This window comes from Moschus berezovskii, chromosome 27, assembly GCF_049115385.1.
Source record: "Moschus berezovskii isolate FMDL1 chromosome 27, NW_MosBer_1.0, whole genome shotgun sequence".
In the NCBI taxonomy this organism is placed as follows: Eukaryota; Metazoa; Chordata; class Mammalia; order Artiodactyla; family Moschidae; genus Moschus; species Moschus berezovskii.
The window spans coordinates 25,258,855-25,330,443 of NC_142486.1; the positions used below are offsets into that span (position 1 = coordinate 25,258,855).

Here is a 71,589-nt window from a genome sequence, read left to right on the forward strand (position 1 = left end):
GATATGGAATCAGTCTGTTGTTCCATGTTCAGTTTTAATCGTTGCTACTTGACCTGCATACAGATTTCTCAGGAGGCAGGTCAGGTGGTCTGGTATTCCCATCTCCTTCAGAATTTTCCACAGTTTGTTGTGATCCAGTCAAAGGCTTTGGAGTAGTCAATAAAGCAGATGTTTTTCTGTAACTCTCTTGCTTTATCTATGATCCAAGAGATGTTTGCAATTTGATCTCTGGTTCCTCTGCCTTTCTAAATCCAGCTTGAACATCTGGAATTTCTTGGTTCGCATTCTGTTGAAGCCTGGCTTGGAGAATTTTGAGCATTATTTTGCTAGCATGTGAGATGACTGCAATTGTGCGGTAGTCTGAACGTTCTTTGGCATTGCCTCTCTCTGGAATTGGAATGAAAACTGACATTTTCCAGTCCTCTGGCCACTGCTGAGTTTTCCAAATTTGCTGGCATATTGAGTGCAGCACTTTCACAGCCTCATCTTTTAGGATTTGAAATAGCTCCACTGGAATTCCATCACTTCCACTAGCTTTGTTCGTAATGATGCTTTCTAAGGCCCACTTGACTTCACATTCCAGGATGTCTGGCTCTAGGTGAGTGATCACACCATCGTGGTTATCTGGATCATGAAGATCTTTTTTGTACAGTTCTTCTGTGTATTCTTGTCACCTCTTCTTAATATCTTCTGCCTCTGTTAGGTCCATACCATTTCTGTCCTTTATTGTGCCGATCTTTGCATGAAATGTTCCCTTGGTATCTCTAATTTTCTTGAAGAGATCTTTAGTCTTTCCCATTCTATTGTTTCCTCTATTTCTTTGCACTGATTACTGAGGAAGGCTTTCTTATCTCTCCTTGCTATTCTTTGGAACTCTGAATATACGATAACATTTATTTATTTGGCATTTATATTTGGTAATTCGCTTTCATTCTGTCTTTTAAACTGCACACAGATAGAGGCAGAGAGGAAACGTGGATAAGGTTCAAAGATAAACGAGATAAAGTGAAAAAGCCTTCCTCGAACCTTTCTCACCCAGCCTCCCAGCTCCCCACTGGAGAGTCATCTTATGTGTTTATAAACATGTACAAAGATATTCCTTCTTCTTCGTCTTTTTTTTTTTTTTTTTTGGACCCAACAGTAACTTACTAGATACACTTGTTCTGCGTCCTGGTTAGTTTTATTACACTTTTAAAGATCCGGGAGTCGGCCCCTTATCGCGGCCGCTGGATGGAGCCCGTTCCGGTCCCTCTGGCGCTGCACCCGCGTCTCCCGCTGCAGGTCCCGGACGCCGCGGGGCCGCACCCGCCGTCGGAGCCGAGGCCGGCGCGGCTCGGGGGTCCCGCGCGGCGGGCGTGGGAAGGGCGCCGGCGCCCCGCCCCCGCCTCTGTGACGTCGGCGCCGGAACCTGGAATCCCGGCTCCGGAGGGAAGGCCGGCGGGCGGCGGCGGCGGCGGCGGCCTCTCGGTGGCGCGGGGCGCAGTCATGAGCGAGTCCAGTATCAGCGCGCTCGCGCCCGGCAGGCCCAGCAGGCAGCCCTTCATCCACCAAGGTAGGGCGGCGGGGAGGGCTGCCGGCGGCCGGCGGGCACCCGGGCGCGCGGTGCTGGGAGCTCCGCGCGGGCCGGGCCCCCTCCCCACCGCCCGGCTTGGGGGAAAGCGGATCTTTCTTATTCCCTGCTCTCTCTCCTCCAACCCATCCCCGCCCCATTTAGAGACCTCGCTACCAAAAGGAGCACTGGAGTGGGAGTCCCGATCGCGGTGAGTTGGTCTTCCCAGAGCTGGTCGAGGAGTCCCCGGCTAGCCTCAAAATCATCCTATAAGTTAAATGAAAAGATTATGAGAGCCCAGCTAGTCCTCACATTCTAATACAAGGTGACTGCCTCCCAAACACATGAGGCATTACCATTAGATGGACTTAGAACTGACTTCTGCCTGGGCTGTTGATAGCTGTGTGATCTTTGGTAAGTGACTTACCCTCTCTGAACCTCAGCTTCTTCAGTGAAATGGAAATAAGCGGTTGGTAGGATTAGTTGAGATAAAAATGTGTGAAGTGCCTAGCGCAGTGAAAGACACTATCAGTGGTAGCAGCCAAGTATTATATGCTTTTCCCTTTTCCCTTAGGTAAAAGTTAAGAAAGCGAATATAGCTCTGTAAATTTTCACATAAATGTGTAGAACTGCTACTCAGTCAAGACAGTGACGTTTTCAGCACCCAGTAGGCTTCCTTCCAGCATTTGTATTTTATATTTGCCCTTAACAAATGCAAGACCCCACTGTGAAGTTTTATCTGCAGCGTTTTTTCTCTTTTAGTTTGAGAACAGAGATTTTGTTACAAGGATTTATAGTAAAATATACGTGTAGATTTGGGCATTGGACCCTTCTAATTGGATTGATCTCAACATTTAGAAGAAAAAAAAGAGAAAAAACACCTCGAGAGACCCAAACTCTGGAAACTTGCTCAGGAATCAGAATAAAGAAGTCAGCCTGGGATTGATGTTAATAATTTTCTAATGCATTATAACGACTTCCCTGTAGCTCAAATGATTAAGAATCTGCCTGAAATTAAGGAGATCAGTGTTCCATCCCTGGATTGGGAAGATCCTTTGGAGAAGGGAACAGCAATCCACTCCAGTATTCTTGCCTGGAGAATCCCATGGACAGAGAAGCCTGGTGGGTTACAGTCCGTGGGGTCACAAAGAGTCGGACACAACTGAGGCGTATATATATAGCATAATGCATTATTAATAGTGTTGTTACCAGCTCAGTTTCAGCCTTTCAGTAATAGCTATTCAAGTACTTTCCACTTGATTTTTTATTGCTCTTATTTTGTCACAATTCATCACATTTAAGATGCCAACACGGGGTTCCCATACAGAAGGCGTGAGATTCATCTTTTTTAGATTTTTGCTGGGTGTTCACAGGGATCTCTAAGCATCTTTTCATGAGTATTACAACTAGCACCTCTAATTAAAAGGTTCCTCCCTCTTCCTGCAATGCAGGAGACCGCAGTTTGATTCCTGGGTCGGGAAGATCCCCTGGAGAAGGGAACAGCTACCCACTCCAGTGTTCTGGCCTGGAGAATCCCATGGACTATGTAGTAGTCCAAGATTCCCCTGGAGAAAGGAAAGGCTACCCACTCCAGTATTCTGGCCTAGAGAATTCCATGGACTGTATAGTCCAAGGGGTCGCAAAGAATCAGACGTGACTGAGCAACTTTCAGTTTCCCTTCCCTTGGACAGATGATATTTTATGACCTTGTACCTACCAGCATGAGTGGGGGACTCAGAAGGGACTGTGTTTATAACTTTGTTGCACTTTGTAAACCATGAGGCACTGTATGAGCATCTTGGGAGTTCAGCTGGAGGGAGGCAGGAGACAAAGGGGCATCTGGTTTATAGAAATGGGAAATGTGTATCCTTCTTAATGATAAAACAGATCACAACGTTTGCCTTATTTTTTTCTCATGGTTTATTGCATTGAATATAGTTTCCTGCGCTATACAGTAGGATCCTGTTGTTTATCCATTCTGTGTGTAATAGTTCACATCTGCTAATCCCAAACTCCCAATCCATCCTTCCCCCAACCTCTTTCCCTTTGGCAGCCCCAGTCTGTTCTCAACGTCTGTGAATCTATTTCTGTTTCGTAGATAAGTTCATTTGTGTCGTATTTTATATTCTACATGTAAATTATATCGTATGGTATTTGTCTTTCTGACTTACCTCACTTACTGTGATAATCTCTAGATCCATATGTGTTGCTGAAAATGGCATTATTTCTTTCGTTCTTTCTTATAGTTGAATAAACAATATACTTGGTCGGCTCAGTGGTAAAGAATTCGCCTGCCAATGCCCAAGACCAGGTTTGATCCCTGGGTGTCGAAGATCCCCTGGAGAAGGGAATGGCAACTCACTCCAGTATTCCTTCTTGGGAAATCCCATGGACAGAGGAGCCTATTGGGCTGCAGTCACAAAAGAGTGAATACGACTTGGTGGCTAAACAGGGCTTCCCTAATGGCTTGGACAGTAAAGAATCTGCCTGCAACGCAGGAGACCTGGTTTTGATCCCTGGGTCCAGAAGATCCCCTGGAGAAGGGAATGGCTACCCACTCCAGTATTCTTGTCTGGAGAATTCCATGGGCAGAGGAGCCTGATGGGCTACTGTCCTTGGGGCCGCAGAGTCAGACAGGACTGAGCAACTAACACTTTCACTTAACTTTCACTTAGTGACTAAACATCAATACTTCCTTTCTTAATTAAAACTTTACGGTGGCTCCCCACTGCTCTGAGAATAAACTTACAGCCTCCAACAAGGACCCCAGCCCACCTCTGCAGGCTTTCATCACCTCCAGCCTTACCTTAGCCCATCTCACTCCAGTTATACTGACTGACTGGTCATTCCTCCAGCATATCAATGTCATTTCTGCCTCAGGACCTTTACTTCTGCTGCTCTTTGCCTGGAATACATTTCTCTTTGATCTTCATATGGCGCGTTTTTCTGCTCCTGTCAGTTCTCTGCTCATTTGTCACATCAGACAGACAGACCTCTGGAGTCTTGTTGTCTGCAGAAGTGGTCCTATCGCTCTTACCCTGACCAGTTACCTTGCTTATTCTTTCAGAAGCACTTAGCACCATCTGAAGTCATTTGGTTTGAACATTTCCTCATTTATTTAGCTCTTTTTCCCTCTAGACTGTGGGTGACATGAAAAGCAGAGGCTTTTTCTTGTTCCTCTGGGATGGAGAACAGTGTCCGGCGCATGGTGCCTGCTAAATGTTCACTGAATGAATGAATGATGGATGTGCCTGATTTCTCTGAGGCAGCAGCGGGTGGTAGCGTGGAGCAAGATCTTAATTCTCTGCCCAGGAGTTGAACCTGGGCAGCCTGGATGAACACCAGGAATCCTAGCTGCCACCAGACCTGCAAGGGCTAGAGGCTAAAAGTTGTTTTTCCCTGGATCTTTGCCCCCAGGGGAAATTCTTTTCTCACAGAAGCAAAAACTGTAAATGCAGGTACAATGTTTAACATTAGAGATATAGCACAGCCACAGGAAAGAGAAAACAGAAATGGTTTAGTTAGAATGGAAGGAAAGCAGAGATGCACACCCATAGAGAAAGGGTTTGGACGTCCCCCCTAGTGAGGAGGAATGCAGAAAAGAGGTGGTTAAGTCATTTGTATAGACCTCCCCTACAGAGGTGTGCAACTTTTTTCCAAGATGGATTTCAGCCCCCTTAGCATCACATATTATGGGGTGATGCCTCTTCCTTTTTGACTCCCAATGTCTCCCTTGCCCCAGGGATGGGAAATATATGACCCTTTAAAGGGTTTAATCTCACTCTGTCCCTGCCATAAAAATGACTAATGTCTGGTTATTAACCCTATTCCAGTTGCTGTTTTCTATATCAAGGTGGAGATCTCGAAATATAGACAGGAGTCCGGTCATAAATAGGTAGTCCTGGAGCCTGATTGTCTCTTGCTTCAGGAGATATAAACAGGGGGCTGGAGCTCATCTTCTCATGCCAGGAGGTTGAACAGGAGGCCAGTTGTAAATGCCTAGCCTAAGGCCCATCTCCTGCCTCATACCAGCAGCCACAATGGAAGCTGTAGTGTAGTTGGTTTTGAGTCTAGACTCTGGACTCCCAGATGCCCATCCTCTTTTTCCCATTTACTGGTTTTGTCCTTGAGAAAGGCACGTAAGTGCTTGGTGCCTCGGTTTCCTTGTGGATTAAATAATGATAAAACCTACTTCAGGGGTCATTTCAAGGATTCAGATAATTTACATAAATAAGTGCTTATATCAGTTATCTGCGCTGTGTAACAAATATCCCCACGTTTAGAAGCTCAGAACAGTAATAATCACGTATCTCCCAGATTCTGTGGGTTGAGAATTGGGAAATGACCTGTCTCAGCTTTCCTGGCCCAGAGTCTCTTGTGAAGTTGCAGTCGTGGGGTCAGCCAGCGTACCCATGCAGTCATCCGAATGCTTGCCTGGGGCTGGCGGATCCCTTCCAAAATGACTTGCTCATGTGGATGGGTGGACACCGGCTGTTGATAGGAGGCCTCAGTTCCTCTCCATGTGGACCTCACAGAGGGCTGTCTAAGTGTCCTCGAGACACAGTGGCCGGCTTCTTCCAGAGCAGATGATCTAAGAGAGGAGCAAGGCAGAAGCTGTGATGTCTTATATGAGCTGGTCTTAGAAATCACTCTGTTACTTGTTTTGTTCCCATGGGTCAGCCCTGTTCTGTGTGAGTGGGGCCTGTTTACAGGCATGAATATTGGGAGGAGAATACTGTACTCCTCCTGCGGGAAGGGAGTGCATGCTGGGGACTGACTGCTGTGGACCATGTCAGCATTTACTGTTGTTATGATGTCTCTGTTCCCCTGTGTTCACTAGCTCAGTTGTGTCTGACTCTTTGCAACCCCATGGACTGTAACCTGCCAGGTTCCTTTGTCCATGGGATTTCCCAGGCAAGAATACTGGACTGGGTTGCCATTTCTTCCTCCAGAGGATCTTCCTGGCTCAGAGATCAAACCCACAGCTCCTGCATTATTCTTGTCCACTAGGATCACCTGGGAAGTCCCTTTGTGTTCCTACAAGATGACAAACCTCCACAGAGTCTTCACATTTTGCATCCTTGTTGGTAGTCAGTTGTATGTATAGTGGTTTGTTTCGGTGTCCCTTATTTTAGTGGACACTATGATTCTGGGATAATCGAAATGAAAAAGGATGGTTGGCCTGGAGAGTCTTAGGCAATGTTATGAAATTCCCTCTGTTCCGTGAAGTTTAGACAGTGTCCCATAAAGTCTATCTCAAAAGCTTTTCCCAAATATCTTAGACCCTCTAAAATTACAATAACCCATAAAGGCTCCTTCCCCTTTCCTCTCTCATGACTCAGAATTACTCTAACTACATGTGCCCAGAGAGACTGTTCCAGTCCCTCAGGACTTCATACCAGTCAGTAAATGATGTGTGCAGTATGCGCGGTGTAACTGCATGCTTGTTCCCGTCAGGAGTCCTTCAGCTAGCATGCATGCAGTGCCTTTTTCAGGGGAGGATCGAGGCATAATTCACGTAACAAAATCACCCATTCTGAAGTGTGCAATTCTGCACCTTGTAGTGCATTCAAAATATGAAACAACCATCACGTCTAATTCCGAAATATCTTCATACCCTGGTCTGCTAGTTTCACTGAAAGGATTTAATGAGATAAGCTTGTCAAATGGGGTTGAATGATAGCTCTTGGTTTGATTATTAGCATATTATCATTATGCTTATTAGGGCCTCTTCTAGCCCAGTATTATAAGTTTGATGACTGCATGTGCTCTGTTCTAGCGTTACCTGATAGACACTTATGTAGTTAAACAGCTAGTTTGTGGGCTATTTTAGTCTGACAGATTGTATGAAATTTGGAGACAAGTAATCATTTGACCTGTAGCTTTTTTTCTGGTTTTATATTTTTACTTTATCTGCTAGGTCCGTTCATCCAAGTCACTCCTCGCAGGTGTCCTGGGTGGGAGGACTCTTGTTCAGGTCTGGACACAGACTGAAGTGGTTCTCTGGTGAGCCAGCCATCTGACCTGAGTGATTTTTTTACCCCTCTGTCTAGAAGAGGCCAAGCTCCGTCTGCCCAGCAGCTCAGGCCCAGATTAGGCCCAAAGGCCCTCAGTGGCTTTTTTTGGTTTGTTTTTTTCAGGAAGTAAAGAATTTAAGGGATAAAAGGGGGAAGTGACTTTTCAGTGCTGTAAACTTTGTTGCAGTCTGGCTGCTTTTAAAAGGAGCATTGTTTGGCTGTGGGACCACCCAGTCCTTCCATGGGGCTGCTCCTACCCTCCTCCAAGGAGGAGGCCAGAAACTGATTCTGAGCCAAAAGCATGTACCAGGCATGGGCCCAGTGACGAAAGAGGCGGCCGAGGGACGTGCTTTCACAAAGCTTCTAATCTAACAGGGGAGACCCTAAACAGAGGGAAATTGGGTCAGAGATAGCTAAGCATAGCTGCTGAGAAGGAGATTAACAGGTGATGGTGTAGACAGGAGAGCGGCTGCCTGCTGACTCTCCAGGAGGGCCCACTGAGCTGAGGCCCAGGGATGCGGAGGAGCCAGTGCAGGTGAGTGGGAAGAACCGCTGGGAAGAGCGTTCAAGAGGGGCGGAGAGGGGAGCAGAGGGCAGAGGTAGGGAGGACCTGCGTGCATCTGAGGAGGCCTCAGCTGCAGCTTGGAGAGGAGACGGGATGAGAGCAGCAAGCCGGAGCCGGTTCCTGAAGGTCTGGCAGACTCCCTTAGCAGTTGAATTTGGGACTCGCATGTGTAACTTTCTGGAATTCCTTCAGTTCAGTTCAGTTCAGTTCCGTTGCTCAGTCATGTCCGACTCTTTGCAACCCCATGGACTGCAGCACACCAGGCCTCCCTGTCCGTCACCAACTCCCAGAGCTTGCTCAAACTCATGCCCATCGAATCTGTGATGCCATTGAGTCGGTGATGCCATCGAGTAGGTGGTATTACTTGCCCATTTTACCTCCCTGGAAACTGAGGCCCTGAGAAGTTATTTGGCAAGCTACTGAAGCAGGAGGGAGTTAATGTTGCAGATCTAGAACTACTGTATCTGTGTTTCTGTGACATGTTTTTTAAGCATGTGCCAACCCCATGCTAATCACCAGGGGTGTAAGGGTGAGTAAGACATGCTGAGGTCTTTGCCCTCATGGTTCAGACCTTAAGTCGGCCTTGGACAACTTGTCTTCTCTGGACTTTCTGTATTGCAGAAGGAGAGTAAAATGTAAGAAAAGCCCATCCCGAGGGTCACAGGAGATAACTATGTAAAGGGTTTGACATAATCATGGCACATGGTAAATGCTCAGTAAAGGCGAATGTGGTTATTGTCACTTCCAGGAATGTTGGAAATCATTTTTGGAGAGGTCCTAGCCAAGGAAAATCAATTCCACATAGGGAATCCTTAGCAAGAAGACCTCCTCCCCCCACTGCAGATTACATTCAATTCTTCAGTAAATAACCAGAGTCCTGGCTTCAAGTACACAGCACAATATGCTGGGCACTGCTTTCAGCTCGGGGTCTGCAAACTACTGTTGTTGCGTTGCTTAGTTGCTAAGTCATTTCTGACTCTTTGCGACCCCATGAACTGTAGCCCGTCGATGTCCTCTGTCCATGGGATTTCCCAGGCAAGAACACTGGAGTAGGTTGCCATTTCCATCTCCAGAGGATCTTCCTGACCCAGGAATTGAACCTGAGTCTCCTACAGCCCATGGGCCTAGTCTGAACCACCACCTGTTTTTATGAAGTTTCATTAGAAAACAGTCATGCACATTCAGTTATGGATTATGGCTGCTTTGCTACTGCAGTGGCAGGCTGAACAGTTGTGGCAGAGACTGTGTGGTAAATAGTATTTACTATCTGGTTGGTGGCTCAGAGGTTAAAGCGTCTGCCTCCAATGAGGGAGACCCGGGTTCGATCCCTGGGTCGGGAAGATCCCCTGGAGAAGGAAACGGTAACCCACTCCAGTATTCTTGCCTGGAGAATCCCATGGATGGAGAAGCCTGGTAGGCTACAGTCCACGGGGTCGCAAAGAGTCGGACACGACTGAGCGACAGAACAGAACGGATCTGGTTCTTTACAGAAAAGGTTTGCTGTCCTATTTTCTAAGCACTTGACATACAATAACCATCTAATGCTTAAGATGGCTATGTGAAGTGGGAACTGCTGCCCCTATTTTACAGGTGGGAAAACTGAGGCATGGGATGGTCAAGAAACTTGCCAGGTCACACAGGTAGCAAGTGGAGCTGGGGTTAGAATCCAGGCAGCAGGCTGTGGAACCAGTGCACTTAACTACCGGGTGGTCTCGTCACCTCCTTAGACAGACAGGATCACAGTAACTGCTCTGTAGACACCCCACTGGATGCTCTACCGGCTTGGAAACCAGGAGACCTGGGTTCTGGGGCCTGCATGACTCCGATTGCCCTGAGCAGTTAGTCACTGCTCTGAAGGCTGTTTGCTTGTCTGGTCATAAAGCCTTGGACACAGTCATTCCCCAGGTGCCCCACCCAGGTGCCTAGTGGTATGACTCATGCAGGTCCTCCCTGCCCTGCAGTTCTCAAGTCTGGCAGATGGAGGAAGATCTCAAGGCCCTGGCTCCTCCCTTCTCAGACTAGACTCTGGGCTCCTATGAATGAGGCCCCTCTGTGTTATCCAATACGGTAGCTGCTAGCTATGAAGTGAAGTGAAGTGAAAGTCACTCAGTCGTGTCCGACTCTTTGCAACCCCATGGACAATACAGTTCATGAAATTCTCCAGGCCAGGATACTGGAGTGGGTTGGCCTTTCCCTTCTCCAGGGGATCTTCCCAGCGCAGGGATTGAACCCAGGTCTCCCGCATTGAGGGTGGATTCTTTACCAGCTGAGCCACAAGGGAAGCCCTGCTGCTGCTAAGTCACTTCAGTCGTGTCCGACTCTGCGTGACCCCATAGACAGAAGTCCATCAGGGTCCCCCGTCCCTGGGATTCTCCAGGCAAGAACACTGGAGTGGGTTGCCATTTCCTTCTCCAATGTGTGAAAGTGAAAAGTGAAAGTGAAGTCACTCAGTTGTGTCCAACCCTTAGCGACCCCATGGACTGCAACCTACCAGGCTGCTCCATCCATGGGATTTTCTAGGCAAGAGTACTGGAATGGCTTGCCATTGCCTTCTCCAACAAGGGAAGCCCAGATACTAGCTATATGTGGCTATAAAGTGTAAATCGAATAAAGTTTGATAAAATTAAAAATTCATTTCCTTAGTCTCACCAGCCACATTTCAGTTATGCAGTGGCTACTTGTGGTTACCATATCAAACAGTACAATTATAGAACATTTCCATCACTGCAGGACAATGTGACCCGATACGTGATGCTCTGCCATGGGACACAACCAGACTGACCTGTGTAGCTCAAGGACAAAAATAGCCACAGGGCTACCCAGAGAGATCCTGTTAAATCTGAGTCAGATGATGTCATTCTTCTGCTCAGAATCCCCCTCAGTTCCCACCGTAACCCAAGGATGGTAACACCATTCCCCATAGGCCCTATGTGGCCAAGCTTGTTTTTCCCCAACCTCCTACCCCATTCCTGTCTTCCTTGCTGACTCTCCTTCAGCTTCCTTGGCCTCCTTTCTGGTTCCTGCCCCAGGGCCTTTATAAACTTTTTTTTTTCTAAATGTTTATGTATGTGTTTGGCTGTGCTGGGTCTTAGTTGCAGCATGCAGGACCTTCATTGCATCATGCAAGATCTTTCATTGCAGCACACAGGCTTGGTTGCTCGATGGCATGTGAGATCTTAGTTCCCCGACCAGGATGGAACCTGTCTCCGCTTGCATTGAAAAGCGGATTCTTAACCACTGGACCACCAGGGGAGTTCCAGGGCCTTTGTACTTGCTCTTCTCTGTCTCTCTCTACCTTACCCATCTTTATTTTTCTCCATGTATCTATCACCATTTGAAATGTACTTAATAAATTTTATTGTCTGTTTCCTCCAGAGGCAGGGAGAGTTTTTAAAGTCATCTTCAAGGCTGTGTCCTAGTCCTCGAACAGTGCATGGCACATAGCAATTGCTCAGTAAATCTTTTTGAGTGAGTGAGTGGATGGGTGGGTGGGTGGCCTTGCCAGAAGCAGGGCCATGATGAGCCCCTGGCCTCAGAGGTTTTTGAGCACTTGGTGGAGATGTCATAGCAGCTTCGACCAGACCTCCTGGACCGTGAGCTCCAGTGTTAAGAACCTTTGGCAGTTGGCCAGTTATTGGGCAGATTATCCAGATGCCTAGCTCCAGTTGGCATCCAAAATAAAAACAATGTCACACACATAGACGTGAGTGGAAATAAGTCTAAGAAACCCTGAAATTGTCGTCTGCATTATCTTATTGGTAACATCAAACTGAGTATATATGCACATGTCTATTAGGACTGGCTTATATAAAGTATCTGAAATAGAAAAGGATGTAATGTATGGTCAGGGGCTCCCCAGGTGGCTCAGTGGTAAAGAATCTGCCTGCCAATGCAGGAGAGGCACATTTGATCACTGGGTAACCCAATCCAGTATTCTTGCCTGGGAAATCTCATGGATAGAGGAGCTGGGCGGGTTACAGTCCACGGGGTTGCAAAGAGTCAGACATGACTTAGTGACTAAACAGCAGCAGCCAGCAGTGTGTGGTCAACATCTCAATACTTTTTGCTAGCTTTTTCAGCTCAGAGGTTAAAGCTTCTGCCCCCAATGCGGGAGACCCGGGTTCGATCCCTGGGTCAGGAAGATCCCCTGGAGAAGGAAATGGTAACCCACTCCAGTATTCTTGCCTGGAGAATCCCATGGATGGAGAAGCCTGGTAGGCTACAGTCCACAGGGTCGCATAGAGTCGGACACGACTGAGCGATGGAATGGAATGGAATGGAAAGAAAATAATATTAAATGCTTAAATTCCTTAGATCTTTTTCTCAATTTTGGTGCCCCTGTGTTGGTGGTATGCTAAATACTTACTTTGATCTTCCTGGTGGGTGAGCCAGTGTTGCCTGTATCCTCAGCACCAAATTCATTTATTCACAATTGATGCTTGCATGCTTGCGTTCATTAATTTAACAGATTTTTATTAAGCCTCCACTATGAGTCAGGCTCTGTGCTAGAACCTGGGGACTCAGTGGTGAAGGAGAGAGATGAGGTCCCTTTGCTCATGGAGGTCACAGTCTAATGGTGGAGGGAAAGGGTCAGAGACTATGCAGGTAAACCCTTAAGGAGGAGGATGGGATAATGACAGGGATGTAGTAGGCTGGACATTTAGGAGACACGTGCTGGTTGGAGGAGGAAGGGAAAGCTCTTCCATGCAGGAAGCAAGTCTGCAAAACTTCATCGTCTCCAGAGCCCTGGGTCCCACCCCATGGTCCCACCCAGAGAGGGACCCCATACAAGGTATCAAACAGAACTGATTCCCACAGCACCTGGCAGGTTGCCTGGACCGGATGACCCAAAAGGTCCCTTCTTCCCCAGAGTTCCCATGATTCTGTGAGAGGGAAGAAAAATCCTGAAGGGAAGCCAGCACCCATCCAGTCGGGCTGGGTTTTTGGCAAGCTCGTGAGGGAGGTGGTGGTGGTTTTAGTGCCATTTGGCCTGTGCCCACATTCTGGGAACGTTTGTGCCCTTTGGTGGGAGTTGGTGTCCTGTGGAAAGAGCTGCCAGGGAAGTTGGGATCTTAAGATGCTCTCTAGATGTGCCTGCCTCTGCCCATTCATTCTTCAGATGGAGGGCTTTCTGTGAGCACGGCACTGCTCTAAGCTTCAAAGAGACTAACTTTGTTCTTAACCTGGAAGGACAGCATTGTTATACCTGCCCCTGCTCCATATCTCCTGTAATTATCTGGCCGTCCTCCCACCTAAGTAACCACCTACTTGCTGAAATCTGGCTCCAGTGGCCAACAGATTCTAGACCTTCCTAGATGGGGGCACCCCAGTATCTGAGACATGCTCCCGCCTCCCAGGCAAATGGCCATCAAGGAGCCCACACACCACAGGCTTAAATGATCAACTCAAGAGAACATCTGACATTAATGAGACATTCTTGTCCTCTCAAACAAGAAATCCAAGGCTAGGAGAGGTGATGCTACCTGCCTTTCTAAGAAGCGGTAGAACCAGGAGTCTGCCTTGGCATCAAAGCCTTGGGCAAGCTGCCATCTCTCTGGGCCTCAGGTCCCTGAAGAAAGCTGGGGCACCTCCCCCAGGTTGGCATGAGAAATTCAGTGACATCATGCTGCAGAAAGTGTGTGGTCCTAGATACATAGGATTGAAGGTAGATCAGCTATAAAAATGATGCCTGTGTCCAAAGGTTGTGAAATTTTTTTTCTTTTACTTGAAGATGGAGATCTTCCAGGGATGTCTGATAAAAAAGCATTCCTCTTCAATGATGGCCATTTTGGATTTTTTTGGGGGGAGGGTCACATTGTGGCATGTGGGATCTTAGTTCCCTATCCAGGGATCAAACCTGTGCCCCCTGCAGTAAAAGCTCGGAGTCCTACTCTGAGGACCACCAGGGAACCACTGGCCATTTTGAAAGTAGAATTTTCCACAAGAGACTGTTGTTGGGAAATGTGGACAGATATATCCTTCCTGCAGTGTGGATGCAAGAATAATCCAACAGTATGGCATTGTATGGCATTGTAGTGTCTATGAAGTATTTTCAAATTGTAGTAAAGCCTATAGCTTTGCCACGTGATAGGTTCCTAGTTTCAGCACTTCTAGCTGTGTGAGTGGCAAAACACCTAGCCCTCTGAGCCTCAGTTTCTTCATCTGTAAAATAGGACAAAGAGTAGCTCAAAGAATTGAGTGTGGTGATGCCTGTTGTATACTTCAAATAGTTCAGATATTCCGAGCCAGTATTGGTAAATGTGTCCTCATGATCACGTTGATGAGATCACGGTATTATATGCCCTGTTCCTGAGAAATGAGTGACTCAGAGATGGTCTTTGTCTCCACTGGGGTGCCAGCTTCCAGCTCCAGCCCTGGGTCCCTGAGCTCGTGGTCTCTGAATATTCAGTGAATATGCCCCTCCAGATGCAAAGGCCTTTGTTCTGGTTAATAACAGCCCTTTGTTGCTGGCCAGAGGGAGAAGCAGCCTCCAGCTGGGCTTGCACTCCGTAGCATTGAGCCCACTCCCACCCCGCCCCTCATGTTTGCTTAGGGACCACATTACTAATGGAAGTTTGTGGAAGTCTGTCATACCCTCAGAGAGTGCGGGGGCCTGAGTGAAAGGTTGAGTGGGATTCGCAGGCTTATACTTGGCGACTGGCAGGGCTCCAGACGCGTGTCTGTGTGTCATCATCAATGGGTCAGCTGCTCTACCGTGTGAACATGTCCATCAGAGAGGTGATGATTACAGCTCTGCACCATCAGACTCTGGCTGGGATCAAGACCTTGACTGGTCCCCTCCTCCTGGTGCCCTGTTATCTATAAGTACATTTACGGAGCCTGCTGTGTGCCGGGCTGTGCTCAGTGTGTCTATCTGCATGATCGCCTTTGATTCTCATAAGCTGGCGCTCCTGTGATGGGTCTCGTCCTTAGCCCCAAAGCCTACAGAGTGACCCTTTGAAATGTGGTCAGATCACAACATGCTTTGGCCCAGAACCCTGGGTGACTGCCCATCTGCCACAGTGAAAGGTCACAGCCCAGCCCACAGAGTCTGACCTGGTCTGGCCCGGCCACCTCTGACCCCTGCGTTCTACTCTTTCTGTCCCAGCTCCCTATTGTTGCTTAATAGATTGCTCCACATGTGATAGCTTAAGCCATTGTAATGTTTCTGCTGATCCTGTGCATCCGGAACTGGACAGGCTACAGAGGAGACAGTTTGCTCAGCTGTGTGTCATGTCTGCTGGGTCTGAGCAGCCAGTGGCCTTTTCATGCCCATGGCGGGGATGACCCGGAGGCTGGGGGCCCCAGCTCACTGGGTTCATAAGCCAGGACCTTGGTTCTCGCTGTCATCCAGTTCCTCAGTTGTCTTCCTTGGAGGCTTGGAGCTTCTTTCTCTCCACGTGGTTGTGCCCGCAGCACAGGTGACCTTCTTACACAGCAGCCCCAGGCTCCCAGCAGCACAAGTGAAAATGTTAGCCGCCCAGTCATGTCCAGTTCTTTGTGACCCCATGGTCTATAGCTCACCAGGCTCCTCTGTCCTTGGGATTCTCCAGGCAAGAATACTGGAGTGGGTAGCCATTTCCTTCTCCAGGGGATCTTCCTGATCAAAGGATCGAACAGAGTCTCCTGCATTTCAGGAAGATTCTTTACCGTCTGAGCCAGCAGAAGCTTCCAGGCCTTTAAGGCTTGAGTCTGGAACTGGCAGAGTGTCACCTCTGTTGCAACTTTTGGTGAAAGCAAGTCACAGATCCAGCCCAGAGTCAAGGGGAGGGGACCCCAGAGGGCTGGTGTGGCTCTTTGGGGGCCACCAACAAAAGACCCTATGAGGCTCCCATTCATTCACTCTTCCCCAGCCACCCAGGCCTCTGTCGTCTTCTGCAAACACACCGTGCACACCCCTGCCTCAGGGCCTTTGCACTTGTTTCCCTCCCCCAAAATTCCCTTCACCCAATATCCACAGGGTACACATACCACCCCTCCATTTAGCCTCAGCTTAAATGCTACCTTAGTAGAGAAGCCATACCTGACTCCATCTTATCAAAAACAGTGTTCCCTGCCTGTTACCTCTGTGCCCTTACCCGACTCTATTTTTTTTTTGCACTCATTACTTCCTGGCATGGGCTTCCCAGCTGGCACTAGTGGTAAAGAACCCGCCTGCCAATGTAGGAAGCACAAGAGATGCAGGTTCGATCCCTGAGTCAGGAAGATCCTCTGGAGGAGGAAATGACTTACCCACTCCAGTATTCTTGCCTGGGAAATCCCATGGACAGAGGAGCCTGGCGGGCTGCAGTCCTTGGGGTTGCAAAGAGTCAGCCACGACTGAGTGACTGAGCACGCACACACTTCCTGGCATATTTATTGCATGTGTATTGTCTGATCTTGCTATGCCCCTTCCTTAGAAAATAAGTGCCATGTGAGTCAGATGTTTACTTTGTTCACTTCAGTATCCCTTGCTCCACATCTGACACACGATAGGTATACTTGGTGAATGAATTCATTTTTGAGGTGAGGCAGCTGAAGCTCAGAGAGTTTTCAGTAACTTTCCCAGAGACGCAGCTGGTAATTAACAGAGCCTGGGTTCAAATCCAAGGAAGCTTTGCTGCCTGTCGGGGGAATTGCTTATTATTACAGCTGCCTCCTACCTCCTCCTTCCATGTCCTGTCTCCATTTAGGATGGTTCTTCTCCAGTTAGGATCAGATCAGGCATTAAATCCACCCTGATGGTGGTGTTCATTCCTCTCCTCCAAAAGGAAAGCTCTCCCTCCGTGGACTGCTGTATGGGGTGCAGCGAAACTTGGCCTCCAGCCATGACCTGGTGGAGCAGCGTGAATAGAGAGTCTTGAGTAGGCAGACCTGGCTCTGTTTGCAGCCCCCCTCCCCACCAACACGCTTTCTCAGCACAGGCAAAGTACGGATGTCATCCTCTCATCTGTCCATCAGTGAGTGTTTGTTGAACTGCTCTGAGCCAAGTATTTTATTGAACTACTACACTGGGTCGCTAAGGGTCAGACACGACTGAGTGACCTCACTTTCACTTTCACACATTGGAGAAGGAAATGGCAACCCACTCCAGTGTTCTTGCCTAGAGAATCCCAGGGACAGGGGAGCCTGGTGGGCTTCCGTCTATGGGGTCACACAGAGTCGGACACGACTGAAGTGACGCAGCAGCAGCAGCACACTGGGTCCTGGGTCGCAATGGTTAGGAAATCATCATGGTCCCTGCCCTCCAAGAACTTAGAGTCCATGGGACAAGACGGACGTGCTCACATAGCCATACAAATAAATACAACGTTATAGATTGTGGTAAGTGCTGTCAAGGGCTTACTGTGTATGGGAAAATATATAACAGTAGTAGTACAGTGAGGCAGCAATGGTTTCCTCGAGGAAGAGACTTTCAAGTAGGAGCTAAGAGGTGGAACAGATTCCGTCCAGGCAGAGGGAACAGCATGAGCAAAGGCCCTGAGGAGGAGGGATCAGGCCCATTTTAGAATATGAAGGATCCTAAGAAATATAGTTTGGAGGGCAGAGGGCCCAAGGAGCTGAACAGGCAGGCAGGAGTCAGATCATGCAGGGCTTTGAGGACTTGGGCAAGGGGTTGGGGAACCGTGAGTGACTTTGTTTTCTCATCTGTAAAATGGGGATGATTTTGAACTGTGGTGTTGGAGAAGACTCTTGAGAGTCCCTTGGACTGCAAGGAGATCCAACCAGTCCATTCTAAAGGAGATCAGTCCTGGGTGTTCATTGGAAGGACTGATGCTAAAGCTGAAACTCCAACACTTTGGCCACCTCATGCAAAGAGTTGACTCATTGGAAAAGATTCTGGTGCTGGGAGGGATTGGGGGCAGGAGGAGAAGGGGACGACAGAGAATGAGATGGGCGGATGGCATCACCGACTCTATGGACCTGAGTTTGACTGAACTCCGGGAGTTGGTGATGGACAAGGAAGCCTGGCGTGCTGTGATTCATGGGGTTGCAAAGAGTCGGACAAAACTGAGCAACTGAACTGAACTGAATAGTACCTGCCTCCCTATGTGTGAGGGATCGGTGGTCAGTTGAGCAATTGTAGGCTGTAGGCTGGCCTGGAGCAATCATCCCCTCTCTGCCTGGTCTCCACCTCCAGCAGGTTAGCTCCGGCTTCTTCACAAAGCAGCAGCTGGTCCAGAGAGCAGCTGAAGCTGGCAAGGCCTCCTGCATCACTTTTGTTGCATTCTGTTGGTCCAGGCAGATCATAAGGCCAGTCCACATCCCATGAGCGCGTGTGAATCTCTTAACACAGTGCCTGGTGCATAGGAAATGCTCCATAAACCCTATTATTATTGTTGTTGACGATGTTCTTATCACTATGCATCCCATTTGACAAATGAAAGCAGGTTGGATTACTCCAAACCTCACACTTAGCAAGTGGCTGCAGCCAAACACTAGAACGCAAGTATCATGTAACGTAAAGCATGTTTACAAACACGTCTGCTTAAAATGAACCCTTTTACAGATGATTTTATTGTCTTGAGCTTGAGTACCATCCTGGTAAATAAAATAATTAAGAAGTCCTTTGGTCAGCACTCTAGGCTCCTGACTGTCTGTGAGGTTTAGTTAGGGTCTCTGAGATACGAGTGTCCTATGTAAGTTTTGGTTTTTGGCTCCCAGGTTCTCTGGGGAGAATGATGGTTTTCTTCTTTCTTACCCAGAGAGCCTCTCTTTGGACTCCAGTTGCTTTTCTTCTCCACCTGTGAATTTCCTTCAAGAATTGCCAAGTTACCGCTCCATTGCTCGTAAGAGGACAACCATCCTTTCCCGGGACAAGCAAAGTGGCACTTTGCTGAAGCCAACAGACTCTTACAATTTCCAACTGGAGGGAGAAATCACTGAAGACCTTGATAACCAATCCATTCGAAAATATGCGCTGAACATTTCTGAGAAGCGGAGACTAAGGTTTGTCCAGTCGCCATCTGGAGGGCATATGATGGATGTTTTGGAAAAGGGGGCTTTTTAGGCATAGAATACATTTCCTGATGAGTTCACATAATTAAGTTTATTACTTGAGATAAGCTAAGCTGCTATGACAAAGATACCCACACACATAAAATCTCAGTGTACTAGAAATTTATTTCTTGCTCACATAAAAGTCCTGGGCTGAGGTCAAGGGGAGACTTTGCAGTCACTCAGGGACCCAGGCTCTTTCTGTCCTATGGCTCTGTAACCTCCAAAGCCGCATTGCTTTCTGCAGTCACTCTGTTCCCCCTAACCCCCAGCCCCTGCCAACCATTATTCTAGTCTCTATCTCTGTAGATTTGCCATTTTGGATATTTCATGTAAATGGACTCATACAATACAGGACCTTTAGTGTCTGAATTCTTTTACTTAGCTGCATGTTTTTAAGGTTCATCAAAGTTGTAGCATGTATCAGTACTTTCTTTTTATGACTGAATAATATTCTATTGTGTGGCTATATCAGTTTGTTTATTCATTTATCCTTTGATAGAGATTTGGGTTGTTAGCATCTTTTGGCTACTGTGATTAGTGTTTCACTGAATATTTGTGTACAAGTTTTTGTTTGAGACCTTGTTTTCAATTCTTTTGGAGTATCTACCTAGGAGTGGAATTGCTGGGTCATATGGCAATTCTTTGTTTAACTTTTTGAGGAAAGGCCAAACTTTGGCCTTGTGGTCGCCCTGTTTTGCATTCCCACCAGCAGTGTATGAGGGCTCCAGATTTTCCACATCCTCTCAGTTGGGGCTTTATCTGATGGTGAAGTTGGGGACCCTGCCATTGTCATGCTTGTTTATTAATGCAGGGACATTCAGGAGACCCAAATGAAGTACCTATCTGAGTGGGACCAGTGGAAACGGTATAGCAGCAAGTCTTGGAAGAGGTTCATTGAGAAGGCTCGCGAGATGACGACCCACCTGGAGCTGTGGCGGGAGGACATTCGCAGCATAGAAGGTACAGCACCACCCCACACTGCCCATGCTTCTCTGCAGAAGTAGCCTGCCCTTAGAGAAAGTACAGCTTTGTTCTCACTCACCTCCAGCTGAAATGTCATCTTTCCTTCCATGGTGAATGTGAGCAGCACACCACAGTTAGGGTTAATAGAGCCTGTATGTTCATCACTGGGAAAATCACAAGTTGTCTTCCCGTCCCTTCTACGTGTTGTAGTTGTCCGGGAATAGCACGTGTGATCGTCTTGACTTTGAAATTTACAGCAGTGATTAGATCTGCCGCTAGGTCTTGTTTTTGAATACTAATGAAGATATTCATGTATTAATCTATCGCCAATTTAGTTTGTACTATTGTGATATCATATGGACAAATAACCATTTGTGTTTTGTGCATTTAAGAGTATTATTGCAAGATGGGGTTCAATAGGACTCATCAGATTGCAGAGGCAGCCATGGCCCTGAACACACTTACTTCCCCATAGTGGTGAGAATTAGGATGAAGGACAGACAGACCAGGCTTTGCCAGTAGCTCCGTTGGTGAAGACTCTGCCTGCAGTGCAGGAGACCCAGGTCTGACCCCTGGGTCAGGAAGATCCCTGGAGAAGGAAATGGCAACCCACTCCAGTATTCTTGCCTGGAGAATCCCATGGACAGAGGAACCTGGCGGGCTACAGTCCATGGAGTCACAAAGAATCGGACATGACTGAGCGACTAAGCACAACACAGCATAGGCAGACCTAGGAGACATTGCAGGTTTGGTTCCAGACTACATCAATAAAGGGAATGTAATAATAAAGTGAGTCACACAATTTGTCGGTTTCCCAGTGGATATAAAAGCTGTGATTACACTATACTGTAGTCTGTTATGGTACAATAGCACTGTATCTAAAAATAATGTATATACCTTAATTGAAAAGTACTATTGGCATTTATCATTTGTATGTCTCAGGTTAAAATACTTGCCCTAGTTGATTCTCTAAGATAAGGCAAATCCAGAATTTGAGCCCAGGCAATGAAGCTTCAGAGCCCAAGGTTTTAGCCACCATGCCCAGCTTCCTCTCCTGTTAAGGGGCCACCTCCTTTTCTGAAGATTTTCATCATATATAATGTTGAAATGAAGTGAATGTGAAAGTCATTCAGTCGTGTCTGACTCTTTGCAACCCCATGGACTGTACAGTCCATGGAATTCTCTAGGCCAGAATACTGGAGTAGGTAGCCTTTCTCTTCTCCAGGGTGTCTTCCCAACCCAGGGATCAAACCCAGGTCTCCCGCACTGCAGGTGGATTCTTTACCAGCTGAACCACAAGGAAAGCCCAAGAATACTGGAGTGGGTAGCCTATCCCTTCTTCAGGGGATCTTCCCTACCCAGGAAGTGAACCAGGGTCTCCTGCATTGTGGGCGGATTCTTTACCAGCTGAGCTATGAATGGTGAAATATTGAAAGCTTTTCTCTTAAGACTGAGAATGAGAAACAGGTTGATAATTATCACAGATTCTATTCATCATCATCTCAGAAGTCCTAGCCAATGTACAATGATTGGGGAAAAAATAAAAAAGGCACAATGACCAGAAAGGAAGAAATAAGTTGTCTTTTTTAAAATTTTTTCCAGATGACATGATTTATTTATAGAAAACAGAAAAGACAAATTATTAGCACTGATGTGAATTTAGCATCATTGCTAGTTGTAACAGCTGTATATAAAACTAATTGTATTTCTATATACCAGTATGTGTACTTGGTCACTAAGTCATGTTCGACCCTTTGTGACCCCATGGATTGTAGCCCATCAGGCTCTTCTGTCCATGGGATTCTCCAGGCAAGAATACTGGAGTGGGTTGCCATTTCCTCCTCCAGAGGATCTTCCCAACCCAGGGACAGAACCTGCATCTCCTACATTGGCAGGTGGATTCTTTACCACTGAGCCACCAGGGCTTCCCTATATACCAGCAACAAACATTTAAAAAATAAGTTACACAATAGTATCATTATACCTCAAAATACATCTAAAGAATTGTGTGAAATAATTGTGCACAGAAAACTATAAAATGTTGTTGAGAGAAATTAACCTATATATATACCATGTTCATGGCTCAAAGGCTCAATATTATAAAGATGTCACTTGTTCTCAAACTGACCTATATATGCCATGTAATCTCAGTCAGAATCTCAGCACATTTTGCACACATATGTATGTGTGTATGTGTGAAAACAAATATGCTGATTTTAATATTTATAAAGAAATACAGAGAACCAAGAATGTCTGAGGAAGAAAACAGCTTTAAGACTTAGAGCACCACATATCAAATATTAAGTCTGCAGTGATGAGACAGTCTGGTGTTAGTCCTAGGACAGACAAACAGACCAACTGAATAGGAGAGAGAATTTAGAAACAGGTCCATGAATATATTTGTTATTGTTTAGTCACTAATTCGTGTCTGACTCTTTTGTGACCCCATCACTGTAGCCCACCAGGCTCCTCTGTCCATGGACTTCCCAGGCAAGAATACTAGAGTGGGTTACTGTTTCCTTCTCCAGGGGATCTTCCCGACAGGGATCGAACCCATGTCATCTGCTTGACTGGTGGATTCTTTATCACTGAGCCACTTGGGAAGCCTTCATAAGTATATAGTCAATTACAAAAGTACTACTACAGTTCACTAGGGAAAAGATCACCTTTTCAATAAATGGTGCTGAGTTAATTAGATATTCCTACAAGAAAATGTAAATATTGACCCCTCCCTCACACCATTTCAAATTATTAATTAATAATTGATTGTAGATTTACATGTGAAAGTTTAAATCACTGGGAAATAGAGCCTTGAAGCCAACAATGGAGAATATAAAATGATTCTTCCTTCCCCCACCAAGACCCTCCAATTTCAGTTCAGTCCTTCGTGGCTGACTGAAACTGTAGTGGGTACTGGGTCAATACTCCTGGTCAGTGATTTCTGAATTTCTTTTTTCCAGGGAAATTTGGCACTGGAATTCAGTCCTACTTCTCCTTCTTACGATTTCTGGTGTTGCTGAATTTGGTGATATTTCTGATCATCTTTATGGTGGTTTTGCTCCCAGTCTTGCTCACCAGATACAAGATCACCAACAGCAGCTTTATTCTCATTCCATCCCAAGGCGTGGGTGAGTGTAAGAGGCCTGGCTTGCCGTGAAGAGGGTTCTTTTCATTGTGTACCTAGTTACTAGTTAATATTCTCTAGTGGTCTTTCTAATCTAAGTCTTAGGTGACTGTATTAGGATAAGCTAGGCTGTTTGCAGAAACAAATGACGCCATAGCACAGTGTCTAGTAACCACAAGTTTCTTTCTTATTCACACTGTGTGTCCATCATTGTTTGGTGGTGCTTTTGTTCCTTGTGGTCTTCTCTCTGGAGCCCAAGCTGATGGAGCAGCCTCTCTTCAGACCACTGACAGTCACGATGTCCAGAGAAAAAAGAGTCGTGGCAAACATGTGCTGGCTTCTAATGCTTCTGCCTGGAGATGACACACATCCTTTTTACCCATCTTATTAGCCAGTGCAAGTCACTCGCCACTCCTGGATTCAGCAAGGCATTTGGGAGAAGCAGTGAAGGGTAGAAAATGGAATATTTAGTAAACATAATACAATCTACTCCAGGGACTTTATTTCAGGCTTTAATTTCAAGGCTTTTATCTCCCATAATGGTGATGCTCAGGCTGCCATAAATTAAACACTAGTAATTTGCCAGACTCTATGGCAGTAATGGGCCTGTGTTTTCTTACTGAATGCTCAACATGTTTTGCTTCTATCACATGACTCCTTCCCCAGAAGAACTCCCTCTAGAGTCACTTCTGTGGCCCTCAGCATTCCTCTTCATCACATTTGCTTTTGTTTTAATTCTGTTACACTTAAAAATCAAATGAGAATAACGTGGAAATCCTGACTCTTTGAGTGCCTACTGTATGCCCAATGCTGAATTCTCATTTCCTAGTAATGTCCATTTCACAGATAAATATCACCTGCTGTTGTGGGAAGACCCTGGGTTTAGTTTCAAGGCCCACCTCTGCTAGTTTTTTAGACTGTCTGAGCCTCATTTTCCTTATTTGTAGAAAGTGATGATATAAATAGTGAGACAGTTGTTTCATTATTCAGATAATACTACACTATTTAATACTTGGGTCATTAAGAAATGTTTATTATTTAGATTATAAATAATTAAAAACAATAATATAAAGTATATTATTTAATATGGAAAAATTTTAAAGTATAAGTAATGATTATTTAAGCAATACTCATAATTTTTAAATGAGTATTAAATAAGATAATACAGTGCTTGGCCCATGAAAAGTGCTCAATAAATGGCAGCTGTTATTTATTTTTTAGTATTATTTCTTTCTAGAAGAACTGAAGACCATTCTGTCTCACGGGCACCACTGCCTGTTCAGTGGTCCCTTCAGCTGTGAACAGGGCCTTGGGCAGAGGGAGGCTACCCTCTTGGAGGAAATGGAGCTGGACTCTGAGCGTGGATGCCACGAGTCTCTGCTTTCTTTTTATTTCCTTTGACTACATCCTCCTCCCATGCATGCTTTTTTTTTCACTTAGCTACTAGACTTTGTTCTTTCAGGAAAGGATCAGAAGTCCCTCTCTTCCTTTTCTTACCTTCCTTCCCTTTTTCATTCTTTCAGTAAGTGTTTATTGAGTACCTGCTGTGTGCCAGCCCCTAATTCAGGTCCTGGCAGGAGCTACCACCTGAGTCCGTGATAGTGCCCTCTAGCAAAGGATGGGGGTTAGGAAGGGATCACATGAAGAGGTATATGAAGGATGAATTTGCCCATGGGGAGGGCAAAGGATAAGGTACCGAGAGGTTGGACACCAGGACACTGGAGGGGTCCCCTGAGCCCTCTGTGAAGACAGGTGAGCCCAGCAGGACAAGGAGAAGGCTGCCATTGGAGAACCTGGGGAAGCATCTTCATGCAGACGAACAGCATCTGCAAGGGTTCAGAGATGAGAATAACTCAGCATATTGGAGACATGAGAAGCCTAGCGTGACTGGTGGGCACACCTCCTGGGAAGGGCCAGATAGTCAATATTTAGGATTGGTAGGTCGTACGGTCTCTGTTGCAACTATTCAGTGCTGCCATGATGGCACAAAAGTGACCATGGACAGATGTCCTGAATGAGTTTGGCTGTGTTCTGATGACACGGTACTGACAAAAAGAGGCAGCTGGCCAAATTTGGCCCTAGGGCCATAGTTTGCTTATGTCTAGGGTTGAGGTCAGGGTGACAGCAGAGAAGCAGCCATCTCGTTCCATCTTCCTGGCTCTGCTCCCAAACAGAGTGACTATCTCCCTCCTTTTTACCTCTAATGCTGTGTTCATAAACCATTTGAGCACCTTACATATACCTGACTCCTAGTTGCCTTTTCTACCACTAGATGGTAAGCTTTTCAAAGGCAGTAACTTCTACTTACTCAACATTTTATCTCCAACATCTACGTGATGCATAGTAACTAAGAAATGTTTGTTGGATGAATCAATAAGCACTCACATTAGAATTATAAAATAGAAAAGCTTGGATTGGCCTTGGAGAAACTGGTTCAACTTTTATTTTAACAAAGGGGAAACTAAGGCCCAGAGGAGGGGTAGTAGATTGGATCATTTTCCCCAGTTTTTCACTCTCCTGTAATTGCGACTTGCAGAGCCTCCCACTGTGGGCCGAGAATACTTTCTGACCCCATTGATATTGCACTTGGCTATGTGACTTGTTTTGTCCAGTGGAATTTTAGCTAGAAATGGCTTTATGCGGTTGGCCTGCCTTATAAGAAGAGTCATGAAGAGAACACCCCCCAGATAGCCATTGCATCTCCAGTCTGTCTCCTGAGTGGAGTCATACAGAGAAGACTTCATGTAACTGGGAGCCTGGTATCCATCCTGGCTTATCCTGAATGAGCTTCATGTTCTCAAACTGCAGACCATGAAGGAGAAAATAAATATTTGGAGGTTAATTCATTGAGACTTGGGGCTATTTATTACACAGCAATAGCTGACTGATACAAAGCAAGTAAATTACTTGATCAAGCACAACGTAGTGTCTCTAAAATTGGTGTTCAAAAAATTTCTTGATCAGTTTTACATGGATAAATATGTGTTTTTTTAGAGTGAAACTGCTTGTTAATTTACACACATGTAGAGATCTTTTAAAATTGGATATGCTTAAAATACAACAATAATATATCAGTCACATCTTCTAAAACATGTGCAAACATGAACTCCAAAATGTAAAATACCAGTATAGTCAGAAAACTTGTGTAAACATGAACTCCAAAATGTAAAATACCAATGTAGTCAGAAAACTTGTAGTAGACCCTTATACAAAATGTATAGAAAAACGTATATCCCTAGATACTTAGACTAGTGAAAGGGGAAAATGGTACTGTATTTGGTGCACTGGGATTTGGATTGCAAATAGATTCATAAACACAGCCATACATAACTGTATATGACTACATATACATGCATGTATACACAAATTATGATAAGGTTCTAAAGACCGGAGCTGTTTGCACTGATGTTCTTGTTTTTGTTTTTTACAGATATTCAATGCACAGTGTATCCATTAAGTAGTTCTGGACTCATTTACTTTTACAGTTATGTCATAGACTTACTTTCTGGAACTGTAAGTATTGAACATAATTCTGGATTTGGATCCTCAGTATTGAAATAGGTTTCTGAATGGTTTCTGAATGTCTGTCGTGAGAGTCAAACATGAGTCTTGAAACAAGTACTGGTTAAAAAAACAGTGTTTGCAGTGACCTTGTTGGCAAGGATGATGTTCATCCACCCCTGCTTAGATATACAGGAAAAGTGCTTTGTCACTTTCAGCCCTTGGCTTTTGCCTAATGCCTGCCACCTTCGTATTGAACTGTGACAAAATCTGAGATCCCCCATAGACAGAAGCTTCAGTGAATATAAACCCAGATAGAATGTATTTAACTTCTCTGACGTTGAAAAACCTTAACGTTTTGTAGTCCTACCTAGACCACCTGGATGAAAGCTATGACTCTTCTCCCCAGAAATTACACACACAAGCATGTGTGGCGTACACGTGCACAACACCCAAACATGCACACACACACACACCACAACTGTGCACACACATACACATTCCATGAAATCTCTTAAAAGACTATTGTGATGTGTTCTTAGTTGCTCAGTTGTGTCCAACTCTTTGCGACCCTGTGAACTGTAGCTTGCCAGGCTTCTCTGTCCATGGGGATTCTCCAGGCAAGAGTATTGGAGTGGGTTGCCATGCCCTCCTCCAGGGAATCTTCCCAATCCAGGGATCAAACCCAGGTCTCCTGCGTTGCAGGCAGATTCTTTACCATCTGAACTACTAGGGAAGCCCTGAAAGACTATTAATCCCATGTTAATTCTGATGCTCTGAAATGGAATTAATGTCATCCTGCCTAAGATAGTTCCAAAGCTTTTCTTTTTTTTTTATTCTTTACTCTAGAAAATGATTTTGTGTGTGTGCTTTCATTTTTTTAATCCCACTTTTTTCAGCAAATAAGAGTGCCCATGAAAAGTGGCTGTCTCTGCCTTCTAGACTAGGGTTTCCCAGCCTTGGGCCTGGTGCTCCTGTATTGCAGGCCGGTCCTGTGCCCTGTGGGGCGCTTATAGCACCTGCCTTCCCTCTGCTCAGTGCCAGCAGCAGCCCCACGGCTGTGACAACCAAACACTTCTCCAGACACTGCCAGATGCTTCCTGGGGGACAGAATTGCCCCAGGTCGAGAACCACTCCTTTACATGTTTTTAAAAACTGTTTAGTCACTAAGTGGACAACATATAATTGTTGTGTCTTTTGCAACCCCATGGAAAACACAACTATATTAAAATATCTTTCTGAAGGTTACTGGTATTAAAATGCCACATCATCGAACATTTCTAAATTAACAAATAGAAAGCTTCGAATTTGCCCACTGCGTTCTATTTTGAAAAAGTGGTTCTTACATCTCTGCTTTCGTGTTCTCCTTAAAACAACTGAGAGGAGTTGTCAGGTGGGTGTTAAAATGTCCACTCTGCAAATTGGAAAACTGAAACTTGCAAGCTATACGAGGAGAGAGGCAAGTCAGTGACTCACCCGAGGTAAATGCTGGCGAGATCACATCCCAGAACTGTGGTTAGTCCCATTTTGTTTGGTCATATCCCACAAGAGAGGTTTCTCCTTGTAGAGCTCTGCACACCATGATCATCGTCATTATAGAAAAGATTTTATAAGAGACTTAGATGCACTTCATCATAAATGTTTAATAAATTATACATGATAAAAAATAGCCCTCCCCCAAAGAATGAAGTTTCTATAGTGATGAGAATGTTCTGAATCTATGCTGTGAAATTTGATAGCCACTAACTCTTAAGTTTTGGCCACCTCATGCGACAAGTTGACTCATTGGAAGACTCTGAGGCTGGGAAGAATGGGGGGCGGGAGGAGAAGGGGACGACAGAGAATGAGGTGGCTGGATGGCATCACCGACTCGATGGACATGAGTTTGAGTGAACTCCGGGAGTTGGTGATGGACAGGGAGGCCTGGCGTGCTGTGATTCATGGGGTCTCAAAGAGTTGGACATGACTGAGTGACTGAACTCTTAAGTACTTGAGTTACATGGCTACTGTGACCAAGAAATTGAATTTTAATTTAATTTTATTGTTCATTTCAATTTCAATTTATTTGGTTTCAATAGGTGTTTTAAAAACCATTCTACACACATTACAGAATGGCCATCACGTACATTCCCTGTAATGTCACCGTTCTCACCTATGCAAGCAAGTAGCAGACTTACACATAGTTTTCATGTGTTTTTAAATACTTCTGTCCATGATTATGGAGTGAGCAGAGCATCCACTCACGCTCCAGGATTTTCTATGTAGTAAGCAAATACTACTTTAACATATTTCTTACCAGTGTTTTTTAACATTTCTGTATGTATTACAAAACAACTGTTGTGTCCACGCATGGAAATACTGGGATTCATTTCTCCATGTGTGTTGCAAGTCTGTAGCAGTCTTACGAACTTCTCTCACACTGATTTTTAAAAACTTTTCTACACGCGTTACAGAATTGACATCCCATACGTTGACTAAACGGAGAAGGCAATGGCACCCCACTCCGGTACTCTTGCCTGGAAAATCCCATGGACAGAGGAGCCTGGTAGGCTGTAGTCCATGGGGTCGCTATGAGTCGGACATGACTGAGCAACTTCGCTTTCACTTTTCACTTTCATGCATTGGAGAAGGAAATGGCAACCTACTCCAGTGTTCTTGCCTGGAGAATCCCAGGGACGGAGGAGCCTGGTGGGCTGCTGTCTATGGGGTCGCACAGAGTCGGACACGACTGAAGTGACTTAGCAGCAGCAGCAGCAGCATTGACTAAAATAAAAGTATTCTGAATATATTGAGCATGTAGCACTTTGACAACCATCTTTTGTCCTGTGTTTTTAAAATCTTCACTAATGTAGTAGAGTATGCCTGTCACATTTAGTCACTAAAACAGTTTTCAGCATAGCAAGTAGCATTCTTACATCTTTTGCGTGTGCTTTTTAAAAATTGAGATCTGATTGACATATAGTGTTACATACACTTGAGAATGTACAACCTTTTGATACATTTACGTATTATAATATGATGACTACAGTAGTTTTAGCTAATAACCTTTATCATGTCACATGTAAATTTAAATTTAAATAGGCCCAGGAGGGAGCTGGCCACAGAGATTAAGCAGTGGCTTGTCTTTGCTGAAAACAATTGATCCAAGCTCATGATCACACCAGAGAAATTATTTTCCGGGCCCAGTGGACCTTTGTCCTGTTATGCTACTTGATTGAGGACAGTCCTGATACCAACCCAGGGCAATAAAGACAGGTTTTGTGTAGTTGGGCAAGTTTTTATGGCCTGTGTGCCCCAGAGTTACAAAAAAAGATGGAGTCTTGTGTTTCTACATCTTTTATTTTTCTACTAAAAGTTTAGTTAACTATTCAATATAAGAATAAATGGTTTTCATAAGAAATATAAGACTTAATGGTGAAAAATAAAATAACTTCTTCCCAGAGACCACTAATCCCTTCACACCGTGGTTCATAGCTTTCTCGGCCTTTCTTATGCACTTATATGGGCTTCTTAATATTCTACAGTATGGATTTTTCATGATCTAGCCAGTCCCTGATTGATGAACATTCAGATTGTTTCCATTTTCCCCTTTCTAAACAATACTGTAGTGAACATCTAGTTGCTGCGTATACTATTTCTGTTCTCTGTGTATTTCCTTCTTCACTCTTCTAGAATGTTCTATCCTTGCTATTCAAGGAGGAGTCTGAGGTGAACTCATTTATTCCCACCATAAGAGTCATGGACTTTTCTCTGCTGTATTTTCTCATAGGGTTCCTTTGGGCTTGGAGAGGGGGGTTGTTTTGTTTTATTTTTCTCTGATAACAGCTTTATTGAGGTACAAGTCACATATTGTACAATTCACCCGTTTAAAGTGTACAATTCAGTGGTTTTAGTATATTTATAGAGTTATGCAGCCATTACCACAATCAATTTTAGAATATTTTTATCACCTCAAAAAGAAACCTGTACCCATTATCACCTACCAATTCCGCTAGTCAGTGCTAAGCAACCATTAATCTACTTTCCGTCTGCTGCTGCTGCTGCTAAGTCACTTCAGTCGTGTCCGACTCTGTGCGACCCCATAGACGGCAGCCCACCAGGATCCCCTGTCCCTGGGATTCTCCAGGCAAGAACACTGGAGTGGGTTGCCATTTCCTTCTCTATGAAATGCTTATTCATGACATTTCTTGTAAGTGGAGTCGTATAATACAAGATCTTTTGTCTCTAGCTACTTGGCATATTTTTAAGGTTCATGCATGTTGGAGCATCTGTCAGTCTTTGATTCCTTGTTGTGGCCAAGTAAGAGTATGTTGTGTGGAAATACTGCATTTTGTTTATACAGTCATGATGGACATTGGGATGGTTTGCACCTTTTGTCTATTATGAATAATGATGCTAAAAATATTCATGGTCGAGATTTTGTGTGCACATATCTTTTCGCTTCTTTGAGGAGTGGAAATCACCGGGTCAGATGTTTAACTTTTTGAGGGACTGTCAAACTTTTCCACAGTGGCTGTATGCTTTACATCCTCACTAGCACTGAATAAGTCTTCTGATGTGTCTACTACATCCTTGCCAGCACTCGCTGTTACCTGGCCTTTTGATTATAGTCACCCTAGTTTGTGTTCTTGCCTGGAGAATCCCAGGGACGGGGGAGCCTGGTGGGCTTCCATCTATGGGGTCGCACAGAGTCGGACACGACTGAAGTGACTTAGCAGCAGTAGTTTGTGTGCGGTGGAATTTCTTTGTGGTTCGATTTGCATTTCTCTAATGAATAATGTTGATCTTCTTTTCATGTGCTTATTGGTCTTTTGTGTATCTTCTTAGAATAAATGTCTGTTTGGATTCTCTTTTTAGTTTTAATTGGATTATCTATGTTTTTATTGTTGAGTTATAAGACTTTTTTTTTTCGATATTCTAGATGTGCTGTGCTCAGTCACTCAATCATGGCCGATTCTTTGCGACCCCATGGACTGTAGCCCTCCAGGCTCCTCTGTCCATAGAATTTTCCAGGCAAGAATACTGGAGTGGGTTGCCATTTCCTTCTCCAAATATTATAGATACAAATACTTTATCATGTATATGATTTATAAATATTTTCTCCCCTTCTCTGGATTGTCTTCTCGCTTTCTTGATAGTGTCCTTAGAAGCACAAAAGTTTTTATTTTTTATGAAATCCAGTTTCTTTTTTCTGTTATTGCTTGTGCTTTTGGTGTCATATCTAATAATCCATTGCCAGATTCAAAATCATGCGGATTTAACTCTCTATCCTCTTCTAAGAGTTTTATAGCTTTAGTTTTTACATTTAGGCCTTTGGTCTATTTTAGGTTAAAATTCATATATAGGGTAAGGTAGGGGCTCAGCTTTATTTTATTTTTTGCGTGTGGCTATCCAGAGAGGAACTTGGCAGATCGCAAAGAATTGGACACGACTGAGCAACCAAGCATGCATGCACATCCAGTTGTCTCAGCACTGTTTCTTTTTCCCCTTATCAAAAATCAGTTGACCAGGGATGTATGGGTTTCATTTTTGGACTCAATTCTATTCCATTTACCTATACATCTATTCTTATCCTAATATCACATTGTTCTGGTTAGTGTTGTTTTGTTGTAAGTTTTGAAATTGGGATATGTTAGTCTTACAACTTTATTTTTCTTATTCAAGATTATTTTGGCTATTCTGAGACCCTTGCAATTCTATATGAAGTTTAGGATTATCTTAGCAGTTTCTCATAGAAGCCAGCTGGGATTCCGATAGTGAAGTGTTGATTCTGTAGACCAGTTTGGGGAGTGTTGCCGTGGATCTCATGATCCATGAACAAGGGATGTTTTCCCATTTACTTAGTTCTTGTTTAATTTTTAAAACAATATTTTATGGTTTTAAGAATATAAGATTTATACTTGATTTGTTAAGTCTGTTCCTAAGTATATTATTATTTTTGCTGTTATTGCATATGGGGTTGTTTCCTTAATTTCATTTTTGGATTGTACCCTTATGTATTTTTAATGCTCTGACTTTATCTGTGCTTTATTTCCCAAACCCTAATTGAGCAGCTATATACTTCTGGAATGTTTTTTTAATTGGTCTAAATTTTTTTAAATTTTTTAAAATTGAAGTATCAGTAGATTCACAATGTTGTTAATTACTGCTGTGCAGCAAAGTGATTCAGTTATATGTATATTTGTATATATATGTCTATATATCTTTTTTCTTTTATCGCATTGTGTGGCCTGTGAGATCTTAGTTCCCTGACCAGGGATTGAACCTGTGCCTCCTGTGTTGAAAGTGCAGAGTCTTAAGAACTGGACCACCAGGGAAGTCCAGTACATTAGTTTTTTAATAATATACTCCTCTGGTACAGCACAGAGCTTGTTTATCCATTATTTATATAAAAGCTTACATATGCTAACTCCCAGCGTCCTCATCTTTGACTACCAGTTTGTACTCTATATTCATGATTTTGTTTCTGTTTGTGTCATAGTTTAGACTCCCACATATAAGTGAAATCATATGGTATTTGACTTTCTGACTTCACTTAGTTTGATAATCTCTAGTTGTATACATGTTGCTGCAGATCTGGAATTTTTCCAGTCTCTGGGAATTCAGGGATGAACAGTGACACTGGAGTGTGAGTTCCTTGAGGTGGAGACTGCTTTCCTGCAGTCAGTTCACCAATCTGACCTCATGCCCTTGGCTTTATTTCAGGGTTTCCTGGAGGATACCTACCTCTTTTATGGACATTACACCATTGATGGGGTGAAATTTCAGAATTTCACCTATGATCTGCCTCTGGCTTATTTGTTAAGCACAATTGCCTACCTGGCGCTGAGCCTTGTTTGGATAGTGAAAAGGTACAGTTTATCTTATCATCGTGTTCTTTTTGAATTACTCTTGACGGTTGGAGTCTCTTGGAGGTCTGTGGACTCTGGGAGCCATTGCCCAGAGGATGAGAAGAATCCAAGGGTGGGCTTTATGGAAAAAAAAAGATTTGTGAATGGGCTGGAGGCTGTGGAGACCTGAAGGAAATGGAGGCAGCATTTGGGAGCTGGAGTAGAGCCTGGAGTTTTCAGTCAATCACTATTGAACACATTCCCCCAGCATTATCTTTGATCTGGTGTGTATGCTAACAGGTCTCTATTGGGTTGCAAGTGGCAGAATCCCAACTCTGACTAACTGGGATAAAAGGGGAATTGAGTGGCCGAGAGAACCAAGGAAGAGAGGAAACTCCAGATTACAAGAGGGACAAGGATGGATTCAAAACAACTCAAAGCATGGGCTCCTGCATCTCTGATTCTGCTGGTGGCAGCTTCCTGTGTGGAGTCCCAGGGTCACAAGCTTAGAAATCCTTTGAAGGAACTCGTTGGCTCTGCTTCATTCAGGCACCCAATCCTGACCCTTCAGTTGTGGCCAGTGGGTTAGGGTCATATGTGATTGTGGCATTTCCCATGGTGGACAGACATTTTAGTGGGAGGTGTCAATTCCAAGAAAAATGAGGAATATTAATTATTTTAAGTTACTTTAACAACTGTCCCCGAAAGTACAGTGGACCAACACGATGAAAGTTATACGTGAACTTCCCTACATGAAGTTCTTAGTGGGCACAGGTTAGTGCAGAAGACTCCTTCTCAGTCCTGCCAGAGCTCAGGCTGACTGAAGCTTAGCCATCATCTGCATGTGGGCTTTGCTGTTCCTCTTGAGGGCTGGAAGGGAAAACAACCTTGGAGCAGAATCACACGGAAGGTGTTTCTGGGCTCAGCCTGAGGGTGATGGACTTCACTCACATTCCATCAGTATAGCTTAATCACATGACCACAGCTCACTGCAGGGGAGGCTGAGAAATATTGTCCCTGGCTGGCAGCCACTTCCCAGCACTTGTGCTCCGCTATGGAAGGAGAACCACACATTCCTGATGGACAGCTTACTGTCTCCAACCCAAGTGGGAAGCTTGGATGAACACCTGTCTTACCTACTTCCTTGTCCCTGTAAGAGCCAGGCAGTGCTGTAAGCCACGGGGCTGTGAAGCTCCTTATTACTGATGTACAAGAGACCAGGCTGTTAGAGTCTGAGTTTGTCCTCCATGGAGACCAGGGTTCACCACCAGAGACCCTTTGGGGTCTGGACCCTTGGGGTCCAGAGACCTAGGTTCAAATGTCACTCCACCTCTTTGGACCTCATTTTCTTCGTCTGTGACATGCACACACCTAGAAGGGTTGTTGGGAGGATTAACTGAAATAGGGCGGGTAAAGGACTTAGCACTGGGCCTGGCACCTTGTAGACATTTATTAAATTAAAATCCTTGTCTCCATCATCATTACCACTCAACTAGCCCCAGTTCTGCCTCTAGCTCTCTGGACCTAGGAAATAATTTTTTCCTCCTCTAGATCTTAGTTTTCTCATCTGTAAAATGTAGGTTTGGTCTAAATCAGACCATTCAACTGGAGTGGGACCTCAGTATCACCATGCTGCTGCTGCTGCTAAGTCACTTCAGTCGTGTCCGACTCTGTGTGACCCCATAGACGGAAGCCCACCAGGCTCCCCCGTCCCTGGGATTCTCCAGGCAAGAACACTGGAGTGGGTTGCCATTTCCTTCTCCAATGTGTGAAAGTGAAAAGTGAAAGTGAAGTCGCTTAGTCATGTCCAACCCTTAGCGACCCCACAGACTGCAGCCCACCAGGCTCCTCCATCCATGGGATTTTCTAGGCAAGAGTACTGGAGTGGCTTGCCATTGCCTTCTCCGATGGGGCTTGATAAATAGCATAATTCTGGATGCACCCCCGCCATGAGACATACTGAATTAAAAATCTCAGGATATGAAATCACCTGGGAGTCTACATTTTGGAAATGCAGCCCAGCTGCTTCTGACATAAATGCCTTGCTATGAACCTTTGGCAGAGTGACATTGCTGTAATTCCTTCCACTTCTATTTGTGTTCACAACTCAGTAGCAAATCCAAAAAATACCCTGGTTTGTCTGCAGAGTGTGTGGCATTTGATGTTTTTATTGCTATGTCAAGTGCCAGAGTATGTTTTCCAGAAAAGTATTTGAATGAGTATTGATTATGAACGTGTCCAATGGAGTTGTGTCTGACTTAAGCAGATGCTCACTAAATATTTGGTTATTTTACTGTTTAAGTCATTTATTCATCAGATGGATAGTGGCTATGTTTATATCCAGGCCCTCTGGATATAACGGTAGCAGGACAGCCAGGGTACTTGTCATCAAGGAATTTAAAATTTAGTCAGGATAAGGACTTACAGACAGTGAACACATTAAATAACATGATTGTAGGTTAGGTTGTTGCTGTCAGGGAAAGTAAAGAGACTGACTTGAAGCAGGAAACCGCAACTTTAGATGGGATAGTGGGGGAATCTATGGAAGGAAGGGATATTTGAGTGAAACCCCAGGGGATAAGAAGAAGGCAGCCATGGCAAGAGGGGAGGGCAGAGAGAACGGTAAGTGCAAAGACCTTGAGGCTGCAGGAGAGGTTTGGGTGTTTTTGGAAAAGAAAAAACGCTATTGTCATTACAGCAGAGTGGCTTTGTGGGAGGAAAGATGGTGCCATGCAGAATCATGTAGGACTCTAGGGTGTGTTGAGTTCGGATTATATTCCAGCTATGGAAAAAGGTCATTGACTGGATAAAGGGACCGATTTGCAACAATGAGATGCATGGTTGTCTGCTCCATATCTAGAATGGTCCAGAGCTGGGCCATGCATGTCAAAATTGTTGGAAGGTGCGGTCAACTGTGTATACTTTTAATTTTAGACAAAGCCAATCCACAGGCCTGTGTTTTATTGTTGTTATAAAATAGATAATCATGTTTTGGGGTCAGGTCGGTGGAAGGGTTCAAAATCAACCTGATCCGGAGTGAGGAGCACTTCCAGAGTTACTGCAACAAGATCTTTGCAGGCTGGGACTTCTGCATCACCAACCGCAGCATGGCGGACCTGAAGCACAGCAGCCTGCGTTATGAGCTCCGGGTGAGTGCTGCTCGGTTTTCTCTTGGTGGGAGCTGAGGTTGCAGCCTGCAGAGGAGCTAGTGGGGGCCAGGCTGTCCTGCTTAGGTACCTGCCCCTGTGTAGTTTTCAAGAGCTTTTTGAAGAACCTCTTCCTGAGGTTGATCACTTTAGCTCCAAGCATAAAGCTGCTGAACTACACCTGGGAAAAGAGATGGTACCTTCCCTTCTCAGAACTTTTTTTTTAATTTAGGAAACTTATTTTAATCCTAGTTGAAGAAAACTGATTCTTTTTTTAAAAATGTTGTTGGAGTATAGTTGATTTACAAAGTTTTGTTAGTTTCAGATATACAGCAATGTGATTCAGTTATTACATATACATATGTTCATTCTCTTTGATATTATTTTCTAATATAGGCTATCACAGAATACTGAGTAGAGTTCCATGTGTTATACAGTAGGTCCTTGTTGGTTTGTACTATTTTTCCTCAATGAGAACCTGTCATAAACCAGGAGAAATAGAACGTAAAACAGGACAAATAGAACTAAGAATGCTATGATGATAAGGTGGATGCAGAGAATATGAAAATGCAGAATTTCCAAATTAATCAGGATAAAAGGAGTAACAAATATCATCTTTATCAAACCTTCCCAAAAAGGAGGAGAGATAGATGATATCAAAAGATTAACAGCATGAAATGGAAGGAATCAAACCAGGTGTATTATTTGTTTAAAGAAATAATGCCTGCTGTGCTGTTTAGTTGTTCAACTGTGTCCAACTCTATGTGACCCCATGACCTGAAGCCCACCATGACCCCATGGGGATATTCCAGACAAGAATACGGAAGTGAGTTGCCATACCCTCCTCTAGGGGATCCTCCTGACCCAGGAATTGAAACAAGGTCTCCTGCATTGCAGGTGAATTCTTTACCAGCTGAGCTACCAGGGAAGCCCCACAATGCCAACTACATAATTACTTCATTAGATAATGTCCTGAATGGGTTATAATTCAGTTTTCACATATATTGCAAAATCAAATTGCAATCTTAATAGGAGGTTCTGCCTTCACTTAAGCTTTTAGTGGACTTGGAAACTGGTTGGGCTTGGTCTGAGAGGGTATCCTGGGGGAGATGAGTATTTAAGGAAACTGTGAAGATTGAGAGGGAGGGTATGACGATGAGTCACAATTTCCACCCCTAAATATCCCTTCATCCCAGTGCTCACAAATGAGTTTTCTTTGGTTCTCAGGCAGATCTGGAGGAGGAAAGAATACGGCAAAAAATAGCAGAAAGGACCTCAGAAGAAACGATACGAATTTACTCTTTGAGACTATTTCTGAACTGTATTGTGCTGGCCGTTTTAGCAGCATGCTTTTATGCAATCTACAAAGCGACTATATTCTCTCAAGAACACATGAAAAAAGTAAGTGCTCTGTGAAAGTCAATTTAACTTTTACTCTGGTAGGACGTTACGTATGCTAAGTGTATTGCAAACCTGCAAGGGAGATACGATCATCATTCTGTTTTACATATGGGAATATACATTTGGCTGATACGACAAAAAGCCTAAAATCAGACCGACCAATTTTTTATTTTCAGTAGGGAAAAAAGCATCCAAAATAGAGTGTTTGGGGTGCCTACTCCTGGAATTTATAGTATTCAAGTCTAGGCTGGATCGCCTGGATTTAAGCCCCAACTGTACTGCTTTAGTAAGTAGGTAAACGGGCCTTCAGTTCAGTTCAGTTCAGTCCGGTTCAGTCGCTCAGTCGTGTCCGACTCTCCGCGAACCCATGAATCACAGCACGCCAGGCCTCCCTGTCCATCACCAACTCCTGGAGTTCACTCAAACTCATGTCCACAGAGTCGGTGATGCCATCCAGCCATCTCATTCTCCGTCGTCCCCTTCTCCTCCCTCCCCAACCTTTCCCAGCATCAGAGTCTTTTCCAGTGAGTCAACTCATCGCATGAGGTGGCCAAAATATTGCAGTTTTAGCTTTAGCATCAGTCCTTCCAATGAACACCCAGGATTGATCTCCTTTAGAATGGACTGGTTGGATCTCCTTGCAGTCCAAGGGACTCTCAAGAGTCTTCTCCAACACCACAGTTCAAAAGCATCAATTCTTCGGCGATCAGCTTTCTTCACAGTCCAACTCTCACATCCATACATGACCACAGGAAAAACCATAGCCTTGACTAGACGGACCTTTGTTGGCAAAGTAATGTCTCTGCTTTTTAATATACTATCAAGGTTGGTCATAACTTTCCTTCCAAGGAGTGAGTGTCTTTTAATTTCATGGCTGCAATCAGCATCTGCAGTGATTTTGGAGCCCAAAAAAATAAAGTCTGACACTGTTTCCACTGTTTTTCCATCTATTTCCCATGAAGTTATGGGCCTTACTTTACCTAAAATAACAGTGGTTTTAAAAATCCTAGTTGGTCTAGTGACTCTGCTTCATGAAATCAGCCATCAGGGGCCCAGGTTCCTTCCACCTTGTAGCTCTGTCTTCCTTAGGATGTGGCCTGCTCCTGTATGGCACAGGGTAGCCCACCAGCCAGTGGGGAGGAAGTGAAGGAGATGGGGACAGCACATGGAGGTTTCACTGAAAACATCTACTTATATCCCTTTGGCCAAAATTTAGTCAGATAGATAGCCATTTACCTAGGGAGACAGATTGTGTATCAATGGGTAATTTACAGCATGTTCAAGGCTGTAGTACTAATTGACCTGGAATAGCCATTCTCTCCTTTCATAATAATAGAATTTTGGTGACATATATGGCTATCTGGGATAAAAATAAAATTACAGCCTTGAACATGCTGTAAATTACCAATTGATTCAGAATGCTTAGGTTTTTTTTTTTAATATTTCACCTTAATAAATCTAGTAGAGCTTGTTTTTCTTTCAGTATGGTACTAGATCATGGTTCCTCTGTTTGAACACCCAAGGAAGAAGATTGCTTAGTTTTAGGTGCCATGTTGAATGAAAACATGGTTTGTTTCATTTGCTGAATGTGTTTGGGTGTTTTTCCCCCCTTACAGTTTAATGAGATATAATTAACATTCAACACTGTGTAAGTTTAAGGTGTTGAGCATAATGATTTGACACATGTATAGTTGTGGTCTCTTAAGGTCAATTCATTTGTGATGCAATTTATTATACTTCTGACCAGTTTTGTTATCTTCGTAGGAAATTGACAAGATGGTTTTTGGAGAGAATCTCTTGATTCTGTACCTGCCTTCCATTGTGATCACGCTGGCGAATTTTATCACCCCGATAATCTTTGCCAAGATCATCCACTATGAGGATTATTCCCCAGGCTTTGAGATCCGGCTGACAATCCTTAGGTAATGCCTAGGCATGCCAAACAGATCACCACTTGTCGCCTCCCCTGCTCACAGCAGACATTGCTAATCAATTGTGGTACCTTTTTCCCTGCTGGGTCAGAAATCCTCTTCAGCCTTCAGATAGTCTCCACAAATGACTCAGAGTTTTCACATGCAGAGAAATCTCTTTGACTTAAGCGTCTACTCAGCTGTAGTGTATTTTTGGTTCATGTATTAGCACACTGACTGCTGAGGGCATAGGATGGGCCCTTGGAGGAATGTTGCTCTGAAGATGTTAGAATGAAGTATATACCAGCAGGAGAGTGAGGAGGTGGGAGAGAAGGGAAGGCAGCTAATAAAGGGTATGCTGTTTGGGAAGTTGTAACTGGGGCTCGGTTCTGCGAGACAGCTCAGGGAGTTTGCATGGAAAATATCTTAGGGTGTTCCTACTCAGCAGAGTGTTTGTCCTTCAACAAATGTTCACCCTCCCCTGCCTAAGGGTGGCTGAGTCCCAAGGGCATTAACTCCCCCACAAGTTCCATCCCATGGCCCCAATGCGTGGGCCTTGGGAAGAGAGTTACACTGGAAACTTGCAGTAGGAACCTGAGACTTTTGCTGGAGTGAATGCTGAGAAAAATGTGGCCCAGACCCCGACTGTGTGTGCTACTGTTGCCTTTTTATAATTTGTTGTAATCTCTCTTCTCATACTAAAAAATATTCAGTGTAATTTAAAAACAATAAATAAATGCCAAGGGTAAAGCTGGACCCAAGTTAACACACATGAGTTAAGGAGGACCAGGTGGGGACCGTGTGAAATGGGAACGTTTTCTTTCTGCTTCTCAAATGCCTCAGATAGTATTTGCATCTTTAAAAAAATGTTTTATTTTGGAAACTTTCAAATAGGACAGTATCATGACCCCCTACGTGTGTCCATCACTTAGTTTCAACTCTTTACCAACATTTTGTTAGTCATCTTTCATGCACTTCTCCCACTCTGCTGGAATATTTTAAGCAAATCTCAGGCAACATGTTTCACCTGTAAAAGCTTCGGTGTATCTCTAAAGTGACAAGGACTTTTCTTTCTAAACATAACTATCATCATCCCTCATAGAATTGTCAGGTCCCTGATGGAGCTGCAGAGGGCTTTCTATGATTGGCTGGTCTTGGTTTGTTCAAATCGAGAGCCAGAGAAAGGCCACCTGCTGTGTTGGGTTGTTAATGCTTCTTAAATCCCTTTTGTCCTTTCAAAAATCCCCCCGGCCCTTGTGTTATTCCATTGGTTTGTGAGAGAAGCTGGGGCATTTGTCTTATGTGATGTTCTTTATTTTGGGTTTAGATCATTGTTGTTGTGTGTGTCTTTTGTTTTTCTGTATCTCCTCGTCACCAATCATGGCTGTGGATTGAGACTTTTTAATTAGATTCCAGTTCAATTTTGAGTTACGGAAGCCTCCCTGGCAATGCTGGGTACTCACATCTCCCAGGAGGACAGAATATCAGGTGGATGGTATAGGTTTGCTCCCCAACTCACACAGTTTAATGTTTCTATTTCATTTAATTTTTTAAAAATTATAAACCAAACAATAAATGAACCATCTTTAAAGAAAACGAGCCCTCTGCCCTCCTGTCTTGAATCCACTTCCCCCCAGCAGCCCTTATCTACATGGTTCATATTATTCATGCCAACATTCACACGTTTGTCTTCTTTTAAAAATAGGATTGTTTCTACCTGAGACTCTGCAATGTACTTTTTCTCCCCACTTCTCAATATATTCTAAGCCATCTTCCAAAACTGATACTTAGAAAATTCAATTAGTTCTTTTCAGGAGTTGTTCTGAGCATGGCTACATCATCATGGACTCAGGGCTTCCCAGCTTTCTGATATTCTTTTTCCTTTTGCATTTAAAAAAATGTGATAAAATATATATATATAACATGAAATTTACCATCTGAGCCACTTTTAATTGTGTAATTCAGTGGCACAAAGTACATACTCAATGTTGTGCCACCGTCACTACTGTCATTTCCAGAACTTGCTCATCGTCTGAAACTGAAACCCGGTGTCCATTTGTGGGTTTGCTGTTAAGAAGGGCAACTTCTCTGCACCCAGCCCTGTTCTGAGGGGCCAGCTCGCCCCAAGCCCTTCTCATCCATGTTCCCGCCTCCGCTCTTCCCTGCAGGTGTGTCTTCATGCGGCTGGCCACCATCTGTGTGCTCGTATTCACCCTGGGCTCCAAGATTACATCCTGTGACAACTACTTGTGTGAGCTCTGTGGCTACAACCAGAAACTCTACCCGGTGAGGCTGGGGGGAAGGGCGTCCTACGAGCTGGGTCATTGTGGGGGGCGGTAGCATTAAGGTCGAGAGAACAGCCCAGGGAGCCAAGGGTGTGAATCCCAGGTGATCCTCTTTCTTGCTCTAGCTGAATCTGTCACACCAGGAACTCCGAAGGGCTTGGAAACCCAAGTCTGTGCTGGAGCTCAAAGGAGTGTTGGCTGGCGGCCTCCAGAGGCACAGGATCGGGGGCTGGAAATGACCTCGGTAGAACCTGACCTTTTTTGCTCCAAGTCAGGCTTGTTTCTCTCTCTTGGTTTCAGTGCTGGGAGACCCAAGTTGGGCAGGAAATGTACAAACTGATGATCTTTGACCTCATCATCATCCTGGCTGTGACACTTTTTGTGGATTTTCCTAGAAAGTAAGTGTGAGGGGCACTTTTTTATCTCCCCCCACCCCTCATCCCCCCTCAACAGGCTCCCATCACAGCTGCTCTTCACAAAGTGCTGGATGATTCCACATCCTGGAAACCACTTGACAACCACTGGTGCCTTTCAGACAGCTCCAGGCCATCACCCCCGAGTCCATTATGCGCCCCATTGAAAGGCCGCACAAAGAGCAGAAATGATGCTGCTTTCCAGGGGGATGCCCTCGGGGTGACTTCTTGCCATGTCACAGCCACAGGCCCTGTTAGTGGAGGCCCTCCCGGCTGCAGTGGACACTGCATTTCCTAATCTGTGTTCAAGCCCAGCACTGCTCGTTTCCTCATGACGTGACCTTGGGCAAGTTACTTAAGCTCTGTGCCTGTTTTCCTACCTGTGAAATGCGAACAGTGGCAGTACCCATCTCATACCCCTTTGGTGAATATTAAATGACAAAATGCAGATAAAAGTACTAAGAACACTCCATGCTACAAAACTCAACAAAACATTAACTGTCACCATCAGGATTATCATTACTATGCCTACATTAAAAAAAAAATTTGTTTCTCAGCATCTTCTTGAGCCTTAAGTGAAACTGTTCACTTAATCACATGTACAAATTCTTTTTTACTCACATGGACAAATTCTCCTGGCATATGCCAGAAGTTCAATAAACTCATAAAAGTAAACATTGAAAAAGAAACTGTCCTTTTAAAAAAATTACACAGTATGATGTGAATGTTTATATTACAATTTTTTAACATTTAAATAAATATAGAAATCCTGAGAGTAGTGAAAGCCCTCTTGTTCCCTTACCCCTAATTCCCCAGACCCACCCCACTCCTCAGAGGTGGCCGTTGGTAACACCTGCGGGTAGATCCAGCCATCCTTAAAAAGAAAACAAAAGCATATTTGCATAAATATACATGTAAGTAAACACATGGTCTTGCTGGAAGTGTCCTTTTCTTGCCCACAAATGGGATCAGGTTACATCTATGCGGGTCCACAGCTTGCTTTTTCCCCCACACAAGCAAAATACCATGACTTTACATGTCAGGACACATTTATTTTCCTCATATGTTTTAAAGACCGTGTAATAGTCCGCTGTATACATGGCTTCTAATTTGATGATGAAGCCCTTGCTGATGGGCACTTAGGTTGTTACCCAGTATCTTTGCTAATATGTGGTACTGCTACAGTGAATAAGCTGTGTGTATTTATCTCAAGCCCCTGGTCCTCGGGTTTCTGTAGGAAGCTTCTAGGATTCCAAGAGTGGCATATAGGGTGATAGGTCCCTCAGAAGCCATTATCTGTGTGGATGCACAATAGCTCTGTACTTTTTGGATTGAGTGGCAAGCTAGCATACAGGGCCTACCCTGGTCATTTACTGTCAATACAGTGCAGTGCAGTAGGCTGTGTTATAATCCCCCTACGTTTCAGATGAGAAAAATGAGCCTTCTCTAATGTTCTTTGGCTGGTAAACTACAGATCTGAGACTTGGACCCTAGTCTTAATGACGCCGGAGTTCACTGTACTTTGCATCTTCTAGACATATGACTAACAGTTTGCATGAGAAGTATGCATGGAATTGTGTGAATGTGATTCTGTGCCTCGGCCGACGTTGGTAGTCCAGGCGGTAAGCTGTCCTGTTTGTTTGCAGGATCCTGGTGACCTACTGTTCCTCCTGGAAGCTTTTTCAGTGCTGGGGAGAGCAGGAGTTTGCCATCCCTGATAATGTTCTGGGTATCGTTTATGGGCAAACCATTTGCTGGATCGGAGCCTTTTTCTCACCCCTGCTTCCTGCGATTGCAACCTTGAAGTTCATTATCATCTTTTATGTGAAAGAGGTAAGGAGAGGTGGGGTTGAGGGGTTGATAACCCGGACCATTCTTGATCTTGCAGGACATTCAGCATACACATGCCTGGAGCCCACCCAGATCCCATCAGATGTATCAGAATTGCATCCCTTATTTGATATATATATATTTTTTATCCTGGAAAAAAAAACTTTGAATGGATTTTCACATTTTTATCATTTTAAGAGTTGAAGAATGGTCTTGCTCCTGTGGTTTAAATGTTTTTGTATGTGGCTAAGAGTTGAGTTGCAATTGATCAATCAGTTGACAGTGGTTCATTTTGGTGATATTTAAGAAAAGGTTTATTATTTACAATTATTTAATTTTCTGCTTGGCTTTTGGAGCCGGTGCATTTATTTTCAGTTCTCAGTTATTTTTGTAACTCCTCAAACAGCTCACAGATTGTAGGCATTGTACCTGAACCTAAGGGCTCAGTGGGTGAAGTAGCCCTGCTGCTGCTGCTGCTAAGTTGCTTCAGTCATGTCCGATTCTGTGCGACCCCATAGACAGCAGCCCACCAGGCTCCGCCATCCCCGGGATTCTCCAGGCAAGAACACTGGAGTGGGTTGCCATTTCCTTCTCCAAGAAGTAGCCCTACAGATGACTAATTTATCTTGGCTTGTTAATCAAACTTTTAAAATTATAGATGCAATATATGCTCACTGTTAAACATTTAAACAGTGCAGGTATGTACTCCATCCCTTCTTCTAGAGGTATCCTCTGCTAAGAAGCCCAACATAATTGAACACCTAGTATACCAGGCCCTGGGGATTAAAAAATGGAAGTAATAATAGTATCATTAATAAGTACAACAGTACTAACAGGTGATGATAATACTGTGTCCTCCCACTCTACTGAACACTGTATAGATGATCATGTAATACTTTAAAGTAGGTACTGCTAGTAACCATATTTTATAAATTAGGAAGCTGAAGTTCAGAGAGGTTAAGTAACGATCCAAGATCACACAGCTTATCAATGACTCCTGAGATGTGAACCCAAGTTTACCTCACTCCAGAGCCTATGCTCTTAATCCAGTAGGCCAGGCCTTACATTGGGTCATACTTTCTACCTGGCTGTTTTGGTCTTTGAAGAATGTTCCAGTGCTTTCATTTGAAAACTTCAGTTGGCTGAAGTCACCACAGGAGAAGTGGATGCCAGAAAGCTCGTAGGAACTTTTTCTTCTTCCAGAAAATATCAGTTAGGCAGTGGCTTCCCAGCATGTCACTCAGTAAAGACAGCATGGGGGTAATAGCATGGGTCACAGGCATTGGACTGAGTTCTGACACCCCGACTTGACTGGCCAGCTGCCTGCCGACACCCTGACCAGATGCCAGGGTCCCTTGGCTCGCAAGACGCTCTGATTGCTGCGGTAACAGGAGCTTGATGCTCCTTGATTCAGGAGGAAGTATATGCCTCTTTCTCTCCCCCTCCCCACCTGATCTCCCCTTCAAGCCTTTCCCTCATTGGAAATATTTAAATATATAGGAAAGGAACTTAAGCACTGGGGGTCCAATGCAGAGGGGTGCTGTTTCAGTCCCTGGTCAGAGAGCCTGAAATCCCACATACCTCATGACCAAAAAAACCAAAAACATAAAAGCAGGAACAGTATTGGAACGAATTCAGTAAAGACTTATAGGAAAAATCTATGTGTATGTAAAAATGCAAGCAAAGTATCTCCTATTCTGGAATGTATATATTTAATACATTTTTAACCCCCTAAGGAGAATACTTTTTGAATCCTTTCAAATCTTCATGTTGTATACTGTAAATATATCATGTTGTATACTCTACCTTATAATTTTATTTGTCAATTATACCTCAGTAAAGCTGAAAAAACAAATTTACAGTAAAATGTTTAAAAATACATTTAAAAAAAACAAATGAGATTATACAGTACAAAGTTTTGACATCCAGGCTTTTCATTTGACAATGCCTTATACGATGTAAAGCTCTCTTGTTTTTCCTAAGGGCTAAGTGGTTTTCCATCATATGGATCACTTTAACCTTTAAGGAAGTATATCGGTAGCTACTTTGGTTGCTTTCAGTTATTCCCTGTTATCAACAACTGTAGCAGTAAATACCATATACTTGTGTTTTGGCCATTTTTTTTCATTTTGGTCTGTATTGCTGACTACCCTCTAGAAAGGTTATAGCCAATTTATATTCCCACTGTAATGCATGACTGTGCTCATTTGTCCTCAAAGAAGCAGTGCTCTTCATTTTCCCTCTTTCTTCCTTTCTCTCCTTAGATAAGCCTTCTTTATACCTGCAGACCCTCTCCGAGGCAGTTCAGAGCATCCAATTCTAATTTCTTCTTCCTGTTGGTGTTGCTGATTGGACTGTGCTTGGCAATTATACCTCTGACAATCAGCATGGCACGGTAAATATGACTTTCTAGAATATTCCCTCCTTGACTTGTCCCTCTTTTGTGTTAAAGCCTTCTTTGCATTCTTTGTTGGCACCAGCAGAGGTCAGTAAGTCACTCCTGGCTGTTAGGTCCACCTTTGTTTTGGAATCCCTCTCTGGATGCTGAAATATCTTGGTTCACTTCTGACCTTGGACTTGCAGGCTTCCCATTGGTTTTTAGAGTGTTGTTTGGGTCTGTTCCACCCGATCCCTTTTCCTAGGACCTCTCTTCTGGTCGCCTTTGGGATTGTTTGTTTCTGATTGTAAAGATAATGCATGGTCACTGAGAAGATTGGGAGTGTCTTCTATGTACCAGGCACTGTGCCAGGTGCTGGGGTTATAAAGACAACTTGGACATGGCACAGGGAGTGTATCATCTAGAGCGGAATTTGGAAAAAGGGGAAATGCTCAGTCCTGAGGATGAGAAATTGAGGGTTCCAGACCCAGTGATGCCACTTCTGTTATAACCGTTTATGCCAGATGCTGGAAAGAGAGTAAACCACTTAGCCTTTGTAAGCTATATGGTTTCTGTAGCGCTTGTTCGGCTCAACTGATTATACATCATCTATGTTGCAATCTATGCAGCCTGTGTTGCATCTATGTAAATAAGCCAGCAGGCAAGACTATGTTCCAGTAAAACTTCATGAAAAATAGACTGTGGACCAGATTTGGTCTGTGGGCTGTAGTTTGCCACCCTTTGACTTAGTCTCATGGAATTCCGTTTCTTTATTTTATTTATCCTATTTTGTCCCATTTCTTCTTTTTTTTTCCTTATATTGGAGCGGGTTGCCATTTCCTACTCCAGGGGATCTTCCCGACCCAGGGATCGAACCCACGTCTCTTGCACCTCCTGCATTGGCAGGAGGATTCTTTACCACCGCGCCACATTTCTTCATCTTTAACTGAAAAGCCTAGAACTTTGAATTCCTCTCTCAGGTTTTATTATTTTTTAAACTAATTTGAGTCTGTGTCAGTTCAGTTCAGTTCAGTTGCTCAGTCATGTCCGACTCTTTGCGACCCCATGGACTGCAGCATCCCAAGCTTCCCTGTCCATCACCAACTCCCTGAGCTTGCTCAAACTCATGTCCATCGAGTTGGTGATGGCATCCAATCATCTCATCCTCTGTCGTCCCCTTTTCCTCCTGCCTTCCATCTTTCCCACCATCAGGGTCTTTCCCAGTGAGCAGTTCTTCACATCAGGTGACCAAAGTCTATGTATGTTTATTGTAATGGTAGTATGTTACATACTGAAAAATTCAAGTAGTACAGAAAAAAGTATAAACTAAACAAACTTATTATGAAAAATGTATTTTTTAATGCATATGGAATAATACTGTTTGGCAACTTAATTTGTTTCACTTTTATATTATGTCCTATTCCAGGCCAGCACATACAGAACTCTTGTTCTTTTAAAATATTTTTTAACTTTGAATTTTTAAAATAAGAAATGGATTCACGTGGCATAGAACTGGAAAAGTATAGATGAGTATGTGGTGGAAATCCATCCTCCAGTTCTGCTTCCTACTCCTTAGTCTCTAAGACAGTCATATCTATATATGTGTGTGTCCGTCTCAGTGGTTCTTTACTCCACTGTATGAATGGATCACAAATGGCTCATCCATTTTCTTAAACAACACTTAGGTTGTTTCCAGGAATCTATTTTTATCCCTAAAATAGGGCTGCAGTAGAAAATTTCCTACACAGAACTTTGTGATGTGACTATAGGCAATTCTTGTAAGCCTTAATTTTTATCCCGTTGTAATTTTATTTTTCCCTTTTTATTTAAAAAATTTTCAAATCTGTAGAAAAGTTGAAAAAATTAGCAACAATGACAACTCATACACCCTTTACCTGGATGTCCCGATGGTTGCATTCTGCTACATTTTCTTCCCTCTCGCTATGCATACCTTTGTGTGTGCAGATGAACCACACCATGGTTGTAGGCATCCTAACATTTCATTCCTAAATAGCTAAACCTTCACTTCCTAAAAGTAACGACATTCTTCCTATATATCCACAATAACGCTATCACACCTAAGGAAACTAATGCCAATGTCATATTCCTGCCATTGCCAAGTTTCTCCAGTTGTCCCCCAATAGTCTTTTAGAGCTTTATTTTTTAAATGAGGCTCTTTTTCAGGTTTTACTCATTACTTTTCATTACCATGTTTCCTTAGTCTTTCTTAACCTTTAATTCTTGAAAAAGTCGAGGCCAGTTTCCTCACCTCTACATTAATAGGCTGAAGAGTGGTCTCCCCACGTTCTAGAGCTGTCTGTTTTCTCACAGTGTCATTTATCTTGATTTTTTTTTTAATTTCTGGTGCTCAATTTATTGCTGTTCTAGAATATCACCAGACTATCTGTCTTCGAGTAACAGGTTCTTTTTTTTCACTGCAGTATAGCTGATTTTCAGTGTTGTGTTAGTTTCAGGTGTCCAGCAGAGTTATTTAGTTATATAAATATATCTTTTTCAGACTCTTTTCCTTTATAGGTTATTATAAAATACTGAGTATAGTCTCTTTGCTGTACAGTAGGTCCTTGTTGATGATCTGTTTTATGTGTAACTAGTGTGTGTATGTTCATCCCAAACTTCTAATTTATCCCTACCCGCTCATCACCTTCTCCTTTGGTAACCATAAGTTTGTTTTCTGTGTCTGTGGGTCTATTTCTGTTTTGTAATAAAGTTCATTTGATTCTTTTTTTTTTTTTTTTAGATTACACATACCATTTTTCTGTCTGGCTTACTTTACTTAATATGATAATCTTTCATTTCAGTCGTTCAGTCGTGTCCGACTCTTTGCAACCCCATGAATCACAGCACGCCAGGCCTCCCTGTCCATCACCAACTCCCGGAGTTCACTCAAACTCATATCCATTGAGTCAGTGATGCCATCCAGCCATCTCATTCTTTGTCATCCCCTTTTCCTCCCACCCCCAATCCCTCCCAGCATCAGAGTCTTTTCCAATAAGTCAACCCTTCGCATGAGGTGGCCAAAGTATTGGAGTTTCAGCTTTAGCATCAGTCCTTCCAGTGAACACCCAGGATTGATCTCCTCTAGAATGGACTGGTTGGATCTCCTTGCAGTCCAAGGGACTCTCAAGAGTCTTCTCCAGCACCACAGTTCAAAAGCATCAATTCTTCGGCTATCAGCTTTCTTCACAGTCCAACTCTCACATTCATACATGACCACTGGAAAAACCATAGCCTTGACTAGACGGACCTTTGTTGGCAAAGTAATGTCTCTGCTTTTTAATGTGCTATCTAGGTTGGTCGTAACTTTCCTTCCAAGGAGTAAGCGTCTTTTAATTTCATGGCTGCAGTCAGCATCTGCAGTGATTTTGGAGCCCCCCAAAATAAAGTCTGACACTGTTTCCACTGTTTCCCCATCTATTTCCCATGAAGTGATAGGACCAGCAGCAAATGGTATTGTTTCATTCTTTTTTCTGGCTGAGTAATACTCCATTGTGTGTGTGTCTGTGTCTGTGTGTGTGTACCACATCTTCCTATTCATTCATCTATTGATGGATACTTAGGTTGCTTCCATGCAGTGAACATTGGGGTGCATGTATCTATTCAAATTAGAGTTTTCTCTGGAAATATGCCCAGGAGTAAGATTGCAGGAGCATATATGGTAACTCTATTTTTTAACTCCACCTCTGTCCTCAATTTCTTGTAAACTGGAAATCAAGTCTAGGGACTTGAGACTCAGGGTAAGTGTTTTTGACTGGAATATTCCAGAAGGCCCATGAGGTCAGGCAGTTCCTTGTGGGTCACTGTTAGTGAAGCTTTGTGGGCATGCAGAGGAGGGATGCTCAGCCTGTGCTGCAGGCCTGGCCCTGAGCCCCGTACTTTGTGTCCTGGCAGCATCCCTTCCTCCAAAGCCTGTGGTCCGTTCACCAACTTCAACACCACCTGGGAGGTGGTCCCCAAGACAGTGAGCACCTTCCCCAACTCGCTGCAGACGCTGGTTTATGGCATCACTTCAGAAGCCTTCGCAGTGCCTTTTTTCATGATCATCTGGTAAGTGAGAACCACCTGGGCTCTTCAGGTATTTTCTATTGAGACTGGTGGGCTGCTTTCCGCTGGGAAACGGAGCTCACCTGAGACACTTGGTATGATACTGAACCTCTCTGAGCTGTACTTTACCTAATCTCTAAAATGTTGTAATAATAGTAATTCTTTCAGAATATTGCTAAATAGGTTCAGGGAGATCCCAAATATAAGGCACTTAGCCAGATGGCTGACTTATAAAATAAAACCCAATAAACACTGCATATTATTAGTATTACTGCATATTATTAGTATCACAAAATCAGTTGGTTTTCATAAAAGGAATTGATAACTGGGCTGAGAGAAGAGTACTGGTGTAGGAGCATGCCCTTGAACTCTGGCTCTACCACTTACAATCTGTGTGGCCTCAGGTCATCACATATCCTCTCTGAGTCTTGATTTCCTCCCCTGAAAAATGGGAGTAAAAATGGCACATACCTTGTAGGGCTGTGAGAAGGAAACATGGTTACACATGTGAAGTGTTTAGCAGAGGACCTGGCCCTTAGTGAAGGCTCAGCAAATGACAAGGGTTGGGTACAGAGGTGATGAGGGCTTTTGTGCAGTGATTCATTTTGTGTGTTAAAGTAACTCTAATCACAGATATGTGTTGAGGGCTTACTTTGTACTAGGCATTGTTCTAATTACTGTGCATTCTCATTATTGATAAATTCCATATTTTTTCTGTATTGTAAATATGCTTACTAGCTAAAATATTTTTGTAACCAAAAAATCAATACTGCTGCTGCTTTTTTTGTGGTTATTTGTGGACATGTGTTGAGTAACAAAAAATGAGTTGCTTTGACATACAGTGTCTCAGTGCACTTATTATTCCACTGCTGTAGTGGAATATCACAGTCTGGGTCACTAAATATTATTTCTCATGGTTCTAGAGCCTGAAAGTCTGAGATCAAGATGCCAACATGATCAGGGGAATATCCTCTTCCAGCTTACAGACTTCTTGTATTCTGTAATGGCAGAAGAGGCTAGTCAACTCTCTGATGTCTCTTTAATAAGGGCACTAATCCCATTTGTGAGGGCTTCATCCTCATGACCTAATCACCTCCCACAGGCCTACTTTCATCACCTTGGGAGTAGGACTTATATGAACTTTGGGAGAGCAGAGTATTCAAACCATAGCTCAGACTGCAACTAAGTATCCTAAATTTTTATGATCTGTTTATAGTGCCATGTTTCTTGCATTTCATGCTTTTGGTGGTGGGTGATTTTGCTGTTCATGCAGACATGAAGTGTTGTCTAGGGTTTTCTAAGTGCACGAAGGCTGGAATGTGTTTTATGCAGAGACTATGCTTGTTAGATAAGCTTCATTCGGGCACACATCATGGTGCTGTTGGCTGTAGGTTCAGTGATAGTAAATAAGGTGTCTTTAAATAGAAACAATTATTTATTAATAACTTTCTTTCTCAAGAAACATGAAAGTATTGATCAGCTGACAAAAATGTGACCAGAGGCACAAAGGAACCTACTCTGTATTTCCTTTGGGATCATTGTTTCAGAATTCACTGGTTCAGTGTTCCTGGAAACTGTTCCGTTCCGTTCCGTCGCTCAGTCGTGTCCAACTCTTTGCGACCCCATGGACTGTAGCCTACCAGGCTTCTCCGTCCATGGGATTCTCCAGGCAAGAATACTGGAGTGGGTTACCGTTTCCTTCTCCAGGGGATCTTCCTGACCCAGGGATCGAACCCGGGTCTCCTGCATTGGAGGCAGACGCTTTAACCTCTGAGCCACCAGGGAAGCCCGAGACAGTCCTCTCTTGTGATGAAATCCAAATATTCTTTAATCTAGAACTACACAAATCACTGAGTTGATTGTAGCTTACTTGTACTAACTCCTGCAGTCATCAGTTATCCTATGAGGTAGATATTACTACAGTAAAATCCCAGCATGATGCAAGGAAAGGGTTAAAATATTTATTTGTTAAAGGTAAGATACCTTTGATATTAATAAAATGATGTGGGATTGTAGCCGATTAGCCTGGAATTTCATGGATCCTGGAATCCAGCAGCTCCATCGTTGTTGGTTCACTCCAGCTGTGGTTTGGCTGCCACCATCTGGTGGTGGTTTCCTGATCTGGCTTCCACATCTTTGGGGGTCACTCTCGACCTTGGCCATGGGGACTTCCAGAAGAGAAGACTGACACCCCTGATTCCAGTGACCCTCATGTCCTCAGCCTTCTCTGGGGAGATTGAACCGGCAGCCACCTCCCCTTTGTGGATGATGTTGCCTGCTGTTTTCCTGGGCACTTGCCCTTCGCCTCACTTGTCCGTCTTCTCAAAGATAATAACTTCAACCACCCACAATTGGGGTCTGGGACGGCAAAGAAAACAGGAGCAATTGCCAGTTGCTTTTATTCAGAATTGTATTACGTTAGGCTCGGAGAAGGCAATGGCAAGCCACTCCAGTACTCTTGCCTAGAAAATCCCATGGATGGAGGAGCCTGGTAGGCTGCAGTCCGTGGGGTCGCTAAGGGTTGGACACGACTAAGCGACTTCACTTTCACTTTTCACTTTCACACATTGGAGAAGGAAATGGCAACCCACTCCAGTGTTCTTGCCTGGAGAATCCCAGGGATGGGGTAGCCTGGTGGGCTTCCGTCTATGGGGTCACACAGAGTCGGACACGACTGAAGTGACTTAGCAGCAGCAGCAGTCTTGTTATCACTGGGTTTTACTCTGTTATTCCCATTTTACAGATGAGGGGGCTGAGTCCAGAGAGGCTCCACAGTGATCATCCACAGTCATTTTATTCTGTGTTGAGCTGAGCTTCTGGCCCATCTCCTCCTCTCTTCCCTCTTGTGTGTGCCAGCGGAGATTCAGGAACTTTAGTATTAACTTAGAAAGCAAGGCAGGAATCGGTCTCTGCTGCCACTGCCAAATAAAATCTCTCGGGCTGTTTCTGATGCTCTCTGCCTGGGAGAGGTGTGGGTTTTCTTTTTTTCATCTGTTCAAACAAAAGTAACACTGTTCCAGGCCAAGCGGGTCGGGTCGTTTTCCAGTGGCCTTCAGATGGTACAGACTTACTAGTGACCTCTTACCTTATGTTGCAGCCTCATCATGTTTTACTTCATCGCCCTAGCCGGAGCGCACAAGCGGGTGGTCGTTCAGCTCCGAGAGCAGCTGAACCTGGTAAGAAAGCTCCGGTCCTGGGGGTCAAGGCCAGGGACATTTATGGCAGTACACAGAAAGGAATGGGGAGCTTCTCCCGGGGAGAGAGAGTGGGACACTTCCATCACCACTACCCCAGAACTCTGCCTTCAGACCCAGCCTCCTGCAGCTCCATTTAGGTCCTTGAGTCATCCATGCTTTCAATATGTGCATTTTCATACTGTACTGAGATGCAGAGGGGAATAAGAAAGAAGACAGGACTGCTCAGTGGCTAAAGGAAAAAGATCCATTCTGGTTGCGATAACTGCTGTAAAGGTGGCATAGATGAGCTAGTTAGTGGGGCCTGGTGGACCACCGGCTGCTGAGATAGCAGCCATCTCAGCCGGAAGTGACGATAGAGCCGAGACTTAAATGATGAGAAGCAGCCAGTTATGGGAGGTCTTGGGTATGAGAGTAACAGGCAGAGACAACAGCGAGCTCTGGGCCCAGGAGGAAGGGCAGTCTGCACGGAGGGTGCAAGATGATGGGAAAGGTAAGGCGAGCTTGAGTCACAGCACCGCCTGAGGGCGCTGGTGAGAAGTCTGGGTTTAATTCTGAGTGTGATAAGAAGCCACTGGAGAGTGTTGTCCAAGTCTGATGTTCATTTCTAAAACAACGTTTTTACAAGGCTGCTTTGTGGACCGGGGGCTAGGAGAGGGGTGTCCAGGGCACAAGAGTAAAAGAGACAGTTTGGAGGTCATTGGAGATCCAGTAGTTTGGATCCTTGGCCTCGAATCTGATAGGTAATTTCTTGGGTTGAAATAATATTTGTTTCCAAATATATTGACTGTGCTGATGAACCTATCTCTGTTTTTAGGAAAGTCGTGACAAGCGTTATCTAATCCAGAAACTCACAGAAGCCCAGAGGGATCTGAGGAACCGGCTAGACTGACCGGGAGATGCTGCCACCTGTGGCTTACGGGCTGGCCTGGTGATCTGCCAGCCTACCATATCCGTTGGGGATTTTAGCGGAAATTTTAAAATGTATTTTTCTGGAGTTTGGGCCTTTTCTGAAAGTGGCTCCATATGTGCAGCTCCAGTGGCCACGTTTACATTACCAGATCCCTTTTTAGGGCATTAGTAACTTAGAAAAGCAGGTTCAAAACCACGTCTTTGCCTGTAACCCAGCAGCTCAGGGGCGACTTGACCAAAACACTGACTTTGAAGCTTTGCAACCAAAATTGAGGAGAACCACTGAAGGTTTTCAACCAAAATTGACAAGCGACCACTCATGTTTTTACAAGCTTACTTGTATCGTCTTTTAAAGTTAACTGTGGAGGTCATCAGTCCATGAGCCTGGGTTTGTTCTTTTGAACCAGGTTCTGGGGGTTTAGGCTGAGAGGTGTTCCCTTAAGAAGCAGTGACTCTTGTGAATGGTTCTGTAGACTTAAAATGCAGAAACCCTGGAATCATGTTTGAAACAGACGGTGGAGCACAGAGAGGATGGTTATGTAATTTCAGCTACGTGGTAATATGTAATATGAGAGTAATACTGTATGACAGAGAAAAGCTTTTCCTGTGTGTGAATAAGGAAGGCCCTGAGGGCCTTGGACTGAGCCCGTGATGGGGGGAGCAACTGCAACTTGGCAGCCTGGATTTCGTAGCTTCCTGGGCATGTTGCTACAGCCCCGTTACTCAGGGGAAGCTGCTTTAAGGACCTGGATATTCACAACCTTCCATTCCCTTCTAGTCCTGGGTTTGGAGACTCGGCAGAGGGTTCTGTGCCATCAAGATTAAGAGGCAGAGTGTGTCTCGCTCTTCCAAAGGCTGCGTCCCTTCCTGCACTAAGGTCTCTGAATGGCACTTACAGTTCTGAGCCAGGCTGGAAGGGGCTGTTGAGTGTTTGTGTGTTGGGGGCATGTGGGCTGCAGCATCAGGCCAGCCTATGGCGGTGTACCCAACTAGACTGAATGCTGGAGCTTTTAAATGTACATATTCATAGCTTTAAGGGCTCTTGTTTTTCTTGTGTTAAAATTTTAAATTTCATTTTACAAAACATGTCGATATCTCTTAAGACTTCTGTTACCATAAAAACCTTATGCAATAAATACCTCAGCATAAGCTTACCTGAAATTGATAGCTTTAAACCTTTTCACATAAGCCTTGATTATAGTTTAATCAGTTTTCATTCTAATACCTTCAGAATCTTTTCCAAAGTACTGTAGTTTTGTAACGGACTGTCCGTGCCCTCCTTCTCTTGTTTTCCTTCCTTTCACCGGCTCATTAAACCTTTCCTTGGGATAGCCTGGCATTTAAAGGTGGGTGCAGGTTTTAGAAAGCTGCTGTTATGAAGACTATTTCCCACCCCTAGGACTCCCCCATTACTCAAAAATGATTGACTCCTTGCTCTTAGAAACAAAGCAAGCTCACCAGAGTTAACACAAGTCTACCTACTTGTCCCTTTGCCAGACTTTTTTTTTTTTTCTCTTCTACAGTTAGTATTAACACAGGGTATTTTTAAAAACTGAAACTGATGAGCTTTTCAAGCTTTTCATACCTTTTTAAGGTTTATGAATATTTAAGTCTAATAACTAGTATGGAATTTTGAATAAATGAAAGTTCATTCCATCCTCACTTAAAAAATTGTGAATTGTTGGCATTTTTGTCTAAAGAATTTATATGTAGCGCATCCTTGCCTTCAGCATGCTTCTGAGAACAGTCAAGTATTCTGTGCAGTGTGTGTGTGTGTTGGAAGCTCTGTTTTCTTTCCCTGTTATTATACTGAAATATGCTAATATATTCATCTTAGGTAAATGCTGCTAATTTGCATACTTCTTACTTGAATATTGTTATATATTTTGATAATTTTAATAACTGCAGGAGATGTCTGTATAATTGTTAAAGTGCAGCTGTCTCCAACAAATGTGCATTGAAACTACTGATTAAACTGTATCTTTAAGGTTTTAAAATGTGATTGTGTGTATTTGAATTGTTGGAGGGGTCTTGTCAGCAATCTAGTGACCATAGAAAACTCTAACAGTTTGTAAGGTTACTCTTTGCCTCTTCCTCGAATCAGAGAGAAGAAAGAAATATTTAATTTTAGAAAGTCATCACATGAGTGCTTTTAAGACTTTTAAACCAAGGAGGGATGTGTGTGTGTGTGTGTATTAAACTAAAAGACAGTTATTTCAAGCATTCCCTATCCCACCTCCCAGAGGAATTTAATATATATTCAAGCAGATGTGTATCTGTAGTTGTATGCGTGATGTTTATGTATTTCTGAGCTTCTCTTTTTTTCCTCCTTAGTAATATCTTGAAGATCCTGAAGAGTAGCTACCCATTCTTTTTTTGAGTACATGGCATTGTATGTCATGTATACTTGCATGATCATTTGCCCAGTGCTGGATACTTGGTTTTCAGTCACTGCCCCCTCCTGACCCCACAACCTCATTATAAACACTGGGAGCTGGAAGTTTAAAAGTCCATGCAAACACTTCTCTTTTCTCAGTTCTACCCCATTCGGCTTCAGGTTTTTGGTTTTTTTTTTTTTTTTTACATATAATGCATTTATTAAGAGTTCAATATTATTTTTTCTTTTCTAATTTTTAATTGGATAGTTGCTTTACACTGTTGTGTAGGGTTCTTCCATTAAACAACGTGAATCAGCCATAAGTGTACATATATCCCCCCATCTTAAAACCTCCCTTCCAACCCCCCACCCTGGCTTCACATTCTTGTTCTGTATCAAGACAGCCTTGCACTTCCTTGCAATCACAAAATAGTCTCATCCCAGCAGAGAGGAATCCAGTTACACAGGTCTTTAACTTGTATTAACTCTTTAAGTTAGCAAAGTAAATTTCTGCAGCTACATGTCTGATTGCAGATATTCACTTAAGTATTGGAGAGGGTTTCCCTGGAGGCTCAGTCAGTAAAGAATCTGCCTGCAATGCGAGAGACCTGGTTCAATACCTGGGTTGGGAAGATCCCCTGGAGGAGGGCATAGCAACCCACTCCAGTAGTCTTGCCTGGAGAATCCCCATAGACAGAGGAGCCTGGCGGGCTATAGTCCATGGGGTTGCAAAGAGTTGGACACAACTGAGAGACTAAGCAGAGCAGAGCAGAAGAAAGGAATTAAAGGGATGGCACAGCAAGGTCTGATCCCTAGGAAGATAGAACTTAATGTGTCTTCTTTATATAGGGTGTTGCTTTATTAGTAAATTCCATTTGGTATATTTTCTTTCCAATCCATGGGATGTCCCTGGGACATAGAGTGGCTTGGTAACTTGCTTACAAGTTGCATAATTTTTTACAGGTTTATTTACCTTCCTGAGATAAACTACACTCATTTTTAAAATGAAAAAATAATGTATTCACTTTTTATTTTATTTTATTTTATTTTTTTTACTAGCTAACCAGTTGTTTTCTATTTGTTTCATCTGTTTGATTCTCTTTTCCTGCTTTTAACAATTTTCAATAAAAATAATACTATCATGTTTGCTTTAAACAGAAAATTATCTTTTAAAGAAATTAAGGGAAAAATTCAAGTCTTTTACATTTCTGGTGCTCTTAATTTCTCGTGTAGATCCAAGTTTCCATCTGATAGCATTGTCTTTCAGCCTGAAGAATTTCTTCTGGCATTTTTTATTGTGTAAGTCTGCTGGTGAGAAATTCTCTCAGCCTTTATCTGAAAACAAAGGTTTTGACTTTACCCTCATTTTTAAAGGATACTTTTGTTGATATAGAATTGCAGACCAGCTGTTTTTCCATATCTCAGCACCTTAGAGATATTATTCAATTAATTTTTGGCATGCATTGTTTCTGATAAGATAATAATAGTTCTGATTGTTCTCCTACATGCCGTATCTTTTTATCCTCTGGGAGATTTTAAGATTTTCCTCTTTCTCTCCCGTTTTCAGCAAGGTGACTACAATGTATCTACGTTTAATTTTCCACATGATTATTGTGCTTTAGGATTCACTGAGCTTCTCGGATCCATGGGTCAATATTTTTCACCAGATTTGGAACTTTTCAGCCATTATGTCTTCAAGCATATTTTCTTTTTCATTCTCTCTCCTTTCCTTTTGGGAATCTTTTTTTTTTTTTATTTAAAGAATTTTATTAAAAAAGCACAGATGCAAAGAAATGAACAGAGGAAAATTTATGCGTCGAACCTGGACTGGTCACTTATGATAATATACATGCTACAATTCCATTCTCCCCAATCATTCCACCTTCACCCTCTCCCACAGAGTCCCAAAGACTGTTCTAAATGCCTATGTCTCTTTTGCAGTCTCTTATACAGGGTTCAGGTTACCATTTTTCTAAATTCCATATATATGCGTTAATATACGGTATTGATGTTCTTCTTTCTGGCTTACTTCACTCTGTATAATTGGCTCCAATTTCATCCACCTCATTAAAACTGATTCAAATGCATTCTTTTTGATGGCTGAGAAATACTCCATTGTGTATATGTACCAAAGCTTTCTTATCCATTCATCTGCAGATGGACATCTAGGTTGCTTCCATGTCCTGGCTATTATAAACAGTGCTGCAATGAACATTGGAGTACATGTGTCTCTTTCAATTCTGGTTTCCTTGGTGTGTATGCCCAGGAGTGCGATCGCTGGATCATATGGCAGTTCTATTTCCAGTTGTATTCACTTTTTAAAATTTTATTTATTTTACTTTACAATCTTGTATTGGTTTTGCCATACATTGACATGAATCCACCATGTTTTATTTTTGAGGACTGAATTAGGGAATAATAAGCCTTTTCATTGTGAGAGTTTGACTGTGAAGAAAGCTGAGCACCAAAGAATTGATGCTTTTGAACTGTGGTGCTGGAGAAGACTCTTGAGAGTCCCTTGGACTGCAAGGAGGTCCAACCAGTCCACCCTAAAGGAGATCAGTCCTGGGTGTTCATTGGAAGGACTGATGCTGAAGCTGAAACTCCAATACTTTGGCCACCTCATGTGACGAGTTGACTCACTGGAAAAGACTCTGATGCTGGGAGGGATTGGGGGCAGGAGGAGAAGGGGACGACAGAGGATGAGATGGCTGGATGGCATCACCGACTCGATGGAGGTGGGTTTGAGTGAACTCCGGGAGTTGGTGATGGACAGGGAGGCCTGGCATGCTGTGATTCATGGGGTTGCAAAGAGTCGGACACGACTGAGCGACTGAACTGAACTGAACTGTTAATCTTGGCAAAATTCCTCTTAAGGTAAGTAGAAGAGTGAGGAAGGGAGGACAACAAGAACAAAAGGAAGAAAAATAAAAATTCTCATTTCTTTTTCATAAGTGTTTTTTCACTTTATCCAAAGTTCTTTATACACATTTCAGCGGGCTACATAACATCATAGAGATGGATCACAACTTTTTTTTTTAACATTCCCCTGCAGCTCAACATTCATTTTGTTTCCAAATGTCCCTGATAACAAATAAATAATGAAGACACAAAAATCTTTGTCAACATTTTTTTCCTTTTTTTGGAGACAGAGATCTGGAAATGGGATTACAGCCAAAATTTCGAACATTGCAAGGCTTTTGAGAGCAAGATTTACATTCAGGAGCTTCACGTGAGAATGTTACACAACTTCACACCAAGTATTAGGAATTAAAAAGTTGGACTATCCTGGTTGTCCAGTGGTTAAGAGTCTGCCTGCCAATGCAGGGGATTCAGGTTCAATGCCTAGTCTGGGAGGATCCCACATGCCACGCTCAGAACAACTAAGCCCATGCACCGCAATTACTGAGCCTTGTGCCCTAGAGCCTGTGCTCCACAACAGAAGCCACTGCAGCTGGAGAATAGCCCCCTCTTGCTGCAACTAGGGAAAGCACAAGAGCAGCAACAGAGACCCGGTGCAGTCAGAAATAGAAACAGTTATGTCACAGTCAATTACAATTTTAAACCACTGCAGTGTTGTTAGGGAAATTAAAATGGAGGAAGTTTTGTTCAGGCTTCAGAAGCGGAAGAGCAGGCCTCTGACCTGCTTCCGACCTGCCTGGACACTATCCAGATTCTGTGCCTGCCTGTAAGCACAGTAAGTCAGGCAGCACTTTAGATACAAAAGGAATGGGTCTTGGAATTCTTGATCCCCCGGATGTCTGCACAACCTCTCAAGGTCTAATGAAATCCTATGGCTCACAAAGCGAAACAAACAGCATTGTAAAAAGGTGAAAGAAAAAACAGAGCTGCATTTCTGCATGCAAACTGTTAATGATACTAGTCTGCAGTCTAGGATTATAAGCAAGAGCCCCTGAAACTGCAAAATGAAGTCTCACCCTTGGGGTGGATACACAGCCCAGGACCCTTTCCCAGTAGAGACTCCAGATTGCTGTTAACAAGAGACTTCAGCCTGTTCAAGTCTAGATGTTCAGTTCAGTTCAGTTCAGTCGCTCAGTCGTGTCCGACTCTTTGCAACCCCATGAATCACAGCATGCCAGGCCTCCCTGTCCATCACCAACTCCCGGAGTTCACTTAAACTCATGTCCACAGAGTCAGTGATGCCATCCAGCCATCTCATTCTCTGTCGTCCCCTTCTCCTCCCGCCCCCAACCTTTCCCAGCATCAGAGTCTTTTCCAGTGAGTCAACTCGTCGCATAAGGTGGCCACAGTATTGCAGTTTCAGCTTTAGCATCAGTCCTTCCAATGTAGGTTGGCCCAATTTGGAGGTGTATGTGTTATTAATTCTCTCTATTGTTTCTATTTCTCTTCTTTTAATTGCTGTATGTTGAAACTGCCAAATAATCTTCCATAAAAATTTGAAATTGTTTATGTATGTAATACCATGTGGTTTCTTGTGTTAATGAGTCCTTCCAACCCGAAAGGAAAGTAAAACTTTAAGCAAAAAAGTATTAAATTTTAAAACAATTAGCAACCTTATTTTACAATTGCAGTCTATCTTAAATATTTTATAGCGATGGATAAAAGATATATAATCCAAGAATGTAAAGTAGAAAATGAAAGTCACCTTCTCACAATTTCAGCTCTGAAGTTACCATTATTAAACATGCCTCCACACGTGCACAGCCTCCCGACCAGCGATTTGTTACAAATTTAATGAGTCTACCCTGACAGACTAGAAACATATTTCAAATGTTGCTAAATCTACTCATCCCAACCTTCCCCTCAAGAAACCAATTTGCACCAATTTCCTGGTGACTCCGATGGTAAAGAATCTGCCTGCAGTGCAGGAGACCCAAATTGGATCCCTGGGTGGGGAAGATCCCCTGGAGAAGCGAATCGCTCCCCACTCCAATATTTTTGCCTGGAGAATTCTATGGACAGAGGAGCCTGGCACACTACAGCCCATCAGTTCAGTTCAGTCGCTCAGTCGTGTCCGACTCTTCGCGACCCCATGAATCACAGCACGCCAGGCCTCCCTGTCCATCACCAACTCCCGGAGTTCACCCAAACTCATGTGCATCGAGTCGGTGATGCCATCCAGCCATCTCATCCTCTGTCGTCCCCGTCTCCTCCTGCCCCCAACAGCCCATGGGGGTCGCAAAGTGTCCCGCACGACTGAGGGACTAAGACACGCTCTCACTAACAGTAAAGGAGAAATAAGGATAGCAATAATAAATGTTCTTCGTAGAAAATCTAAAAATGGAGAAAAGGAGTACGAAGAAATTTAGTTTGTCAACCCCAATACCTAGAGTCAACACTAGTTGGCACGTGGTGAATTGAATTTCAGACTGTAATTTCTACTATTTTAAAGAGCCTAAGATAGAAATTTCCTGTATTGGCAAAGCACAAAATACAATGGCTATGCCGGTAAACAATTCCCTCATGGTCCTTTTCCTCAGGAATTGAGGTGAATAATCTTTTACCTGTTTGGATTTTTGAAAGACCAAGTTAGCATTCTTATCTCCATGGCAACTTTTTACGTAGTGATTGATAAAGACCATATCCAGTAGAGTCTTTTCATTTGACATTTCCAACCAATCGAGTGGAAGCGGGGGAATAGGGGCGTTTCCACCGGTGCGAGAGCCAACCGCATCTGCCCTACGTCGGCCGTGCGTCATCAGTCTGCGCCAACGGTTCCGTTGGCCCGCTCTGTTCAAGGAGTAGTAGTGCTGCTTTTGCGGCAATGAGTTGTGCCCAGGCGGCGGCGGCTTGCTGCCTGTGGCGGCTGCGCACAGGCGCCCTGCAGCCCCTCTCAGGTAAAGGGGAAGCCTGAGCGCGACTGCGCGCGGAGCTGAGGAGCTCAGGAATTTTCTCCTTAGGCTTAGGTCGGAGAGGTCACGGGGGGTAGACGTTCACACGTCACAGGGCTGCGACGGAGGGCGACTGCGCGGCTGGAAAAGCGGCGCGAGGCCTGTAGTCGGCCGCGGGGCCAGCCGGACGGGAAGCGGGTGGGTTTTCCGCAGTGACGTTCTGGCGAGCCAGTTCGGCGTCCCTGCGTTTGGGAGGAATGACGTACTTTCGCGCCTGTTCTGTGACGTCACGGCAGGTGTGGTAGGGGTTCCGGCCTGAGGAGAGTTGGCAACCTTGAAAGTTTAGTGTCCTGGGGGGTCCTCGTAGCTTTCGCTTATGGCCTTGTAGGTGGCCCTAAGACCGGCAGCGTGAGCTTCCTCCCACACGCCCGCCCCACTCCGGAGCCATTCTCAGAGCGCTCCCCTAACCTACCGGATCTTAACAAGCCCTTGGAATGACTCGTGTACATTTCATTTGCAATAGCGCTGATATATTACCACTGATATTACTAGAGGTTTTTTTTTTTTTTAATTTCCCTAAACTGTATTCCTTTTTTAAATTAGGACATTGGAAACTAGATCCCTAGGTAAACGGAAAACCAGTATTTCTTGTCCCAGGTTTTCCCTCCAAGTCCAAGGCCTGGCCTCCTTGTAGAACTTGGAATCCATCCTGTTAAGTCAGGCATGCTCAGTGAGATGGAGCAGGTTCTGTAGAAGAATGGCTCACAGCTGGGACACCATGCTTCAGACCCCATATCCACTGCTCCTCTGTCTAGAGTGAGGCTTTTAAAACCCTCAGCCTGAAAAGTTCAAACTCACATCTCAGATTTCATCAGGCCTACCCCATCACTTTGTGTCCAAAGCACTCAAGCCATTTTTAATGGAAAAAAAAAAGGCTATAGATGTATCAGAATGAAACTTTCTACACATTTTGTGGGTGTTCCTTAGCCTAAATGAAAGGTATCTATTAAACAGATGGTAGTCATACATAAGAGCCCTGAAACACATCTCAAGATGATATCAGTACAGTCAGAGTTCACATTACCAACTAAATGGTCTAAGTCTTTACTTCCATATCTGCAAAATGAGTTAACACCTTAAATATTTAAACATGTTATAAAACTCTTAGGGGAGAGAACTTTGGGGATGCTGTAATACAAGCCTCAGAGATTATAGTCAAGGTGTTAACTATTTAGAGATTTGTGTGTGTGTGTGATGGATTTTGTTTTTTAGCTTCATTTCTTTATTTTTTTAAAAATTTATTTATTTTAATTGGAGGCTAATTACTTTACATTATCGTATTGGTTTTGCCATACATTGACATGAATCCGCCCTGGGTGTACATGTGTTCCCCTTCTTGACCCCCCTCCCACCTCTCTCCCCATATCATCCCTCTGGGTCATCCCACTGCACCAGCCTCGCGCATCCTGTATCATGCATTGAACCTGGACTGGCGATTCATTTCACATATGATAATGTGCATGTTTCAATGCCATTCTCCCAAATCATCCCACCCTTGCCCTCTCCCACAGAATCCAAAAGACTGTTCTATACACCTGCGTCTCTTTTGCTGTCTCGCATACAGGGTTATCGTTACCATCTTTCTAAATTCCATATATATGCGTTATTATACTGTATTGGTGTTTTTCTTTCTGGCTTACTTCGCCCTGTATAATAGGCTCCAGTTTCATCCACCTCATTAGAACTGATTCAAATGTATTCTTTTTAATGGTTGAGTAATATTCCATTGTGAGTTGTTTTTATTTTTAAGACAAAATCTAACCTATCCTGAAGAATTGACGTTTTGAAAGTTAATGAGTTCAGTTGAACTAAGTACCAGAATGAGATGAAACGTAAAAAGTCAGATGCTCACTGGCACAGATACTTTTAATAAGAGAAATTAAATCTACAGTTCTTAACCTTGGCTGCAGAGAACATTTGTGCACAGAACTTTTTAGAAGCATCATCTCCCAGGGATCAACTGGGAGGAGCATCCATGATTCTGAGAGCCCCCTAGGGGTTGTGTGCAGCCAGAGTTGAAAAAGAAGCAGGTGTGTGAACTGGGGAAACATGCACATCCAGAGACAGCTGCCATGTTAGCTGCCTGGTGAGAAGACGCCATCAGTATTTCTAGATCGTCATACACTTCTAGTGAAGCCAGGCTCCAGATCTTTAGTTAAATCTTCTATAATTTAAATACTGGTAATTAATTTACTTAAAAAAAAAACAAACTACACACTGCTGTATTTAAAGTGGATAACTCACAAGGATCTACTGTATAGCTTGTGGAATTCTCCTCAGTGTTATGTGGCAGTCTGGATGGGAGGGCCGTTTGGGGGAGAATGGATGCATGTGTATGTATGGCTGAGTCCCTTCCCTGTTCACCTGAAACTAGCACATTTTTTGATAATCGACTCTACCCCAGTACAAAATAAGAAGTTTAAAAAACAAAGCCAAAAATCACTGCAGGTTAAACAGAGTCCACTTGTAGGCATCCCCAGCTTATGGGGAGCTTTTTTGTGACCTTTGCTGTAAGATGCCTCTTTTTTCTACGAAAGGAATCATCTCAATTTTACCTGAGCGTAATGGAGAATAAACACTTGCGTTGCAGCTTATGGAAGAAGAATCAGTGTCCGATTTTGCAGTTCGGGAATGACCTTAGACAATATCAATAGGGAAGCTGTGGATCGAATAATCCGGGTGGATCATGCAGGTGAATATGGAGCGAACCGCATCTATGCAGGGCAGATGGCCGTCCTGGGTCGGACGAGCGTCGGGCCGGTCATTCAGGTGGGCATCTCTTGATTTCTCAGTAATGAATCATATTGGGTCATGCATTGTCAAGGGAGGTACTGTTGTCCCCAAGAGAGGAAAAATTGGTTGTGGGGTAGGAATGGAGGAGTAAAAACCATATTATTCTTTTTTATAAAGCACAGACATAAACAGATTTATAGTATGTAAACAAATACACAGTCTAGCTGTAGTATTAAAATTTCATGGTAGGGAGCAGCAAAAAAGGATTAAAAGCACCAGTTGTAAGACCTTGTGGTCCCACCCCTAGTGGAGCCCAGTGGAGATATTGTATATTTTATGCTGAGAGGCAGATTGCACAGGCCTGGGCTTCATAGTCACACAGGCCGAAGTTCACATTCCAGCTGTCTCCCACCTCCTACCTGTGTGAGCTTGAGGAAGTCACATGACCTGTTCCGTGTCTGCAAAATGAGCTGACAAAACATCATTCAGGTTTGGTGAAGAATAAATGAGCTGGTGTAGAGCAGCTAATACCATGCTTGGCATGTATTAGACACTTAGCACAAGTTAAATTGCCTGCTCTGAGTACTTGGGCAACTTACTTAACCTCTCTGTGCCTTATTTCCTTCATCTGTATAGTGAGGATAATAATGGTTTGTCCTTCACAAAGCTATTGTGCAGATGAAGTCAAATATGTCTGTAAGCTATTTGACAGTACCTGGCTATGGGACAAACTCTTTTAAGTGTTAGCTCTTATGATCATTCTTCCTTTTTCCTTTGATGTAAACGGTACATTTCTGGCCGTCTGAAAGGAAGTCATATGAAGGGTAATGTTCTGCCCTCCTGAGTTTGAAATGGGCTACACACCTCATGTCTCTGGGGGCGTGGACCCTTGTCCTTGAATGGGTGCCCTGTGGATCTGAGCAGCTTCTGCCGGCTCTGCTGTTCGGAGTCTGCTTGTCTGGCATGGAGATAACAGACACTTCTCTTGGTTTGCTGTCTCTCTTCCCCATAATCTGATGTCTAGGGCCTTTCCTTTTCAAGGGGACTGGGGGAGGTAGCAGTTCTCATCATTCTCCCCATTGTGCTTCCTGTACCCACATGAACACAGCATGTGGCTTCCTTATTATGTAGCAGGTGGTCTGTCTGAAATGTCTTTGTTTTTATGTTTCTTTCAGAAAATGTGGGATCAAGAAAAGGACCACTTGAAAAAGTTCAATGAGTTGATGGTTGCATTCAGGGTGCGGCCGACCATTCTGATGCCCTTTTGGAACGTGGTGGGGTTTGCACTGGGTACGTGTCTATCTCGGAAAGCCTGTGTGAGCTTAGGGATCTGGGATGTTTGAATCACTAAATAACCCCTCTACAATTCTTGCTGTGTCCTCTTACAACCTTTTCATTTACTTAATATTTTTCTAAAGTTAAATTGATTTTTTTTTTGCTTAAATTTATTTAAGATAGAACCTTAAAATCAGTCCTTTTATAAATAGAAGATACATTGAAAATAACTACAACAGACAAGGAAAAGCCTAGCGTAATCTGACTGTGGCAGATGAAGTTCCCTGATGAAGGTTCTAAACTTGGGATCTGCTCACTCTTAAAAAGAGTCAGGGAATTCCCTGGCAGTTCAGTGGTTAGGACTCAGCGCTTTCATTGCTGAGGGCCCAGGTTCCAGCCCTAGTTGGGGAACGAAGATCCCACAAGCCCTGAGGCACAGCCAAGGGAAAACAAAAGACAGAAATAAAAAGGGAGAGTCAGTGATACAGAAGAACCAAAGAACCCCAGTGAAGACTCGCTCCTGCCATAATCAGAAGGTTAGAAAAAGCACTGAAAAAAGAGCATCCTTACTGTGATTCAGGGTTTGCCACTGTCATCTGGTTGCTCCTGAGGACACTGGGCAACATCTAGAGACAGTTTTGGTTGTTGCAACTGGGGATGCCACGGGCACCTAGTGGGTAAGACCAGGGATCCCGCTAAACGTCCTACCACGTTCAGGACACTCCCCCACAACAAGGGATTACCCAGCCCCAGGGTGCCAGGTGACAAAGCCTGACCTGGTCTCCATCCCCAGTGGCGTCAACCCCTTCCTTTACCTTCTGGATCTGACCATTCCAGGCGCCGGAACTGCCCTGCTTGGGAAAGAGGGCGCCATGGCCTGCACGGTGGCCGTGGAGGAGTCCATCGCGCACCACTACAACAACCAGATCAGGACGCTGATGGAGAAGGAGCCTGAAAAATACGAGGAGCTTCTGCAGGTATCTGACCGCACTCTGGAAGGGACTGCCCGGGGGACGGGCAGATACGCAGTTTGGTAAGAGGGCCAGAGTGTTAGGGACTAGCACTGCCTTAGAAACAGGGCAGCACCGCATTTGAAGGGCGTGCAGACGGAGGCAGCTGAAGCTGGGCCGTGTCACATACTCGGGCGGAGCTGGGACTGAAACCCGTGTTTCCTGAGCCCACACCTGCATTCTCTCTGCCTCTGGGTCATTGTGAGATCCTGAGCAAAGGCCATGAGCACAGATCCTGCAGATTAAATAAATGAGTATCCTCAGAATAATAAATAAATATCCTCAGAAATTTCCTACAGAAAATAAGGGAACTGTTTATTTTATTTTTTTTAAGTCTAAGTCAGTGGCCAGCCACCTGTCTCTGTAAGTAAGTTTTTCTGGAACACAGCTGCACTCATTTGCATGTCTGAGGCTGTTGTCCCCTCTAGGGTGGCAGAGTTGAGTCATTGTGACAGGGACCTTACAGCCCAGGAAACCTGAAACTGCCTCTAGGCCTTTTCAGGAAAAGTCTGCCTACCTGTGTCTTAGACGGTAATACGAGGTTTTGGCCACCAAAGTAATACAGAACAGTGGGGAGTTGGAAGGCTGATTTGTTTCTATTTCTTTTTATTTAACTAGGTGATCAGGAAATTTCGGGATGAAGAGCTTGAGCACCATGACATAGGCCTCGAACATGATGCGGAACTGGTGGGGACCCATCTTTACTGTTTGCTGTGATGGTTCTTTATTTGGAAGGTTGAAGGACAGGAACGTTTCTTTTTCAAAAAGTTATAAAATGACCATCAGAGAATGAGAACCTGTATCAGTCAGTTCAGTTCAGTTGCGTCCCACTCTTTGCGACGCCATGAACTGCAGCATGCCAGGCCTCCCTGTCCATCACCAACTCCCGGAGCTTGCTCAGACTCCTGTCCAGTGAGTCGATGATGCCATCCAACCAACTCATCCTCTGTCGTCCCCTTCTCCTGCCTTCAGTCTTTCCCAGCATCAGGGTCTTTCCCAAGGAGTGTCTTCACATCACGTGACCAAAGTATTAGAGTTTCAGCTTTAGCATCAGTCCTTCCAATGAACACCCAAGATTGATCTCCTTTAGAATGGACTGGTTGGATCTCCTTGCAGTCCAAGGGACTCTCAAGAGTCTTCTCCAACACCACAGTTTAAAAGCATCTAATTCTTCGGTGCTTAGCTTTCTTTCTAAGAAGTCCAACTCGCACATCCATACATGACTACTGGAAAAACCGTAGCTTTGTCTAGATGGACCTTTGTTGGCAAAGTAATGTCTCTGCTTTTTAATATGCTGTCTAGGTTGGTCATAACTTTTCTTCCAAGGAGCAAGCTTCGTTTAATTTCATGGCTGTAGTCACCATCTACAGTGATTTCGGAGCCTCCAAAAATAAAGTCTGTCACTGTTTCCATTGTTTCCCCATCTGTTTGCCATGACGGGATGGGACCGGATGCCATGATTTTAGTTTTCTGAATGTTGAGTTTTAAGCCAGTTTTTTCACTGTCGTCTTTCAAGAGGCTCTTTAGTTCTTCTTCGCTTTCTGCCGTAGGAGTGGTGTCATCTGCATATCTGAGGTTATTGATATTTCTACTGGCAATCTTGATTCCGGCTTCTGCTTCATTCAGCCTGGCATTTCGCATGATGTACTCTGTATATAAGTTAAATAAGCATGGTGACAATACATAGCTTTGATGTACTCCTTTCCCAAATTGCAGCCAGTCTGTGTTCTATGTCCGGTTCTAACTTGCTTCTTGATCTGCATACAGATTTCTTAAGAGGCAGGTCAGGTGGTCTGGTATTCCCATCTCTTGAAGAATTTTCCACAGTTTGTTGTGATCCACACAGCCAAAGGCTTTGGCGAAGTCAGTAAAGCAGAAGTAGATGTTTTTCTGGAACTCTTTTGCTTTTTCTATGATCCAACGGATGTTTTCAATTTTATCTTTGGTTCCTCTGCCTTTTCTTAATCCAGCTTGAACATCTGGAAGTTCTCAGTTCACGTACTGTTGAAGCCTGGCTTGGTGAATTTTGAGCATTACTTTGCTAGTGTGTGAGATAAGTGCAATTGTGTGGTAGTTTGGGCATTCTTTGGCATTGTGTTTCTTTGTGATTGGAATGAAAACTGACCTTTTCCAGTCCTGTGGCCACTGCTGAGTTTTCCAAATTTGCTGGCATATTAAGTACAACACTTTAAAAAGCATCCTCTTTTAGGATTTGAAATAACTCAACTGGAATTCCATCACCTCCACTAGCTTTGTTCATAGTGATGCTTCCTAAGGCCCACTTGACTTCGCATTCCAGGATGTCTGGCTTTAGTTGAGTGATCACACCATCATGATTATCTGGGTCACTGAGATCTTTTTTGTGTAGTTCTTCTGTATATAGTACTTCTTGCCACCTTTTCTTAGTATCTTCTGCTTCTGTTAGATCCATACCGTTTCTGTCCTTTATTGTGCCCATCTTTCCATGAAGTATTCTCTTGGTATTTCTGATTTTCTTGAAGAGATGTCTAGTCTTTCCCATTCTATTGTTTTCCTTTATTTCTTTTCATTGATCACTGAGGAAGGCTTTCTTATTTCTCCTTGCTATTCTTTGGAATTCTGTATTCAGATGGGGATATCTTTCCTTTTCTCCTTTTCCTTTCACTTCTCTTCTTTTCTCAGCTATTTGTGAGACCTCCTCAGACAACCATTTTGCCTTTTTGCATTTCTTTTTCTTGGGGATGGTCTTGATCACTGCCTCCTGTACAATGTCACTAACCTCCGTTCATGGTTCTTGAGGCACTCTATCAGATCTAATCCCTTGAATCTGTTTGTCACTTCCACTATGTAATCATAAGGGATTTGATTAGGTCATACATGAATGGTCTAATGGTTTTCCCTACTTTCTTCAATTTAAGTCTGAATTTTGCAATAAGGAGTTCATGATCTGAGCCACAGTCAGCTCCTGGTCTTATTTTTGCTGACTGTGTAGAGCTTCTCCATCTTTGGCTGCAAAGAATATAATCAGTCTGATTTCAGTGTTGACCATCTGGTGATATCCATGTGTAGAGTTGTCTCTTGTGTTGTTGGAAGAGGGTGTTTGCTATGACCAGTGCGTTCTCTTGGCAAAACTTTGTTAGCCTTTGTCCTGCTTTATTTTGTACTCCAAGGCCAAATTTGCCTGTTACTCCAGGTATCTCTTGACTTCCTACTTTTGCATTCCAGTCCCCTGTGATGAAGAGAACATCTTATTTTGGTGTTAGTTCTACAAGGTCTTATACGT

General features: G+C 43.8%; 2 protein-coding genes across 3 annotated transcripts in view; both read left to right on the plus strand.

The window, feature by feature from the left end:
* The first annotated feature begins 1,338 nt into the window (after window positions 1-1,338).
* TMC7 (transmembrane channel like 7) lies at window positions 1,339-57,326 on the plus strand. Of its 2 annotated transcripts, none has more exons than XM_055409571.2 (16): window positions 1,339-1,552; window positions 18,817-19,060; window positions 19,923-20,071; window positions 23,035-23,202; window positions 26,629-26,711; window positions 33,405-33,550; window positions 36,531-36,678; window positions 37,903-38,076; window positions 39,841-39,998; window positions 42,155-42,272; window positions 42,572-42,669; window positions 44,331-44,517; window positions 46,779-46,909; window positions 50,801-50,956; window positions 54,051-54,129; window positions 54,965-57,326. In XM_055409571.2, exons 1-16 carry the CDS (start codon window positions 1,486-1,488, stop codon window positions 55,037-55,039), a joined length of 2,181 nt encoding a protein of 726 aa, XP_055265546.1. In that variant the 5' UTR covers window positions 1,339-1,485; the 3' UTR covers window positions 55,040-57,326. The 2 variants fall into 2 exon arrangements, with proteins under 2 accessions (XP_055265546.1, XP_055265549.1); XM_055409574.2 differs by lacking the exon at window positions 1,339-1,552 and adding an exon at window positions 1,722-1,760.
* Window positions 57,327-63,120: 5,794 nt separating this feature from the next.
* COQ7 (coenzyme Q7, hydroxylase) overlaps window positions 63,121-71,589 on the plus strand; it is a 9,425-nt gene continuing 956 nt past the window's right edge. The window contains exons 1-5 of the mRNA XM_055409570.2: window positions 63,121-63,255; window positions 65,900-66,078; window positions 67,218-67,332; window positions 68,155-68,294; window positions 68,946-69,014. Coding sequence (XP_055265545.1) covers window positions 63,183-63,255; window positions 65,900-66,078; window positions 67,218-67,332; window positions 68,155-68,294; window positions 68,946-69,014 — 576 coding nt within the window. The 5' untranslated portion in view covers window positions 63,121-63,182. The remainder of the gene's footprint in view (window positions 63,256-65,899; window positions 66,079-67,217; window positions 67,333-68,154; window positions 68,295-68,945; window positions 69,015-71,589) is intronic.

Coding starts and splice junctions, on each gene's coding strand:
- TMC7 (XM_055409571.2), top strand. CDS start 1,486: ATGAGCGAGTCCAGTATCAGCGCGCTCGCGCCCGGCAGGCCCAGCAGG. Junction 39,999..42,154: donor ATCCGGCTGACAATCCTTAG/GTAATGCCTAGG, acceptor TCTTCCCTGCAG/GTGTGTCTTCATGCGGCTGG. Junction 50,957..54,050: donor CCTTTTTTCATGATCATCTG/GTAAGTGAGAAC, acceptor CTTATGTTGCAG/CCTCATCATGTTTTACTTCA.